Genomic DNA, 72,089 nt, shown 5'->3' with positions numbered 1-72,089 from the left:
GTCGTTTGACATCGTTCAATGATAAGAAATATTATAAAAATAATAACTAATATAATAAATGAAATTCAAATAAGACAAAGCAAATTCTTAATTCTAAAAATAAAAACAATTCGTAAGTAACTGAAATAAACTTTGTAAAACAACAAATAAAACAAAAAACTATAAAAATAAAATATTTTTTATATTAGGTGTTCAAATAAACCACCATTTTGTGCTAAACAATAGACCCAACCTATCGTAACAAGTTCGCCTTACATTCGCTAGTATATCGGGACTAATATCCTGTATACAATTGCGAATTTTTGTTTGTAAGTCATCCAGATTGGTTGTCCTTTCTTCATCAAAACCATAAATTTTCGATTTTAAATATCCCCATAGAAAAAAATCATTGGGGGCTAAATCTGGTGATCTAGGCGGCCAAGTTAACGTTCCGCAAATAGATATTACACGATTTGGAAATTGTGCGTTAAGATACTCTTTAACTTGCCGGCTGTTGTGAGCCGGGCAACCATCTTGTTGGAACCGGATACTTCCAAATTGAACATTGTCTAATTGTTGAAGCGATGGGATTACGTCATTTTGCAAAATGTTTAAATACTTATGACCATTTAAATTTCCTTCTATGAAAAAAGGACCGATAATATGGTCACCTACTAAGCCAGCCCAAACATTTAATTTTTGGGGATATTGTGTACGAGCCGCATAAACTTTGTGTTCATTGTCACGACTCCAATATCGAGCAACGCTGGGATTATGCCGACCATGCAAAGGAAATGTAGATTCATCGGTAAATAAAATGTTTTTTATAAAATCAACATTTCCGTTGGCCATTTCCATCATAGTAAAGCAAAATTCCGCCCTTGTAATATTATCGTTCTCGCAGAGTTCCTGACTTTTTTGTACCTTGTACGACCAGTTCCCGACTAGGAATTGATCTGTTTTCATAGGCCACAGGAAACAAATTAATTATTTGGGCTACAGAATTGCCACCATAAAACCATTTTATAATCTGTACCTTTTCCGCTACAGTAAACAACATCTTAGTTTTTTTTTGCTAGGGTTAACTGCAAAGCGATGCGACCAACTTCGCCTCTCAACAATCTATGAACGATTCAATTTGTGCATTACCCCTACGCTTGTTTATCCCCCACTTAACGACACCGAATATACACACACACGTATACTTATACGTACGTCCGTGTTGGGTGTATCTCCTAAAATTAAAGTTACCAATCGGTATATGTGTCCACAATATAACAAGATAAATTAATATTTTAATAAATAATAATATGAACTACATTCTAAGGACTGATAGAATCGATTCATTATTTGAATGATAATAATTTTATATAGTAACGTTCTTTTGTTTTGTACATGTCGTGTGCACAGCATGCTACACGCCACATAAGCTGTTGCTTGATTATTTTGTACAAGGACGGAGTCGTACTCGATATCCAAATGAAAATCAGTTATGCGATCATCAGATGCAGAACCCTCTGGAGAATATAACAAAAAATCACGAAGGCTTCCTAAAGATTCACAGTAGTCATCTTCACAGTTTCTTCCCCTTGTTAAGGGTACTGAAAAGTTGTTGACTACGATCGTCTTTAGGGCAGCCACAAACTGGTGACACGTAGGATTTGTATTAAACCCACCATGCTGGCGTACTTGACAAAACAAGTTCTCCAGAGGATCCTGATTTAATGATCTCAATGAAAGAAATGAGACACCTTGACTAACTAAATTTTGCCAAAGGTAAATAATTGACCTGATGGTAACCTGCCACCCTTTGACAAATCGCACATAATTTGTGCAGTCCTTACCAATCTTATTGTCAATCATTTTCTATTGCTTAATTTCGGGTAAAATATCCGACCAAAATTTTAAATGAGGAGAGTCTTGGTCCAACGCCCTACGAAATTCTTTACTGTGTTTAGGATATCGAGACGACCCATTCAGTGAATCAAACAATTTATCTACGGTATCAACAAATTCCGCTGTGTCTAAAGCCTCAACAGGTAAGTCTCCAGTCACATGAAAAGTCTCGATAGACGCTGCAATTGTATACCTCAACTGAGCTGCAGCCACTTTCACCTTCATTTTTATGAAAGAATTATCAAAGTTAAAATATTCGGTTTTCAGTTTCGGGAACTGCTTGTTAGTTCTACGCTGCTGATCTAAATTAAATGCACCCCGAATATATTCAAATTTTGCGTACTTTTTACCCCTATACTCGATATTGTATCTCAAAAGTGCATTACGTGTGTTTTTGAGTAAATGGGGAACATCAAAGATCGTACATACTTTCTGATCATTTACATCAAATACGTGAACGTTTTCTCCGTAAAGTGAATTTAAAGCAGCTACATTAGAATATGGGAGAACACGCCTTTCAAAGTTCTTATTGAAGGTAACTCAAAATGAACTTAAAGGTAACGATACAACCGGGGGCTCCTTTTATAGATTGACAAAGCAAATACTTTATCATCCAAAGTCGATCGTTTACCTGAAGGTGTTCTACTTGAATTCCGTAACTGAGAATTAATAAATTCCTTCGTCACAGCATTCAAAGTACTTTCGATAGACTCAAATCGGCCCTCGTTATATAGTTTCCTTACACAGCTCAACTCAGCTTTTACATTTTTAAGCTGTCCTTTTAACTTAGACAATTTCGACATTGTATCGCGATGAACTCTATCATTTTTCCGTTGGGGTTCTAAACAATTATCATGCAACTTTGAAACTCTTGTTGCCTCCACATCCTCAAAAAGATAAGAAAAATCTAAGTTATTATGGCAAACCGCTCCAGATTCAACGCCAATATCAGGAACAGAAATGGTAGGTAAACTGGTTTGTACCACAGGTACTTCAGAGGTACTACAGGTATTCGAAACGGGATCTCTGGGAAAAGGTTTTGGGAGAGAATTATATTTTAAAGAGATTTTTTCGGGGTTGTTGTAATCCGAGTCGGAGAAATGGTCCTGACATACATAAAGGTTTAGGGATTTAACGGATTTATTTAAGGTACATAAAGATTTCCAGGATTCACACACTACAGGATCTCTAGGGAATCTATGAAATTTGGGGTTGTTTGGGTTATTAGTAAAATAGGCGTTTTGGCAGGAAGGGTATTTACAGGACCACTTCTTTCTAGATAAGGATGATGCGGCGAAATTAGACATGGCAATACAAGAAAATTACAATGCAACAATCGAAAAATTAATAAGAAATTAATTAAAAGAACTTGCCTCAAAATTAATATCACATAACCTCACACAACAACAGTTATTTCGCGGTTATTTCATCACGATTGTGTTAGGCCAGGCGCAAATAGAAACGCAGGTTGGCGAGGTGACGCAGGGTGACGCAGAGTGAGTTTTTGTGAAACATAGATGAATCGAGACGCGCAAATTAGGCGGCGAGGTGACGCGACGCAGATACGACTCACGGCGTCCTGCGCCAAGTAGTGATTGTGACGCAGATTTCCAACGTGACAAGACGTGAGGTTGAGCTGTGTTTTGGTTATCATGGAGGAAAAATTAATTGAAGCGGTTAGGAGGAGAACAATTTTATATGATACGAGCCATCGCGATTATATGAAGAGCAAGCTAAAAAGTGAACTATGGGAAGAAGTCACAAAGGAAGCAGATTTGAAGAGTGGTAAGTTTTCAAAAGTATCGTAGTATTGTAGATTTATGTATGTTTATTTTAATTTAAAAGTTACATCAAAAGTAATATAGTCTAAAGTTAATACTGTCCTCTTAAAATACAATCTCCTTGCCACGGGACCTTTCCTGTCGAATTAAAATAGTCCGTGAATTTTTGTCGAACTGCAAATGCTTCTCTTGCACTTCGGTTGTTGTTACGTGTCATTGGTCGCAGCTGATGTTGTGGCATACCTTGAATGACGTCTTCTGTATTTGGGAGAAGGGTAGGGAAGTTGGTTAAGTAGTTATGCAATACGCATGCTGCCTTCACAACATGTGCTACGCTATCCACATGAATTTCAAACAGTTTTTGAAACACGCTGAATCGCGAAGCAAGTATCCCAAATGAACATTCAACGGTTTGTCGTGCTCGAGATAACCGGTAATTAAACACTTTGTTTCCGTAATTGTCCATTACACTTCGTCTTGGAAATGGACGCATCACATTTTCATGTAATCGTCTGCGACAAAAACATAAGGCAGCGAGTCATCCGTAGGTGGGAAATAAGTTGGCTGTGGAAGGTTCAAAGTTTGTTTCGTAATTTTTCTCCCAAGTACACTGCTATTAAAGATATTTCCGTCACTGAATCTACCCATGGAGCCTACATCAATGGTGATGAATCTATATGCTGAATCAACCACCGCCATTAGCACAATTGAGAATGTATGTTTATAGTTAAAATATGAAGATCCAGATTTGACATGCGGTTGACATCCAGTGTTGCGCTGTGGGTTCGGGCATGTGTAAAGGCTGCAATACTTTCCATATAGCTTTCGATACTTGATTTACAATGCTAGAGACTGTTCGATCACCCATTCTATAGCTGTACCCAATACTTTTGTAGCTGTTTCCTGAGGCTAAATACCTGCAACAAAAACATTGTGTAGTTGTGCTCATCCTTCAAAATTTCATTCACGTTTTCCATTATAATTTAAATTATTTGTTATTAAATTGTTTTGTTACAGGGGCTGCTGCTAAATCGGTATGGGAGAAACTGAGACATTCTCTTAGAGATGCCTTACGAAGGCAAAAAAAAGTAAAGCGAAGTGGAGCGGCCGCTGAAGCCATAAAACTTTGGAAGTTCCAAAAAGAAATGGGCTTTCTTCAACCTTTTACGACCAACAGAATGCGAGATGGAATCTTGCAAGGCGACAGCGACTGTGATGACGCTCAGTCTCCCAACTTTCCTTCTGAGGACTATGATCCTAATAAGGAACGAGATACACAAAATGTTATGAGCGACAATGATAATGAGTATGAGGGTGGTACTCAATCCCCAAGTACTCCAGGCACAATTCTGAATACTATGGATGGTAACATCGCTAGCACCGCTGCACAGAGCTCACAAGCTACACCCATAACATCTTTCCCGAAAGAAAGAAAAAATGTCCACTCGACACAGTATACTAAAATGAAAAAGAATAATATTGCTGCTTTAATAAAAAACAACATGGAATTTCGTCAACAGATGTCAATAAGAAGATCGGAAGAAAGAAAACAACTCTTAAAAGAAATCAATACTCCCAGTGATCCCCTATATCATTTCTTTATTTCTATGTATGAGACTGTTAAAACAATGCCCCCGGCATCTCAGTTAACACTTCGGAATAAAATATATCAGGGAGTCTCAAACATGGAAGCAACATTATTGAACCTTCCTGGAACCACACACAGCAGTCAGCAGACATGTAACCCGTCTGTGAACGTTGCTGGATACTCATACAATGAAACGCATGGTAGCAGTCAGCAGACATGCTACCGGTCTTACGCCGGCACTCCGTCCCTTTGTTCTTCCTCAGATCATAACTCAACGATGGACACTATTGAGGACTACCCACACAATACTTTGGCAAACCTCATTACCACGTTTTTTCACAATACTAATTAAGCTATTTTTCGTATAAAGTTTTGTACTCCTCAGAATATTTTGTAATTACAACATCAAGAAATATACTACAGTGTTGTTTTATGATTTAAAACCCAATGAAATTAAAGAGATGTTATGAAATACCTAGATCCTATAAAAATAAGGGTTAAGGAGAGGTCCGGACTTTAGACGCGCACTGAATGTACATTAATGAAAAATGCTTACCTTAGGAAAACAGCAAGTTTTTCCTCTGTCCCAATGGATGCTGCGTTACTTCCTGATGTTTCAATTTCATTCTTTATTAATTCATGCACTTCACTGAACTGATCGCGATTCATACGAAAGTAGTTGGTAAATTTTAACTCATTAAATTCCTTTGTTAAGGCGAATTCTCCATGAGACAACCTTTTCTTTATATATTCGCTAGTCATTGACTTATCTTTTAATGAAGACAACAACAAAATGTTCGTATCATCGTCGTCATCACAATCACTTTCTGAACTCAGATCAATAAGCATCAGCACTTTTTCAGCCATTCTAGAATCCATTATTACACGATTTCCAGTGAACGACGTGTTTGACAACAGCTACGTGACTTGCGAAATTAGACTCACCCCTGAAAGAAAATGCGGATCTGCGTTTCAATTTGCGCTTGGAAACTGCGCGCAGTTTTCTCCTGCGGCGCGTCACCCTGTGTCACCTCGCCAATCTGCGTTTTTATTTGCGCCTGGCCTTACTGGCGCGTCTGTGTCACGTGTGGCGCGTTTGGGACAGACCATGCAGAAGTGGGGGTAACTTGCCAGTAAACAAGTGGGAGAATTGGCATTTGCGTATGCATGGCATGAATGTGACGTAGGCGTTGCCGACTTTTAAATACTAGATACTACCTTCACCCCCCTGGGTGAACTGTGTTATGATTTATACTTGGGGAAGTATTAGAGGCGCCACCTAGGTACAAAAGACAACAACACTCACTGTCATGGCGTCAACTAATACACACAGTACGAATGTATTTTTACGTTATATTAACTGAATAAAATAGTTGTTAGCGATTCATCAGTGTATAATTACGAAAGTTACAACAAAACTGGCGACGAGTCAAGGAGCGACCAGCGGACAACAAATAGTACGTACATTTACGATTTTCCCTTTTAAGAGTGCGAAAACGCAAATTACACGTGCGTTGGTACACGTTAAACCCCAAAATTATACCATACAAACACCTAGACTTACATCCTGTGTTTCAAGGGCCTCCTTTCCTGCCTTGACAGCCCTGTTGTATATTATAAATCTTAATGTTAGTGGCGACCTCTAGTGACAGTTTAGTTGTAACATGTATGAGAGCCACATGCAAGCGGCAGTCGTTGTAAGAACACGATCGAATAAAGACGTTTGAACCTACGCAATAGTTTTATTAAACATACAACATGGCGCAGTCAAGGGACGCTTAAAAAGAAGTTTAGAAAATAATAAGAAAACTAAAAAAAAACCATGAAGTTTTTGAGTCAGCCGCATACTATGAAAATGGATGGCGATATAGCTGTAAATTGGAACAGCTTTAAAGATAATTTTGAAACGTACGCACTAGCAACTGGGTGTGCGAACAAAGAAAAAGCGGTGTGCGCAGCGGCGTTTCTACACTGTATGGGACAAGAAGTAAGAGATGTCTTGAAAACACTAGAAGTTTCTACTGAAGATAAGAAAGATAAGGAGAAAATAATAAAGAAACTAGATGGATATTTCATACCACAAAGGAATAAAACGGTTGAAAGACACAAATTCAACAGTAGAATTCAAATAATGGGTGAGTCATTTGATTCATTTTTGGCGGATCTAAGAAAAGGCATATATCAAGATTAGGAGTCTCTCTTAAAAATCGATGATTTTTTTTTTAATCGATAGGAAATGAGTCAAAAGAAGCGTAAATGATAAAAAAAAAGTGCGGAAAAGTGTAGTACTTACCGAAAAATCACTTTAAAGTTGCGATTTGACGTTTTGTTTTGGAAGTTCAAAGCAATGTTAAAATTGCATTTTCGTATTAAATCCTAACCTCAAATTGTTTAATTTATACCCACGCACTAAATAAAAACTTATTTTCACTAAACTTGTTGAGATTACAACATATTTTCGGATGAAAACCTTATTTCTTAGGCTATCAAAGCATAACGACAATTACCTGTCGTTAGATAGAATTGTTTCTACCAAATGTGTGCTAATAGACTATGTTAATAGACTGTGTATCAATTGATATGTCAAACGACTGAAATATCTTTGTATTGTAAATATAAATGATAAATAAGTATAATAGCTTATTTAATAGTACCTTACTTAAGTTAAAATAGTTAATTAATTAAAAATTAATATTAAACAAGACGTTACAAAATAATAATAAAAAAATGACCCGTGTGACGATGGCAACAAACTGTGCATTTAACCAAATGACAATTACCTACAACTGACAGCACAAGCAATGTTAACCATGTATTTTCGTATTAAATCCTAACCTCTAATTGTTTAATTTATACCCACGCACAAAATACGAACGAAGTGAGTCCGGCAATGACGGACCAGCCACAAACGAATCTGCTTCTCTTCCGAATAAAACATAGTATTTTTTCTTCAAACGTTGCAAATAATTGCAATATAAATTTTAATAAATTTAATAAAATGACAATTAACTTATTATGTATTAATGAGAAATCGAAGGACGTCATGACAAAATAACGTTAGCAACGACGACGTAAATTTGACAACCAATAAAAAAAAGTAAACAGTTTTGCGCGAATTTTAACTTTTAACTGTTAGTTAAATTTATTTTGTACAAAATGTCGTCCGAAATTAACGATATCGCGAAGAAGGTAATAGAAAATCAATTGTCACTTAATGGTTTATTTCTTCATAAAAAGTTTAAAATGTGTCAATTTTTTTGTGTTTATTAAAATTTAAAATATAAGAGATAATTATTTGTTTTGTTCTTTAATTTATTTAGTTTTTTTATGTGATATTAATTTGAGATGAAAATAAGAAAGCAAACAATTAAAAGGTTAGTTTCATTTTTTATTAATTTTTAAAATCTTTACTTAGCGTCCGTGAAGCAAAAAAATATCTTTTCCAATACGGGGCTAAAGTGACATGTGCTTCAGCGCTATGGCGCTAAAGTGAAATTTACTTTAGCGCCATAACGCTGAAGTACTTTTTTGCTATGTTGATCATGCTGTGTTAATTTCGTATGAACATGCGTTAACCATAAATTTAGTTCAAACTACCGCCACTTTACGCACACATACGTACAAATACTCACACATACGTATCAAATACGTCTCATAGGAACTATAAAATCAATAAAATTTTGACATTCAACAGTCAAATTGTCTTTGACTCAACAAAATTTCGTTTTAAAACTGTGTATGTTGAAATTTTGCAGAAACAAATTCTCTATAAACAAAATTAATAGTTTTTGCTTATAGTACATTTGTTATTTAACCATGCATTTATCATGCATGGTTTTAAATCAAAAACCAAAAACCGAGTTCTAAAGATTTTTCAAATTCCAGGGTAAAATGCTACCGCACCACTAGCGCTAAATAAGGGTAGTCTGAACTAAAAACAGCGTTTCATTTTAAGGTGGGGAACCCACCATCTATATTAGTATATTTATATATTTAATCTATGATGTTGATCTTACCAACCGTCGTTATGCAACAATGACTTACTTCTACCGCGAGTAAACACGACAACAAAGTTGTCATTTAATGACGTTTGAAGAAAAAAGTTATTTTCACTAAACTTGTTGAGATTACAACATAATTATTCATAATGAGACCTATGTGAAGTTAGCCCCCAATTAAATAGCATTTTACATGTATAGTATTTTGATTATAACATGAGAACCAGTGAACCGATTTCGATAAACAATGTCTCATTCGAAAGCTTAATCCTTGGCCAATACGAAAGTGGAAATGCCCGATTTGAAAACTCTTTCGAATTTCGCTAAAACGCCAAAATAATGCGAAGATACACGAAAATAACACAAAATTGACCTTCTTTAAGTGGTGATAACTCGTAAACAATGTACCCGATGATCAAGATCTATACGTCACTCGATTCGTCATAGTGTCTTCTATCGAAATCACAAAATGTTCGATTTCAATTCTCTCCCGCTAACTTTATACAGCCCTCGGAATGACACCGTCTTCGGCTCGTTGTTTATGCACTTGTGAACGCTCAAAAGTATAGTCCCCAATATAAAAAAATTAATTTAAACTAAATCGACTATAATTAAAGAACAGTTTGACGGATTTTAATGTTTTATATCTCAATCGAAAGTTTGTGTCTGGCTGAATGCTGTTGTCGAAATGCCCGATTCGAAATATTTAAGGATTTTGATTAAAACACAACAAACGAATTAATTAAACACATCAATTATCTTCGTAACTAATTGACAAATTTTAGTCATCAAAATCTCGGTCGAAAGTATGATCTGCAATGAATGCGAAGGTGGAAATGCCCGATTTCAAAATTTACTAATGATGTGCGTACAGCCATTGAAATGACCCCGCGAGAGATTTCGAGTCGGGCATTTCCACTTTCGTATTGGCCAAAGATTAAGCTTTCGAATGAGATTTTGATTATCGAAATCGGTTGACTGGTTTTCTTGTTATAATCAAAATACTATACATGTAAAATCCTATCTAATTGGGAGCTAGAAAAATTTGGAGCTAACTTCGCATAGGTCATAATGATTAAGTGTCTGTCGTTACATAGACTGTGTGTCTATTAACTATGTACAAGAGCGTCGCCAGCTAGGAGCAAAGATAGATTCGAAAAAAGAAATTGAATAGAATATAAGATACAAATAGATTCTAAAAATCTATTTGAAATGTTTATAATGTTTGTTTTTTTTTATATGTTCTAACTCAAAATCTAATTTCTACACAAAATTCTTATTTGGGCGATATTACATCGATAAAAGCAAGATTGACGATTTTTAAGCAACATGTATATTGTAAAATTATACGAAGATGGGTTTATGGAAAAGTTGAACTTGTTCATTCATAAGTAAATAGTTATTATTATTTTTATAATTTGTTACACGAATGTAAAAGCTCAACTCCTCCATAATTTATATTATGTTCAGTCTTTATGTGGTGCTTAGAAATATTGGAATTTGCTTTAGTTTTATGTTTACGAATTCTAGTTTTTAGCCTCCTCCACATTTGTCCGATAGCAACAAACTTTCCAGCAACAAACTTGTATCTGTAATTTTTTATCTACTTTCTTAGCTGATATCTTTCTTATTATTAGAGATAATTCGAGATAATAATTAGAGATTCTTTCTCTATCTAAAACCGGTCTTTGTCTGTCGATAAGTTAATATTAAGATCAATCTGTACTTAAACTACAAAGCGGTGGCTCTGTACTTAGATTAAATAGCTTAAAATTACCAAACTTCAAGCCTTTGTGCAATTGTTATCAAACCGAATTTTAAAAAACTATTATCACACTCGGAAAGAGCGCTCTTTAAATTATCTTAACCCGGGTTTTCGTTGGTAAATGTCTATCGGCGACATGCTTAAATCGCCCTTAATATACATCCCTACACGCAAAAACGCTTAATTACTATTCCTTTAAACAAATGTCTTATTTGATAGGGGGAAAACTATAGAAGTATAGATCTATCTTATCTACAATTTTCTGCTCTTTCTAATGGTGTATAACACGCGGCTATCGCTGCTTGGTTATAGAGTTTTTTCCTGGTGATATAAGAAAGTTATTGATCCCAACAATGTTTAAAAGTAGCTAAAACGTGTGAATTTGGTAATTTTTTGACCAAAAACGTCCTTGTGTAAGTCTATAACTTCATGATATACTTCTATAGTTTTCCTCATATCAAATATGTAAGAAAGTTGTTTAGAGGTAGAGCAATTAAACGTTTCTGTATATAGAGATGTATATTAAAGGTGATTTAACCATGATGCTAATTGATATTGACCAACAAAAACCCGGATTAAGATATTTGAAGGAGCGTTCTTTCTGATTGTGAACACAGTATTTCAAAATTCGGTTTGATAACAATTGCACAAGGGCTTGAAGTTTGGTAATATTAAGCTATTTTACGTACAGAGCGGTGTTCTTCATCTTTTATTGATTTTAATATTAACATATCGGCAAACGAGAACCGACGATTTCATAAAGAAAGAATCAAGCTTTCATATGGTGCATTTAGTGTTCTACTATATCTAATAATAAGAAAGATATCAGCTAATAAAATAGATAGGAAATTGCGGATAAAAGTTTGTTGCTATCGTCAATCGGGCATTTCCACTTTCGTATTGGTCAAGGATTAAGCTTTCGAATGAGAAATTGTTTATCGAAATCGGTTCACTGGTTCTCATGTTATAATTAAAATACTATACATGTAAAATTCTGTTTAATTGGGGGCTAACTTCACATAGGTATCATTATGAATAATTATGTTGCAATCTCAACAAGTTTAGTGAAAATAACTTTTTATTTAGTGCGTGGGTATAAATTAAACAATTTGAGGTTAGGATTTAATACGAGAAAACACATGGTTAACATTGCTTGTGTTGTCAGTTGTAATTGTCATTTGGTTAAATACACAGTTTGTTGCTATCGTCACACGGATTATTTATTTATTTTTATTTTGTAAGCATGTCTTTTTTAATAACTATTTTAATTTAACTAAACTACTATTAAATAAGCTACTATACTTATTTATTATTTATATTTACAACATAAAGATATTTCAGCTTTCAGTCATTTGACAGATCAATTGATACACAATCTATTAACACAAAGTCTATTAATACACATTTGGTAGAAACAATTCTATCTAACGACATTTAATTGTCGTTCTGCATCGATAGCCTAAGAAACAAGGTTTTCATCCGAAAATATGTTGTAATCTCAACAAGTTTAGTGAAAATAAGTTTTTATTTAGTGCGTGGGTATAAATTAAACAATTTGAGGTTAGGATTTAATACGAAAATGCAATTTTAACATTGCTTTGAACTTCCAAAAAGAAACGTCAAATCGCAACTTTAAAGTGATTTTTCGGTAAGTACTACACTTTTCCGCACTTTTTTTTTATCATTTACGCCTCTTTTGACTCATTTCCTATCGATTAAAAAAAAAATCATCGATTTTTAAGAGAGACTCCTAATCTTGAATTATTCCGAAAATTCATTAATCGTCAAAAAACAGCTCGTCAGATACGAATACGAGGGGCAAAAACAACAATAAAAATGACAATCGAAAACAAGGATCAAGGTCAACTGGTGGTTGGAAGCAAAACAAAGAAGAGAAGACCTGTAAAAGGTGTGGTTACAAACATGAGAAAAAATGTCCAGCGTATGGGCAAATATGTAAAAAATACGAAAAACCAAACCATTTTGTCAGATGTTGCCGTTCCAACGATAAATCCATCCATGGGATTGAACAGAAAGTGGATGAAGGCAACAAAGAAGAGGATGATGGTAACGAAGTCGTTTTATATTCACTAACGGGTAATAGTTTAACTGGTAATGATTGGTATCAAGAATTATATTTAATCAATATAAATAAAACTATAAAGTTTAAATTAGAGAGTACGAACAAATACCCACATTTGAAGAAATTATAAAAGACCTTAAAGGCATGAAATTTTTCACAGTTCTAGATGCAAACAAAGGTTTCTGGCAGATAGAACTTAGTAAAAAGGCATCAGAGTATACCACGTTTGCAACTCCATTTGGCAGGTACAAATTTTTAAGATTACCTTTTGGGTTATCATGCGCACCGGAAATATTTTATAAAACATTCAAAAATATATTTAAAAATATTCAAAATGTTAAAATTTATATAGACGATTTAATAATATATGCAAAAACTGAAGAAGAACACAATAAAATTCTCAAAGAAGTACTAGAAACAGCTGAAAAGTATGGTGTAAGGTTCAATAGAAATAAATCCAAATTTAAACAAACAAAAATCAAATATTTAGGGCATATATTGTCTGAGGATGGTATGTTACCAGATCAAGACAAAACACTAGCTATCCAAAATATTAAAGACCCAGAAAATGCGAAAGAATTATCTAGATTTCTTGGTATGGTCAATTATGTTGGTAAATTTATTCCCAACTTAGCCAAATTAACCTATAAGTTAAGACAATTAACAAAGAAAAACACAGAATGGCTTTTTACAAAAACTCATCAGGAACAATTTAATAAATTAAAGAAAATGTTATATAAACACCCTGTTTTGAGTTACTATGATCCAGAATTGCCCATAACGTTATCAGTAGACAGTTCAAAAAACGGACTAGGAGCAGTATTGTTACAGAACAATAAACCAATTGTGTATGCATCAAAAACCCTAACGAAGACTCAAATAAATTACGCTCAGATAGAAAAAGAGCTGCTAGCAATAGTGTATGGGTGTCAAAAATTCCATCAGTACCTATATGGAAGACAATTCACCGTGGAAACAGACCACAAACCGTTAGAATACGTATTCAAAAAAGGGTTAAACGAAAGTCCGCTAAGACTACAAAGATTACTGTTAACTTTAAAAATGTACGACTTTAAAGTAGTCTATAAACCAGGTTCTCAGCTATACATAGCTGATACACTATCAAGGGCTAGTCAAGAAGACAACTTCGAAATAAATGAAACAGAAATAGAGGCACAAGTTAATTTAGTGGAATATATGAGCATTTCAAATAGTTTATTTAAAAAAATTCAAGAAATCACTAAAATAGACCAGGAATTAAAAGCGTTAAGAAAATTAGTCAAGGATGGGTGGCCAAATTCAAAGAAAGAAGTAAAAGAAATAGTTAAATCGTATTTTAAACATCGACATGAAATAGTTGAAATTAAAAATGTTTTATTTCGAAATCAAAGAATCATTGTACCAAAAGAACTAATAGCCGAAATACTAAAAAGATTACATTATAATCATCTTGGCATAATTAAAACTCAACTAAAAGCAGTTGAATTGATCTACTGGCCAAACATAAATAAAGAAATTAGAGAATGGACATTAAAGAATGGACGTTATTAAAAATTGTCCAACGTGTTTGACATTTCAAAATGCTAACAGTAAAGAAAAAATGACTGATCGTGAGATTCCCAACAGATCATGGCAGATTGTTGCAGCCGATCTCTTTCATTTTAATGGAAGAATTTAATTCATTTTAATTCATAAAATTTTTCCAGCCATGGAAAACCTGATCTGATATACACAGATAATGGTCCTCAATTCGTTAATTTTAAATTTATTAGATTTTTGAATGAATGGGAAATCGATCACAGAACAAGTTCACCTAGATATCCACAATCGAATGGATTTATAGAGAGGCAGGTGCAGATAATAAAAAATGTAATAAAAAAAGCACATTTTGATAATAAAGATTTTTACTTAGCTTTGCTAGAATACAGAAATTCACCTTTGAACCATAATTTACCTTCGCCTTCACATCTATTATTTGGTAGAGTTATAAAAGGATACATTCCCACGTCACAATCAAAATTAACACCACATTATAATACAAAAGAATATAGAAACACAATGAGAATGGAAAAAGAAAGATCCAAGGAAGCATATAATAATAAGACAAAAGACTTAAAAGAATTAAGTATTAATGACAAAGTAATAGTGCAGTTGGAAAAAGGAGAGAAAAGGAAGCCAGGAGTTATCGTGAAGATTGCAGAACAGCATCCAAAGTCATACATAGTAAAATTAAATGAAAATGATAAATGTTATCTTAGGAATCGAAGATTCCTTCGTAAGTATGATGTAGATAAATTTGACAAACAGTTTAACGATGTCCTGGATTTTTATTTGACTGATTATGGAATACATAATGACAATCATGAAGTTAAACCTAGTAATGACAATGGTAACCATGATAATGACGTTAAACAGAGTTCGAATATATTGGAAAATAATATAAGTGAAAGACCGAAAAGAATGGTACGAAAACCTCAAAAATATAAAGACTTTGTTTAGTTATAAGTTCTGTACGTCAATTTAGAAGTTAAGTTTTGTTGTTAATATAAGTATAATTATATGTATGTAGTAATAGTGATAAGTGATAATAATGATAGAAAAAAAAAGGGAGATGTTGTATATTATAAATCTTAATGTTAGTGGCGACCTCTAGTGACAGTTTAGTTGTAACATGTATGAGAGCCACATGCAAGCGGCAGTCGTTGTAAGAACACGATCGAATAAAGACGTTTGAACCTACGCAATAGTTTCATTAAACATACAACAAGCCCTCTAGGCAAATTCCTTTCCTGAAATTACATTAAGGCGCGTTTACACTACGTGTGGAATAATTTTACGAAATGGCGGATATAGAGGACGTTTTAGAACGGCTAACAGATGCTCTTACAACAATGCATGCACGAAATTCAAACCAACGTACAAATTTCGGGAGAAACAATCTCCAACCGTATGACGAAAACAATGAAGACTTCAACTGTTATTTACAGCGGCTCGATAATCATTTACAGTTACGCGGCGCGGCGTTGATAAGGCAACTGAAACCCAACTTTGCGTACGAATTCTAATTGAATGTTTGAGTCCGAAGATATACCAAACCCTTACAAAATTAACGGCACCTAACTTACCAAATACAAAATCATACGAACAGCTGATTAAACTTTTACGAGATTACCTATCGCCACAAGCCAGCATTATCGCTGAAAAATACAAATTACTAGGGAAATGTTTTCGATGTGGAAAAACTAACCACAAAGCAAAGGATTGTTCCTACAAAAATTTAAAGTGCAAAAAGAAAGGTCACAAACAAGCTGTCTGTTTACAAAAAAAAAGAAAAAAAGCGATCAAAAGCGAGTTAAAGTGGACAGCAGTGGATCAGATGATAAAAATCCTGAAGAAGAAGAAGGGGAGGATGAGGAACACAGTATGGTGAACCAATTGCAACTAAATTCAATATCCGTGGAGAAGATAATGCTACCAATTCAAATAAATGGAAAAAAATGCGATATGGAATTGGACACTGGTGCTGCGGTTTCTACAATGTCAAATTTACAGTTTAAGAAACTTTGCCCGGATATACAGTTACAACCAACGAAGGTACAGTTACGCACCTATACAGGCGAAATCATTAAACTGATTGGGAAAGCAGAAGTACCAATACAATACAAGAACTATGCAAGAACTGGTCAAGTTTACATTTTGAAGAAACATGTTGATGCCATATTTGGCTCAAACAAGTGTTTGGAAAACATTGGATGGAAAAAATTACCGCAGATCCAAAAGAAATACGAACAATAGATATGGATACAACTTTGAGAGTCACTCAAGATGAGTTACAAGAAATATTACAAGAATTTAAGGATGTCCTATCTGACGAACTAGGACGAATTCCGAATTACACTTATAAATACAGTTTGAAGAAGGAAGAGATACAACCAATTTTTCACAAGCCAAGGCAAATGCCATATGCGCTTAAATACCAAGTGGAAGAGGAACTTCAACGCTTGGAAAAAGCAAGGGTTATAGAAAAGATGGACCACGCTCAGTGGGGTACGGCTGTTGTGCCTGTTCGAAAGAAAAATGGAGAAATCCGTTTGTGTGCCGCTTATAACACCACCATTAATAATGTAATAGAAGAAGATTGTTATCCGATTCCTCGAGTTGAAGATTTATTGCATAAATTAAATGGAGGAAAATATTTTTACACACTAGATGTACAGAATGCATACCTGCACATGGCAGTTGACAAGAAATGTGCTGAGATGTAAGCGATCTCGACACATAAAGGAATCTATAGAGTAAATAGGCATATGTTTGGAGTCAAAACCGCTCCAGCAGCCTGGCAACGGTTTATGGACCAGGTTTTGTGAGATGCGGATGGTGCTGTATGTTTTTTCGACGACATTGCAATCCAAGGAAGAACCAAGAAGCAACTTTTAGTACGACTAAGAGAGGTATTAGAAAGACTGAGACTACATTGGTCTTCACCTCAATAAAAAGAAGTGCAAGTTTTTTGAATCGAAGATATCATACTTCATCCGACTATCCGATCATCCGACAAAATTGAGGCAATCGTTAAAAATCCAACACCTACTAATGTAAGCGAGACTAGAAGTTTCTTAGGCTTAGTGCACTATTATCAACGATTCATACCAAATATGTCATCAAAACTACAACCAATATATGATTTATCGAAGAAGAACATGAGTTTTAACTGGATCAAGAATTGTGAGAAATCATTTCAAAGTATCAAAAAGGAGCTAGTGAGTTCAAGAATTTTAATGTCTTTCGACGATAAATTGCCTTTGACTTTCGCTACGGATGCATCATCTTATGGTTTGGGAGCTGTAATATCTCACACCACGTCTGACGGACAAGAAAGACCTATAGCATTCGCATCCAGATCACTTAGCTCAGCTGAGAAAAATTATAGTTAGTTAGACCGAGAAGCTACGGCTATTTTTTGGGCGTTGAAGAAATATTTTGTCTATTATTATGGTAGAAAGTTTACTTTGATTACCGACAATCAACCGTTAGCTAGAATATTTCATGAAGGAAAAGACTTACCACCATCTTCAGCTATACGATTACTACACTACGCCAATTATATTTCTGGTTTTAATTACGAACTCAAGCATCGCAGATCACAATTGCACGCAAATGCAGATTACTTATCAAGAGCTCCAATTCTGACCAATGATAGGAATAAATCTGTGGATTCAGCTAAAATATTTCAAATAAAACAACTAGCAACACTACCAATAAGTCATGAAGAGATCAAGAAGGAAACGAAGAAGGATCATATCCTTAGACAAATTTATTGCGCGGTACAGGGAGATAGTGAATTTCAATTACCATATGGAAAAATTACTGACTTTTCAGTCCAAGACGGATGTCTGCTAACAGGTATCCGAGTAACAATTCCTAAATCATTGCGTAGGAATATATTGGACGAGTTACACTCAACACATGTGGGAACATCGCGTATGAAGGCTTTAGCAAGAAGCCATATGTGGTGGCCGAGGATTGATAAAGATATTGAAGAACTGGCACACGCTTGTATTCAATGCGCAGAAACAAGAAATGACCCGATAAAAGTAATTGTACATCCCTGGGAGAATGCAGTTAAACGTTGGCAGAGAGTCCACGTCGACTATCTTGGACCTTTGCATGGAAGATACATTTTTGTGTTAGTAGATGCCTATACAAAGTGGAACGAAGCGTTTCCAACAAAGACGATAACTTCAACTAAAACTATAGAGATGCTAAGGGAGATCTTTGCTAGATTTGGACTGCCTTATACATTGGTTTCTGATAATGGAACTAATTTCAAATCAAGAGAATTCGAAGAATTTCTGAAATCAAATGGTATTGTTCATAAAGTCACCGCTCCTTACCATCCTGCTACCAATGGACAAGCGGAGAGGTACGTTCAATCGATTAAGAGAACCTTACGCAACCAGGTGCGTGAAGGTACCGACTTCAAGCTAAGTCTACAAAGGTTTTTGATGCAATATCGGAAGACACCACATACTATCACAGAAGTGAGTCCAGCGGAATTAATGTTTGGAAGAAACATTGTAACAGGATTGGATTTAGTTAGAAGTAAACTAAAAACCGAGCAGAAAGCTGAAAGAAAAACCTTAGAAGAGTAAATGGATTACCCATTAAAAGAAGGTGAAGGTGTACAAGTAAGAATTTATAACAATCCTGCAAAGAAATGGGATTTTCGGTACCGTAATGGCAAGAACCGGTAAACTTCACTACAACATTCTGCTCAACGGACGAATATGTACCCGTCACCGTGACCAATTACTGAAATATAATGGACATATACCGCAGAAAACTGCTGAAACCTTTATCTAAACTGAGGTAATACCTAAAACAAATTCTAATCCAAAAAGTGTTTTAGACCCTCAGCCAGCCGTAGAAGAACAACATATTCCTGGTTACAAGGAGGCTGAAATTCCACTACAAGAGCCCCAAATTCAGTCAGGAGGTGAATCTCAAACAGAGATTTTCAGTAATGCGTTTCAGTAATGCCGTCAAAATTTGTGACACCTTAATTACGACAGCAAAAAATACATATAATAACCAACACATTTACAACACCAAACACAACACGGGTCCTCGCCTAGCTCAATTGGAGATTGGGTTGGGTAGAATTTCTTTAAGGCGCCACACAGTTGCTCCCGTATTGCCCACGAACCGCGACATGAAGTTGGGAAAGTGAGTGTAGTAAACAAATGACAAAAACAACAAATACAACAACAAAAAAAAATAAGTCGAAGTCGATTTGAGTTGCAATAATATTTATTTGGGATAATACCCAAAGAACGAAAATCAACAAAAAAAAATGAAATTAAGAATTTCGCAAAAAATCAAAACGAAATAAACTACTTGTCGAAAGTTCCGAAAACAAAATTCAAAAAATGTCATTAGCAATTGAACAAAGAAAATAATACAAAAAAAAAGAAAATCCCTAAATTGAACCCGCACGACTCCGTATATTTGAGCTCAAAATAAAGCCGTAATAAAAAAAATAAAACCGAAATCAAAAATAAATTCGCCAATGAAAATTATCTCACAAAAAAAAAATAATATTTAGAACCCAAAAAAAAACTTTTCGTAAAACAAAAAAAACTAATTAATTCAATAGATCAAAAAAAAGCGGTAAGTACAAAAAAAACAAGCAACTAAATTATATACAATAATTTTAAGTTATGATTCTTTACTTTATTTTAGGTTTTTATCTGACCTTGACTGTGATGAACCTAATCCAGTAACTTTCTTCTTCAGCAACGCCTTCCAGAACTTAGAAAAGGATATTGATGAAAGAGATGGTGAATTGGATTCCAAAAATTGACTCCCAATATAAAATTTAATAATATGGTGTCTCCCAACAGGAAATGTAAATAAACCAAAAAAAAAAGCTCTCCAATACAAAAGATCTAAAGCGAAAATAAAGAGAATTAGGAAAATAAATAGAAATGTAAAAGAAGGGAGAAAAAAAAAGAAAAAAAAAAGGTATTTTGTTAAATAATGCAAAGATTGTTGAAGAGTTGTAAATTAAGGATTAAAAGAAAAGTCTTACCTCAGATTTTCGAGGCCTTAACCAGGATAAAAATTTTGTTTTTAATATGATACGAAGAAAATCCGGAAAAACCGTAAACAGGAATAAAAATAATCACTTCCCAAACTATTTCGCACACAAGTGATAAATCCTCCAAATAAGGAAAATGGAAATTTCAACCCAAATAATTTTAGATTACCAAAATGGCTATCACCAAACATTTCCAAATTTCACAGGTGTGGCACGTATCAAATCTGGTTTTAAAGAGAGCGAGAATCGTCTCTGAAGACTTGTAAAAATACTCTCGTTGTACATAAAAAAAAATTAATTTGCGCATGAACAAAATTTGAAAAAATTTCAAAAATTATAATATTGTCAAAGATAATACAAATCTATATGGTTATACAGGTAAAGAAATAAAAACGTTAGGTTATATTAATGTCAACGTAAGGTATAAAGACAAAAATAAAATGATAAAGTTTTATATAATCGAAGCAGAAGTAAAACCAAGTTGTTAGGACGTGACTTCTTCTATTATTTTAATCTAGTTATAAATAACATAAATGACTCGAATGATGAAATATTTAAACAACTAGAAACAAACGTTAAATCAGTTTTTAAAGATGAACCTGGGTTATTTACAAAGGGAACAGTTTGCTTAGATTTAAAAAGTGGGGCAAAACCTAAATTTTTTAAGCCCAGGCCAGTCGCATTTGTATTAAGAGATAATGTAGAAGAAGAAATAAATAGATTGGTTAAATTAAAAATTTTAAAAAATCAATCACTGTAAATGAAGAGATCATTATAGATCAATATCCATTACCGAGAATCGAATACTTGTTCCAAAATAGTGCAAGGTGGGATAGAATTTTCTAGATTGGATTTAAGAATAAGAATCGATGAAAAGTCTCAGTAACCACTATATCAACGCATAAGGGGTTGTTTAAATACACAACACTTCCGTTCGGTATTGCATCATGTCCAGTAATATTTCAAAGAATAATAGAAACCGTTTTGTAAGGAATAGAGGGAGTAGTTTGTTTTTTGGACGATATTTTAATAACGGGAACTTCGAGAGAACAACATGTTGAACGCGTAAGGGCAGTATTGAAACAGATAAAAGATTGTGGACTGACAGTAAGTAAAGACGAGTATGAATTTTTTAAAAGTTCTATTGAGTACTTGGGCCATAAAATTGATAAAGTATAGTCAAGTCCAAAAGGAAAGCTTAGTAATAATTTTTGGTGTGTTACATTTTCAACAATATTTATATGGTCGAAAATTTACCTTGTGCACCGATCATAAAGCACTGACAATATTCGGATCGAATAAAGGAATACCTCAATATGCAGCAAATCGATTGCAAAGATGGGCATTGATATTAGCTAGTTATAACTATGATATAAAATACGTAAAAAGCAGTAAGAATGTGGCAGATGTATTTTCAAGACTTCCTATTAAAAAAGAACTATAAGAAGCTGTACCAGAAAATCATTACTTAATTTAAATGATTTATGATTATTATGAAAATGAAAACTTACTGATAGACGCAAATAAAATAAAAGAAAACACAAATAAAGACGAGATACTAAAACAAGTTAAAGAATTTGTGCATGGGAAACCATGGCCAGACTATGCAATCAAAGATGAGAATTTAAAACCTTTTTATTGTAATAGACAGGAATAGACAATACAATACGATATTTTATTGTGGGGACAAAGAATTATTATACTTAAAAATTTAAAACAAAACATATTAACAGAAGCACATTTAGGAATGACAAAAGTGAAAAATTTAGTTCGATCGTATTTTTGGTGGCCAAATATAAACAAAGACATTGAAAATTCAGTGAAAAGCTGTATTAAATGTGTTAGTTGTCGAGATAATCCACCATTGGCTAAATTGATACCATGGGAGCAGACAAATAAACCCTGGTCGAGACTACATATCGATTATCTGGGACCAATTTTTGGTTAAAAGTATATTTTTGTACTCACATACAAAATGGATAGAAGATTTGTAAGAAATTCCATTACTTCAGAAACAAAAATTAAAATTTTAAGATGTATTTTTGTTAGATTTGGATTTCCAGATTGTGTCGTATCAGATAACGCAACAAATTTTAGAAAATAAAACCTCACCACCATACCGTGCAGCAACGAACGGATTAGCCGAAAATGCCGTAAAAACTATTAAACGTGCTAAAAGAAGTGGAACGAGGAGAACTGATGAACAATTAAATTTGATATTAAATAAATTTTTATTAGTATATAGAAATACACCACATTGCACTACTTCAATGACACCAGCAGACTTGTTAGTGGGAAGAAAATTAAAAACTAGACTAGATTTAATTAATGCCGGTCAATCCAAGTTTTATAGTATTGTTTTATATTTTGACTTGTAAATTTTAACTTTTAACGTAAGTTTTAATGTGTTTATATTTATAATTTTAACTTGTATACCTTTGTGAAGCCGTTTATATGAACAACTAAATGGAAAATAAGTTGTTAAAATCTATATTTCTAATATCTCTGATGATGGCGTAAGCCGAAACCGGTTAGACAATAAATTGTGAAAGCCCAGAAAAAGTATTGCTTTTTATTGTATTTATATTATATAGATTTAATTAAACCAAAATTATAAAATAAACAAATTAAAAACATTGATGACAACGTTTATTGACAATTTATAACGTTAACTAGAGACTATAGGTTTTCAAAAAAGAGTTGGATTCCGGGAAAAATTTAAAAATTTTAGGACCACGTTCGTATATAGTGTGGATTCCGGAAATACAAATGGAGTGGAGACGACATTTGAATCAAATTGTTGATTGGAATTCACCAGGATATGTAGATCAGACTGTAGAACAAGATAGAAGAGAAACTCCGGTTGTTTTGAGACATTCAAATCAGAAAATACAAAAACCGGTGAGATTCCGCGATTAGTTAATTTTTGTTTAGGATTTATTTAGTATAAGTTAGGCATACATTTCGTTATAAATGTATGCAAAGATACTACTAGGGAGGTTGGAAGAGGAAATTGAGAGGGGAGAATTGTTGCCGGATGGGCAGGCAGGATTCAGGAAGGGAAGAGGGGCAATTGACAATATATACATTCTTAAACACCTGGTAGATAGGGAGTTGAACAAGAAGGGGGGAAAGCTGTATGGATTGTTTATTGACCTGAAGGCTGCATTCGATAACGTGGGATAGAGAGAAGTTGTGGGAGGAAATGAGGAAGAGTGGTATAACAGAACAACTGATAGGGAAGGTGAAGGAGATGTACAGGGAGACGATGGCCAAGGTTAAAGTGGGGGAAGAGTTAAAGTGAGGTATTCTGGACGATAAAGGGATTGAGACAGGGGTGCTCGCTTAGTCCCACACTATTCGCAATATATACGGCGGACTTGGAAAAGAGACTTGCGAAGGGGCAAATGGGTGGGATGGTGATAGGAGGAAGAAAGGTGTACGCCTTGGCGTATGCGGACGATTTGGTTGTCGTGGCTACAGAGGCGGTGGAAATGAAGGAGATGATGAGGTCCCTGGAAAGGTATTTTAAAACGAAAGGGTTATAGGTAAACGTCGAGAAAACAAAGATAATGAAGTTCTGCAAAGGGGGAAGAAGAAACAAGGAGGAATGGTGGTTTCAGGGAAGAGAGATAGAGCAAGTGAAAGAGTACACGTACCTGGGATATGGTTTCCCGGAAAGTAATAAGGTCGGGGCGCACGTGAAGGCGATGGCAAAAAGAGCGAACAGAGTGATGGGACAAGTTTGGGGATGGGGAGAAAGAACTTTTGGGATTTTTTGTAGGTGGGCCATACAGGAAGAGGTAGTAAACGTCGACTTTCCCATAAACATTGTATTTACGGATGAAGCAACATTTACTCAAAGCGGAATTTTTAATATTCATAATGCGCACGTTTGGAGAGATGAAAATCCCCATGCAATACTAGAAACTCATCATCAGTGGCGATTCAGTGTTAATGTATGGGCTGGAGTTATAGGTGATCAGTTATTAGGTCCATTTTTTCTTCCAAAGAGATTGACAGCCGATGCCTACATACATTTTTTACAAAATGACCTTACAGAGGCATTTGATGAATTACCTCAACAAATTCTAGAAGATTGCTACTTTATGCACGATGGAGCACCAGCACATTATGCACGCGCTACACGAGCATACTTAAATAACAGATTTGGCAATAGAGGAGGTCCTGTCCCGTGGCCACCTCGTTCACCAGATTTAAATCCGTTAGATTTTTGGTTTTGGGGACATTTAAAACAAATTGTTTATTCTGAAGACGTTCAAAATGTGCAGGATTTGAAGAATAAAATTAGTAACGCATTTGACACAGTAAAACAAATTCCTGGTATCTTTGAACGCATTAGAAGTTCATTTAGAAAACGTATCCGTTTGTGTTTAGAAGTAAATGGTGCGCATATTGAACATTTATTATGACATGAATCTTTTCCAATTTGTTAAATATTCGTTGTTTTTATACTGGTTGAACGATTTTCTTCGACAATCTTTGTTACTTGTTTTGTTAAATTATTAATGAACTGTATTAATTAACTTAATATTATCTTATTATTTATTAAACTTTATCTTAACGATCGTAACCATGGTAATCATGGCATCTAAATCGTTAGAATTAATGATGTTTACAATAGGTCAGCTTATAAAACTAAAACTTTGAATATCTCGAAATTGGTCCATTTTCGGACCTATGTTTATTAGACTTTTCTTGTCTGTTTTCGATCAGAGAATACGCTGATGCAGTATTGTACAATCGTTGCGGGACACCCTGTATATTGCTGGTACATGAATAAATACTACTAGCAGAGGACTAAAAAAGAATAATAATACTTCTTTGTATCATTAATAACCTTGCTGTTGAGTTTTCTCCCTGTCATTGTCTAGATAGGTTTGGATATTCGATTTAGAAAAGATTCTCAGTGTTCATATAACACTTTACATGGTGCTTCACTTTCTAACTATCCATGAAATGATTTCACGTAACTTATAAATCAAAACTAAAGACAGATCATCAGATACTCCTTATATACTTTAAGTATCCCTCATAATCCGCTTCTAGATAATGATATGCTTTGCGTATACTTAGCTCGTAATATAGCCACACTTTGCGAGGGTGTATTTAATAACGTATTTTTTAAGTAAAATAAATGCGGAGATAAAAAATACTGTTCGAATCGAACTTTTGGGTTTATAAAGTTACACATATATTTTATTTACTTATACTTTTACTGGTCGCAAAAGATTTTAACGAAGACACGACCGGCCGACCATTATAAAGAAAAGAGCGATTGAGGTAGCACCTCGGCCGCAAGCGACCTTGGTTAAAGTCTTCGACGATCAATACACATATAAACTGAGGTTGCTTGCGATAAAGGCCTTATAATGGAGACCATTAATGGTAAAGCATGATTGAGGTTATAATAAAAACCGTTATAGGTAAAGTGGGGTCAACGTAGTGGTTAAAATCTTCGGCGATCACTAGATTGTTATGAACCAAAGGGTTCTTGGTTCTCTTGAGAAAAAAATGTAGAGATGAAATCGCAGTGACGACACAACTAACTTTTTTATTACGATGTTTAATGTTTACCTTACAACAACTACTTAGATTCTATCCATCGACAAATCGTCGACGTTACGTCCAATGCATGAAAACCAAGTGTTGCATTTCACTGCATCAGCACGCTCAACCGACAGTTGCCAAGTTAAACCAATGTTATAATTTTAATTAAAAAATAATAATGAATAATAATAATGATTAAAAGGGAATGAATTTACAACAGGATATACAGGGTCATCCACGACGACCGTCCATTAGAACTTTACACTGTTGGACATAATTCACGAGCACACCCACGTTTTTACTGGTATTTATTGTTTTGTCATATTTTCCCTGGTTATTGGTTTTTCTTGAAAAGTCAGGTCGTTTAGTCTACCCAATAGATAAAGGGGTGACCAAGAATGCATATTGTGCAAGTTTACATCAGCTTGTGGACAGATGCTTCATGCATGCATAGCATTTGTGATAAAAGGTTTGGATTTGCCCAAATCATATTTAAAAGTCAATGGTAATAGTTCAGTCTGTTATCATAATCGGTATCTGTTAAGGCCTGATGTAAAACAACGTGGTGGAGATATTATTCTCTTGAGAACTCTTGTGGGCAATTGTTTTCGGAGTTCCCAGATTATGTAGGATCACATTGCGCATCAATATGATTTACGAATTCATTGAGATGTCTGAATGGGCTACACGTTGCCAGTTTTCCGTAATCGCTAAGTCAATCTTAAAAACACTTCTAGAGAAAAATGTCTATCTTTGTCGTAATTGCATTGCACATTTTTGCCATGCAGTTGCATCGTATTCGAAACATTGAAAATAAATCATCATACGCTCTATCATACGCTTCTGCGTTAGTAAATGACATGTTTACAGTTACCATGGTTATGTGATTTGTTTTTCTCGATGAGGTAACTGGATCCGATTGATCGCACTCGAGTTTTTAACATTTTCTTCTATAACTCGAGAACGGGTGGCGATATCAAGATGCGGTTTTCACTAAAATTTTGCAAATTTTAAAGTGACTAAGGGTCTGTGAAGTAAATAGTATCGTTCCATTTAACTTTTCTTCAAAAATCACAAAAATATGTAATCACTGCAGATAACGTCCTCTAGCTCATTTGTTTTAAAGCAGACGAAAATAATGACATGTAAGCAACTTTTTTTCTATCTCTTTTAGTTTCGGAGATGGCCTATGTGGACATCGAAATTGGGACACCCTGTACATAAATTATTTTACAATTTGATGGAATGTTAAGGTTTATAAATATTAAGTATAAATTTATATGGAAGCTATTCTTCTTAAAAATAAAATTCAGAAAATAAAAGATGGGAAAAAATTCTACCTACGCCATTGAATTCTTCGTAAAAAGTTGCCCATATAATGTTTTATTTATAATACTCCATCTTTGATAATAAGTGAGATATTCGCGATTGTCGTTTTTGCAAAATTTTCAGTTTTTGCCGATAGGGCGAAAACAAAAGACGATAGCTGTGCAGAGTTTTCGGCATTAGCATTTTCTCGAAAAACGAGATCATGACATGTAAGCTACTTTTTTTTATCTCTTTTAGTTTCGGAGATAGCCTATGCGGACATCGAAATTGGGATACCCTGTACTGAAGATGAAACAATAGTTTCGAACGTATATAGGGTGTTTCAGATTTTTGTAGCAGGACTTTAACAGTCGATAGATCTTTTAAAATTAACACAAAAACTTCCTATAAACATAGGTCGACAAACGCTTTGTTTTGGAGATACAGGGTGTTCAAATTAAATTTTTAAATTGATTTTTATTTAATATTACACGTGTATTTTAACCGATTCTATTCAAATTTGGTATAGGGAGGTTTTTTGGAATAAGGAAGTCGACTATGGAGTCCGTTTTACTATAGCCGGTAGAGGGCACTCTGTAACGTATTCTTTACGGATTAAAATAACAATAACTTTTCTGACAGTATACTTTTTGGCTTTTTGAATAAAAATTCTTATTCTCGGTACTTTTTTAAGCAAAAACGGTACTCTTATCAAAATGCGCTAAAGTTGATCGTTTTCAAGATAATCCACTTTTTATTATTCGATATAGACCAATTTTTTTAGAGGATTGTTAAAGATAGGTGTAATAATGTTTACCATTGAAACAAAGTAGGTAAGTTCACTAATGTTTTAGTTTATTGTATCAAGTATCAAATCACCAGTAGTTGTTGATCAGTGTTAAATTAATTTTTCTTATTCGTTAACGTGTTAAATTCAATTTTCTTATTTATTAACGTGCTAAATTTATTACTCTTTTTCCTAATCGTGTTAACTTGTTTTTTGTTCATTTAAAACTTTATAAAATGCCGTGTATTTTTTCTAACCAAGAGTTAGCTTCATTTTGTTTATCGGTTTGCAAACGGAAATTCAGCAGAAGTAGCCCTAGAGTATAGGAGAAGATATCCATATAGAAGACATCCGTCCGCATACTTCTGTATTTGTGAAAGTACATAGACAAATAGATGAACAACAAGGGTTAAATAACGACGGGTAGATCGTAATAATGACAATGTTAGGCTGCAAAGAAACTTTAGAAGAAGAATTTTGCGTGAGTTCGACGGAGACCCCACTACGAGTATTAGAAAAGTTTCGAATGCCTTACAAATTTCTAGGGCGCGTGTTTATCGCCTTTTAAAAGATGTCATAGACATGCTTATCATTTACAACCCTTGCAAAGATTGCAACCAGGTGATGAAGAACGACGTGTAACGTTTTGTCGGTGGATTGTTAAAGCATCAGCCAACAATCGAGATTTTTTAAATAATGTAATGTGGAACGATGAATCGTGTTTCACAAGACGTAGGATTGTAAACTTTCATAATTTACATGTTTGGGTGCATGAAAACCCCTATGCAATTTGACCACGAAACTTCCAACATGAATTTAGTGTCAAAGTCTGCAACAACCAACCGCTGCGGCGTTCTTGCAATTTTTGGTAGCTGAACATGCTAATATGTGGGATGATATTGATTTAGCTTTAAGAAGAAAGGCCTGGTTTCAACTTGATGGTTGCGCAGCCCAACTATTTTCCTGCAAGATGGTCGCATGGTCCCACGATCTGCAAATCTTAATAGTTCAGACTTTTTTGTGTGGAGATATTTGAAAAAAACTTGTATGAGACACACTTGTATAGGATTAGGAATGCTTGTAATGACATAAGGCCGTTCTTAAACACCATTACTCAATCAGTAATTCGTCAGTCAGAATTATATTAGCAAAATTTTTTACATTTTCAACAATTTCCTTATTTTTTTCTTTTGTTATTTACACTAAAAAACATTAATAAACTAAAACATTAGTTAATTTACCTACTTTGTTTCCATGGCACACATTATTTTAATTATCTTTAACTATCCCTAAAAAATTGGTCTGTATCGAATAATAAAAAGCGGATTATCTTGAAAACGATCAACTTTAGTGCATTTTGATAAGAGTACCCATTTTGCTTAAAAAAGTACAGAGAATAAGGATTTTTATTCAAAAAGCCAAAAAGTATACTGTCAGAAAAGTTATTGCTATTTGAATCTGTAAAGAATAATAATCGTCTTTCTCATGCCAAAAAACCTCCGTATACCAAATTTGAATAGAATCGGTTGAAATACACGTGTAATATTAAATAAAAATCAATTAAAAAATTTAACTTAAACACCCTGTATCTTCAAAACAAAGCGTTTGTCGACCTATGTTTATATGAAGTTTTTGTTAATTTTAAAAGATCTATCGACTGTTAATGTCCTGATACAAAAACCTGAAACACCCTGTATACTATATAAATTAAACTAAACAATATTATTTCTCAAAAAAAGATTTACTTTTTCCCTTTTTTATTTTATTACAGACAATTAACAAAATAAAACCTATCAATTTATTACCTACTTTATGTTTAAGATATAGAACGCGTTTCATCTTTTAAAAATATGGAAGGTATGATTTTTTAAAATTGGTGTTAAGTTACGCTCTCGTATCTTTAAGTCTAAATAAAAAATAAATAAATTAAATCGTAGTTTAGGAACTTAAAACCATTTAGGAGTAGTTGTATTAAAGAATAATAAAATTCAAATTGTTGTTATAAATATATAATTTAATATTTCAAACAATAACACAATTTGAAACGTTCCAAGGCATCTCCCTCGCTTGTTGATTAGCGTTGTGCTCATACCATTCTAAAAACCCACGCAAACGCTTATCGATTATATAATTTAAACTACAGGGAAAAGAAACGTGGTCGCGTTGGCATCTACCTTTTATCTGCATGGATGAAACCCGTTATGTCACCTAAAACCGATAATGATCTAAATAATTTAATATGGAAGTTCAAGTGCTTTTTAAAACACGAAAACTTTATTCTAATCACAATTTACGGAGTAAATCTTTTTTAGAGCAAATTCTGTTTTAATATTTTAAAAGTTACTTCAAGTTCCATATCAAATTTGGTTAGACCATTATCAGTTTCAGATTGCACAGCAGATTTCATCCATGTAGATATAAGTAGATGCCAGCACAACCATGTTGCGTTTCTCTGTAGTTGAAATTATACCATCGAAAAGCTTTTGAGTGGCTTTTCAAAAGGGCATGAGCACGAAGGTAACCATCACTTCCTTCATGATTTAGATAATCGGTGGACGAAGACAGTTATTTCGTTGTGGTTCTTTTAATGATTGTATGATTAAGAAATATTCTCGATTTAGACAAGAATCGACGAAATAACTGTAACAAAAAATGGAAAAGAAGTTAATCATTTTTATTATATGGAAAGAATGTGTTGTTATTGAAAACTTTAACTCACCTTATCAATGAAATTTAATGAGTATTGTAAGCTCATTCTTTATGGGCATCGTTGCGATTTAAAATTAGAACCACTTCTGGTTGGAATCGTCGTGTTCTGCAGTATTTATACGATGGTCGATGGAGGAATTTTGCACACGGCCATGGCTTATCAACTTCTGTAGTCACGAGCCTTTCTTGGTATTGTTTGGGTAAGGTTACAGGTTTGGTTTTTTTTTGACTATTGTTGGATGATAAGCATTATCGCTAGTTCTTTTCTACTCAACGATTTTCGCAGAATTTTATCATTTAAATAACTTTTATAATAAAACATTTTTAAGTTATACTTTAAATTCAGATATTGTGGCGTTGCACATATTCCCTGCCATATTGCTTTTAATTACTTTTTCAAAAATCAAGAAATCGGTTATTCTTTTTTTACGTTACTCGGTATAAATTCAATTATTATAATTCAATAGACTTCAGCCAAGGATTGGCGTCCTTGCGGCGATTATCGCCAACTTAACAATATAACAATTCCTGACCGTTATCCTTTGCCTCATATACAGGATTTTAATTTCCACATTCATAATTGTACAATTTTTTCCAAAATTGATCTTGTTCATGCTTATCATAATATGTGGTTAACTCTGCAAATTAATAAACGTAAACTCATTTTGAGTGTGCTCTATCGATCTCCCAGCTTTCCCTGTCGGATATTTTTGGATGAGCTTGAGAGCGTTTTGGCTGCCTGCCTGCCGCAGAGTGATGAGATAATCTTTTGTGGGGATGATTTTATGACTTTACTGTCTTCTTTTGATGCTATGCAGTTGATAAATGAACCTACAAGAGTTACTGCATCGACTGCTAAAATGATTGATGTAATTGTTGCATTCAGTACAGTTCTTGTCCGGAATTCTGAGGTTAGAAGCTGTCAAGTGTCTGATCACGACATTGTCCTTTGTGACATCGACTTCTGTTCACCGGTTTCCTCTCCGATTTGGAAACTATACAGAAACTTAAAAAGAATAGATATTTGTGAGTTTCACGACTTATTGCGGAAAATTCCATTCAATTTTATCTTCTCCATGAATAACATTGATGATAAGCTTTATTTTTTTAAAGAACAACTACTTAATGCATTTAATGTTTTTGCTCCACTCATTAAGGGTAAAGTTCATAAACGTCCTCCTCCATGGCTTGTATGTATGTATGTAGAGAGAGGGGTGCGTAATTTTTACGCGCACTTAGGCCCCAGTGGGCCCCTTGTGCATACTCCCTTGGAGGCTCGAGATGGTAGAGAAGATCTCGTTAGGTGACGATACCGCTTACTCGTTTCCAATGACGAGTTACCGCCGCCCCGACCCCGAGGGGTCAGAGGGCGCTCACGCGCATTCGTCCCTTATAAGTCGAGCCTCACACACATGCGTGCTAACGACAACCAGACATGTTAGACTGGTTGCCTCCTCCATGGCTTACTGATAACCTGAAGCTAATGATTTCTTTAAGGGATAAAGCAAAGGATGACTATAGAAGGAATCGATCTGATGGTAAATGGGATTACTTTAAATCTCTTAGAAACTTAACGGCTTTCCGCTATTAAAGCGGAAAAAAGAGCATATTTTCGGTATATTGGTAGCATTCGGGACAAAAAATTAATGAGGGGTAAGCTTGATTCGCTTAATTTAAGAAAGAAGACGCAGTGTAATATTCCAGAGGCTTTGTGTGATGTTGAAGATCTGAATGACTTCTTTTTGAGGAGTGTTTCGGACATCACTGACAACTTACCGCCCAATCCTGCTATTTTTGAGTATTATTCTAATTTAAATGTTAACAACGAGAAATATTTTAAATTCAAATCGGTATCAACTGATGTAGTAGACAAATTGATCTATAAATTGAAGTCTTGTTCTGAGGGCAGTGATGGGATTCGGGCGGATATGATTAAACTGGCGTGTCCTGTTATTTTACCATATCTTACACATATTGTTAACTGTTGCATCGTTGAACGTCATTTCCCCAATTGCTGGAAACACGCTATAATCAAGCCTATTCCTAAAAATCAAAACCCATCAAGTTACACTGACCTTAGACCTATTAGTCTGCTTCCTACTTGTTCGAAGATCTTGGAAGGGATATTGAAGTATCAGTTGAATGATTACATTCAAACTTCTAATTTGCTGCCTGACTGTCAGTCAGGGTTTCGTAAAAATTATAGCACTATTACTACTATGACAGCACTTTTGGATGATATTATTTCGGGGGTTGATAAGGGTAATATTACAATTCTTGTTTTGTTAGATTTTAGCCGCGCATTTGACACCGTTAACCACGAGATCCTTCTTTGTATTCTTTCTTCGTTTGGTTTGGACCCTGTTTCACAGAGTATTATTGAGTGTTATCTTCATGACAGGTCTCAACGTGTAGCTATTGATGGTGTAGTATCTCAGAGCAGATTCATTTTTGATGGTGTTCCTCAGGGTTCTATTTTAGGCCCGATTTTGTTCTCGATCTACACTAGATCTACACCATATGTTTATGCGGATGACACTCAGTTGGTGCTCTCCTTTCTTCCCTCCGAGTCTGGTCCTGCTATTGATAATATAAATAGAGATCTTAATAGTGTGTTTGTCGCAGCTTCGCAGCACTGTTTAAAAATCAATCCAGACAAGTCTGCGGTCATGTTTTTTGGGAATAAAAAAATTTGTGCTGAATTGTCGCACGCTGCTAATATTGCTGTGAATGGTTCAAAACTACCTGTAGTTGAAAAATATAAAAGTCTTGGACTTGAAATTGATAACTCTTTTCGTTTTTCTAATCAGATCTCTAAGTACATTAGGAACGCCTATTGTGCACTGAGACTACTTTATCCACATAGAAAATACTTACCTTTTGATGTTAAACGCAACTTATGCGAGAGTTTTGTACTATCTCAATTTAATTATATGGTTCCAGTTTACCATCCAGCGTTGACCGCTCTTGATGCGGGTAGAATTCAGAAAATTCAAAACAATTGTTTACGATTTGTGTATGGCATTAGAAAATTTGATCATGTCTCTCATAGGTTGGTGGACGCTGGATGGTTATCAATGAGGAACAGAAGAGAATTACATACCTTGATTTTTTACCATAGGTAAAAAGTATAAATTTAGGACTAAGGATGTAAATGCTCGTCAAATGAGAACGCGTTGTCTTATTGTACCACCTGCCCATAGAACTTCATTATTTCAAAGATCTTTCTCTTATCATATCTATAAGTCTTATAACCTCATTATGGAATCGGATTGGACAGCCAATGCCTCGGTTTTCAGGTCTCGCCTTTTTAGACGAATGTTTGATTCACAGACTGAGGCATTGAGACGAGGTGTTGCCTTATCTCAATGTGTTGCTCGATACGCGTCATCGCTTCCCTTGTTTTTTTTTTAATTTCTTTCATTTCTTTTTTTTATTTGGTTACAAGATTCATTTTATGCTTTTTTTATGATGGTTACTGTTTAGTTTTATTATATTATATATATATTTATTTTTGGTTATTTACTTTATTTATTTTATTTTTAGTTACATATTCTTAGATATTGATGCCATAATCAGTACTTATAAATGCGAATTCATTGTTTCTGTTTTTTATGTTTCTTATTGTGTTCTTTATTCTCAAATTTACTTGGTTTTATTTTGTTGAGGTTCCAATGGAAGAACAGGAGCTTCGGCTTCCTGAATTGGCGCTTTGTGGTTTGTACCAAAAAAGAATTATTCATGTTTTATTTTCTTTTTTTTTTCTGCAATTTGTATTTTGTTTTTGGTACAATAAAGTGTATTATTATTATTATCATCAAATACCGGTGGCAGAACAAGAGATTTATAAAACTGCTATCACCACTCTATTTGGTCTTTATGAATTTACGCGTATGCCACTCGGATTACGTAACGCCGCAAAACAGTTCAACGTTTTATCAATGAAGTGTCTAGTGGCTTAAATTTCATTTTTGTCTACATTGATGACATTTTAATTGCAAGCAAAAATGAAGAGGAACATTTAACTCATTTGACACAACTTTTTGAACGACTTGACAATTATGGCGTTAACGTGAAACCTTCAAAATGTATTTTTGGTGTCTATTCTCTCGATTTTTTAGGCCATCATATAACTCCAAAAGGAATTCTTCCTTCTGCACAACGTATTAAGATCATTGATGATTATTTTATTCCAACAACGCTGAAACAACTTGAACGTTTTTTGGGGATGATAAATTTTTATCATAGATTTATACAAAATTTTTCTCAATTATTACAACCATTACATGCGCTAGCAAATTCTACTCGTGTACTTAAACAAAAAGAATTACTTTCCTTTTCTATTGAGTGCCAAGATTCTTCTTTTCTGCTAAAACGTCCCTTATAAATGCAACTAGTCTTGCTCATCCTTGTAAAGATGCTCAATTAACACTAACAACAGATGCTTCTTCTACTTCTATAGGTGCTGTTTTAGAGAAATCTGTAAATAATTTATCACAACTGTTTCTAACTTTACGCGCAATTCTGCTACTTAAAGAAATTGAATTAAATAGTCTTACTTAACCACTTTCTCCAAGTCTCTCGATTTTGGTGGTAGAATAAAACACTGTGAAGACTGGACAACAAAGAGGGTTTATTTTTGGACGGGCATACTTTTATACAGATTTTGGACAAAACAGGTTTACAGAAATATATACAAGGAATTAAAGACGCGATACATACATGTTAACAATAATTATTTATAATATATACAATAAAAGATACAAAAATAGCGGAGTGTGACCAAATTAAAAATGTACATGAGATTATGAGTTTTAATTACTCTCCCTTCGCGCGTGTGAGCGCGTTGCTCAAAAATTTGAATTGTCCGCGCGTGTGGCCGCATTCTGAACAACAACCAATTGCATATTTTCCAAAAAAACTTTCGCCTTCACAAACTAGATATTCAACTTTTGATCGTGAATTATTTGCCATTTACGAATCAATAAAATATTTTAGACATTTGCTTGAAGGTTATAATTTCACAATATTTACTGATCATAAACCTATTATTCATTCTTTTTCGTCCAAAACAGAAAAATCTCCCAGACAATCTCGTTATTTAAGGGGGGAAACCACATTAGGAGGCTCATTTTCATTAATTTTTTAGGATTTTTTTTGGGTGGGAAGAATTGAAATAGTGACAAATTTTGACACTATTTTGTTTATATTTCGAACAACTTTTGTGAATTTTTTTGAATAATTTTATAGAAAAATAACAAAGTTATTCACTGATCTCCGCTGGACGTCGTACCTAGAGTTCTCCAATTGCGGGACGTGTAGCCATTTCCATTTTCATCTGATATCGAAAAGCTTTTCATTTTAGGTTAATAACTTATTTTCTAAGAATATGAACCTCAATGCAGGTAAATGTAACGAAAATTAAAAATTTTGCAGGTATTGGAAAAATTTACTTAAAATTTCACTATATTTCACTATAATTTCATTATGCAAAAAAAAACTCTCTTAAAATCATGATATCATCTCAAAAGTTGGTTCATATATTTCGTAATTTCATAAAGAATCATACTATCAATTTTCATAATGATTGGTTCATTACTTTTTGAGTTAGAGTTCCCGCAAATGTGAAAAAAGTCATTTTGAGAAAAACGCGTTTGAAAAAAAAATTTTGAAGTTATTGAGTTAACAATAATATAAAGTAGTCACCGATTAATCCGCGATTCCAGCACCATACATTAGTCCTACTTCTTCCTCATAGGCTTCATTTTGCGCCTGCAGCAGTGCTTTTCGAGCTTCCCGACCTTCCTTCGACTTCAGTGAACTACGTCGATTCTGTCGCCTCTCGCTCTGGTTATCTATTTGTTCAGCGTACTGGAAGCTTTGCGTACCTACTGCAATTCCTGCTTCGTTCATGATCATCAGAAGGGATGAATTTCCTGCATTGAATAAGCCCGCGGCTAAGTACGATGCCAATTCGATGACTTTTAGCCCGGAGTGCAAATGTTTAGGAACTAATCGCCAAATTGCGAAATTGAAGCTTTCATTTGCGTTTCGCGTGTGTCACCTTGTTACGGTTGGAGTTGATTTTGATTTTTTTTTTGAGGCTTTTTAAATGATTTTCAGAGCGCAATGGTTGATATTGGTTTATTTTATTGCTCGATGCAAAATTGAAAAATTGTGGCGTGATGTCGAACTCGGAGAAAACCGTATTTAACATCATCGCTAGCGTGGTATCCTGGTGGACCTTGGTGGAGATCTGCAGAAAAAAAAAAAAGAAAAAAAACCAGATAAGTGAATTTAACTATTTTAAATTACGAATAAACTTACCTGTGTCGAGTAAACTAAGATTGTATTCTTTAATTCTTTTGTCTATTGAATTCAACATCTGAGTTGAATAGCTTAATGATTTTTTTTTTCTTCGAAGTAGTATCATTTATTTGATTAGGAGTATTAATTGATTTTGATTTCAATAATTCAAGCTAGTAAATATTTTTTGTTTTGTTTTCTTTATTTTGTTCAAGATATTATCTAATTTTTTTTTATGCATTTTCTTAATGTTGTGAGGGGAAACATAAGCTTATGCGGACCAGAGTTATTTATTTCTGTTATTGATTTTAAAAGGTATTTTGCATTGTTTTGGAGTTTGAAATTTCTCTCAAAAATTTCTGGCGCTCAACATTTAATAAATTTAATTCGTATTATATTTTTTTTACATCACTGTTTTATTTACTCACACCCGTCTTCACTGAATTAGCCGTAAGCACCCGCAATAGGGTTACATATATATATATTTTTTTGTGTCAACCTAAACATCTTTCCAGTAATTCATCCCTTGATAAATCTTCATATATATGCAGAATTTCCTGCTGTATGTCGGGATGCAATGGAGTAGGATGCGGTGCAAGCTCCATACCAAGAGCTGTTCGTTTTTGCCACACGCACCAGCTGTCTTCTCCCTAAGGGCAACACTCGTTCGCGGATTTTCATCGGTGGATATCATATGATAGTATGTCGCCATAATCGCTGTTTTCATATTTTCTCCACTATCGATGTATGTCTTCGAATCGCTAGTCCATAGTAAGTGCTGAGCTTTTTCGCTAATGATGTCACAAGTAAATCACGCGTGAGTCACCTGATTCATATGTTCACGTAAGTGGTATGCGTGTCCCGCGTGGTATAGATCGTGAGCAGGCATAAAAAATCACTAACACGCACATCTCTAGCATAGGCTACATCAGACCGCTAAGTTCCATGCTCATTAAATCTAAAGGAATGCGAATTTCGGTTTGTAATTTTAACATCGTATTCTTGGATAGTTAAGCTAACGATTTATGCAATAAAAAAAATCGATTTTTTGAACCTTCTAATGTGGTTTCCCCCCTTAAATTATATTTCACAATTTACATCAGATGTTAGATACATTAAGGGAGAAACCAACATAGTAGCTGATACTCTATCACGTTTAGATATTGATGTCATTAACTCATCTTATCCTGATCTTGAAACTTTAAAAATAACTCAAGACAGCGATTCTGAGCTTAAACATCTTTTACAAAAACAACTTCTTAACAAAGCAAAATTTATTTTAGGAAAACAACAAATTTCTTCCTCCAATTTAAAACTTTGGTGCGAAATTTCTTCTTCCCTATCACGTATTTATGTTCCCGTCAAATTTCGTAAAACAATTTTTTCTAATTTTCACAACATTTCACATCCGAGAGTACGCGTTACACAAAATTTAATCAAAACAAGATTTTTCTGGCCAAGAATGAATACTCATTTATATCATTGGACAAAATCTTGCATTAATTGTCAACTTTCTAGAGTAAATAAATATACTAGAACGCCTATAGGAGAATTTAGTATTCCAAAAGGCCGTTTCGAACATATTCATATTGATCTCGTTGGGCCTCTTGCTCCATCTGACGGAAGTACATTTATTCTTACTGTTATTGAGCGCTTTACAAGATGGACTGAAGCTTTTCCTCTTTCCAATATAATGACAACCACGATTGCTAATGTTCCTTTTACTCATTATTTCTGGAAATTTGGTATCCCTCATAGCATTACGCATGATCAAGGCACTCAATTTGAATCGAAACTCTTCAATGAATTCCATATCCTATCAATCTACCTATCATCCCCAAAGCAACGGTATTCAAAAGACATTGCACAGATCTTTAAAAACTGCTCTTATTGCAAGAGGTAATACAGATCGCTGGAAACACGAACTTCAACTAGTTCTTTTAGGCCTCCGTTCCTGCCTAAAAGAAATCCCCACAATATTAAGTCTCTCGAGAAATACATTCCTAAGATATTTGAGATAAAAGACAACATTAGGATGAAGACATAATGATATTAGATAACATGAAAAATACTCATAATTTTACGTAGAATCCGTACATGTTCCTATTTCGTACATGTTTTCTATTTAAAAATGTCAACTTAGGTATGGTATCTAAATTTTAGGACACCTGTACATTTCAATTTTATGTCAAACAATGCGCGTTAAAAAAGATAACATGGATGTCCAAGCCTTTTTTCTGAAAGAATATCCCCCGAATTTTTATCGAATTGATTCTATACCTTACACTCAGAAAAATATTAGTGGTTATAGTAACGAATTGATACTGTTATTTAATTTTTCTTGATTTTAACGTAAGTAATCGTGGTTACAACAGAAATTCATTTAAATGAAATAAATAGTAAGAGGGGATTAAAGCCTACATACATTTCATTTTAAGTCTGCAATTTTCTTAATTCCAAATATTAAATATAAATTATATAAAATGTATAATCTTTTAATTTAAATATATTTCAGTTATTAGGAAGGAGAATTAGCATTGTTTCCAAATTTATCTGCACTTTGTCAATACTATCCAACTACTACTTAAATTAAATGGTTAGTTAAATGATTTCTAGAAAAGTATTCTTTAGTTGAAAAGGAATTTGTGTTGTGTTAAAAGAAGATTGTCGCCGTCATGATATCACATGATGTGTAACGGCCGATTCTCTTCAGTTCGTTGGTAGCTCCTTGCAAATAGTTATCAAAGGTAAGTTCAATAGTTAATTAATACTCTTTTATTTATGCAAGTACTGATATTATACAGATTTAAAATTACAAACATGCAATACGTGCAGAAAATGTGCATTACTTTTTTTTGAATAGATAAAAGATTTAAAAAAAAATGGAGGTTTTTTTGCAGGGTTCGATAACAGTTTCAAATTTACTAATGGAATGGGATCTTGCTGAATTAATTGAAGACTTTCAAGATATGTATATAAACTTTTTTTTCTTGAAACAAGGTCCGTTGAGTGATAGTTTCTATGGTAATTAAATATTTCTCGCCCTCATTACGTCATAATTCTTCTTACATGATGTCAACAACCGCAAAAAAAAATCATTACAACATTTTTCATTCCTTATTTATTAATTAATAATAATTAGAAGATACCAGCGCCGCGATGAAATTTTTTCTCGTTAATTTATTAAATTTCTACAACATTTTCGTCTGAATCTGCAGTACGTTTTTATTACATGTATTAGTATTACTAGCTTAAATTTTTGTTTTCAACAGACTACTTATTACACGCACAGAAACAATAAACGGAAACCTTCAGGCAAACGACAGATACTACAATTTAAAATTCCAAAGAAGAAAACTCAACCAAACAACTAATTAATCTGAATCAAAAGAGAGCGTACAATCTCTTTTTCTAGAAGGTAATGCTCGAGATTATAAAAGCGTTTTTTTTAGTGTATCGTCTCTCGTTTCTTGAAAACATAGGAGACTACATAGAGTTTGTTATAGTAAATTGTGATCCCTTCGTGTGGGACACAATTAAATATTATTGGAGCGGACTTCTGAATACAGACTCCAGTCTTTTCGAAGTTCTACAGAGACGTTGTCGGAATTATTAAAAGTATGGCCTAGACGTAATGACGCTAACAGTTACGAACTTGTATGTTATTATTTTTCAAAATATTTATTTTATTTTGTAATTAAATTTTCTTTTATAGGTTCATATTGATTTTTCAACTTTATTTCCGGATAAACCCAATAATAATTTAATACCAGCATTTTCTGAATTTACAACAAAAATTGTTGAAATATACAAATCCGATATACAAGATAAACAAAGATAAACATAGGTAGGTAAGATTGAAATAATTGTTGGTGCAACACTTTACACAGATGTTCATTTTTTAGAATCCAAAGACTGTTATATTATTTTGCTACTACACGCTATATTACAATCGCAAAGATTATCTCGAAACTATAAATCTACTATTGTTGACTCTCAAGACGATTGCGTTTTGTTTGTCAACACAATTAATGACGTTGCTAAAAAATTGGAAACTACACGAACGGATTATGCGGAAAACAAAATCAAATTGCAGCCCCGAGTAGTGATAATTGAATTGGAGAAAGGACAATATTGAACAATTTTATGTATGTATATAGTGATGGGATTAGCTACAAGTGCCATACTTTCCTACAAGCAATTGACATTTTAATTAAGTTGGTGTACGTCTTTAATTTATAGTTTTCTCCGGTAAGCAAATTAGTGTGGTCGTTTCTTACAGAATATTTTTATAATATACTGCAACCACGAAGTAGTATAAGGAGATAAAACGAGCGTACAAATGTGGTGGGGGATTTGCTCCAAAATAGGGCGAACTTAATTCAGAGATACCTTGTGGCTCCGATGACAGCGCCCCTTGTGTTAAAGCTGCAAACTAAAATTAAATATACTTTTTAGGTTATAGTTGACAGATTTTTAGTTCTGACAGATTAGCTGTGCAGATCAGCTGATTTTAGCTGTACCAATTCCAAGGTCTATAGAACATAAGGTTACCTAATTCCCTATGCCTCTGTAGTATAGATTATTATCCCGCAGAATGACGTCACTGGTTTGATACAGTCAGAGTAGAGTTAAGTATAAGATAGCCTATAAAATCTGAGTGGTACAGTCTATATAAAATATTTAAACCTCGCATCGTGTTGTGTTGTTCATCGAACCAGCTACTTCACTGACCCACCTTGCCCCTCAGAGGAGGAGAATCGGCATTGGGTAACCTTATGTTCTATAGACCTTGGACCAATTCTATATTATAGGAGTAATAAAAATTATAATAATATTGATTAATATTATTATAATTAATTATTATCTAATATTGAGTTGTAAAAATGATGTGTAATAATGATTAATGTAGTGGACCGCAAAAGAAAAAATAACCGACCTAACCTAAACAGATTAATTTTTGTTAGTTTACAGTTTTGCCACCGGGCGCTGTCGTCAGAGCCACAAGGTAAAACTGAATTAGATTCGCCCTATTCTGAAACACAGTCGCCTATTGCCGTTTTATCTCCTTATACTACTTCGTGACTGCAACATTCCAATTGTGTCAACGCATTAATTTCAAAGCTTAACAATATTTAAGTGTTTTCTTTGCAAAGTAGGTGGCTTCAAAACTACCGTTATATTTACATCATTTAAAACAAATTCAAGTTTTTACAATCATGTGTATGATTAAAAAAGAGTGAAATATTTTTTAGTTTTATAACTAGGAGCTTCGATATTTTATCTTAATGCAAAGTATTGAAAACACTAGCTTCGCAAAAAAAAAAAATTAAAAATAATTTAAATTTCCATTTATTTTTGTTATTGAGGTTATTATATTTTATTCGTGCATAGCCACTTATTTTGAGTTTTTATAATCATGTTTATGTTTACAAAAAATGTATTAATTTATGAAGTATTGTTAATTTATACAATTAAAATATAATTTTTTGATTTAAATAAATTGAACAATTTAAATACCAAGTGCATTTTTATTTAATTCTACAACCAACAACTACTATAATAATAGATACTTGCTTTTGATCTAAATTCAGTGTACTTAATATTTAGAACTTTCATATTTACTAGAAAGAAAGTGAATTATTAATGGTAAAATGTTAATCTTTCGAATTGAAAATATTTTTTCTTTGAAGTAAATGAAAATTCATATTAACATTAAATAGAGTTTCATTTAATTTTAATTTATCTACTTATCAACTTTAAAGATTTCTTTATTTAATTCAGTTAACTAAGTTTTAAGCCTTGTTTATAGATATACATAGTTATCCAACCTGACGAGTTGGGTTGCTCTAGCTCGTGCTGCCTCTAACGGCAAACGAGAAAAACATCATTTATGAATGAATTGAATAAAATTGGAAATCCAACTTTTAGTAGAAGTTGCATACTCAGAATAAAAGATTAAGTGAATTTATGTGATTGAACACGAAATTGTTTAACAGTTTAACATATAAAATATTTAATTACATTAAACATTACATCTAAATATTTTAAAAAATATGTGTCCTTTTTTTATAACAGCGAACCAAAAATTGCCTTGCTAATTAAATGGTGAGTTTTGATTTTTGTTCGTCCTATTGCAAACTTAATTCTAGACGAGTAGGTGGTATAAACAAAGTTTTTTTGCAACTACTCGAGTTTGGATAAACGATTTCACGTATACAAATTCGTTCTTTATTATTTCGTCGTTGAGAATTCTTTGATTAAAATACAAATACAATATTACAAATATTAGAATCAATTAAATAAATAAAAACGAAGTATGTATTTCTGATTTTATTAACGAGTGTTTCTAAATTGATGTGAAAGATTTCAAGGGATGATTTTTCAGTGACAATTACGGGGTGTTTTTCATATAACTTTTTGTTCAAAACCCCTTCTCCTCCAAGTTATAGCCCTATAAAATTAAGGGAAAAATCTGCAACTTTCTTATCTCTTGACATTTTACAACTAACAAATTGTTAATTTGACATAACTTCATTTCTTTGACTAATAATAACCAATCTCTGAATTAATTCACTTGAGCCTGTATATTATTTTATTTTTTTGTGATCAAACTAACAATTTTAGGAGAAAATGTCAAGATACAAAAAAGGTGCGTATTGAATCCCACTATTTAAATCAAGTTTTTAAATAGCAAAATGTAGACGTATTAAAAAGTTCTAATGCTAAGTATTATGGGGTTGATTTTTTCAGCCTCTTGTAATAACTTTTTCGGGTTATAAAGTGTCAAAAAGTGTCATTTTATTAACAACAGGTACCTGCCAAATTTCAATCTTCTAAATTCCTCCATAGTGGATTTATTAAATAAAAACAATTTTTTCCCCTAACTTTAGAGTACTGTAACTCGGTAGAGAAGAGGTTTTGAACAAAAACTTACATGAAAGACTCTCCTTAATTTTTGCTGAAAAATCACTCCTTGAAATCTGTCGCATTAATTTAGAAACAGCCTGTATATTAATGAACTTTTTTAAGGTGACGTTATTGTGTTGACTGAACATAATGAAAATCATGAATACATAATAACAAAAAACATGACAAATCCTGCTAACTACATATAATTGCAAATTACAAATTACTTATGTTGTAAAATAGTAACTTTATTGCTTATTTTAATTATGCATGGAAAGGGGCACGATTGCTGAAAAAACTAAAATGACATTTGTTTATGGAGCAGTCAAAGATATTAATGTGCCCAAAATTTATTCGAACAAAGATTTCTAGACAGATACATCCTATCTTGTGTAAGATCTTCAATAGAGAAGAAGGCGCTACAAGAAATTCAATGTTTAAGCTGTTGTTCGTAATAATCCACATATTTCTTCTCGCGTAATTTTTTATGGCTGTATCCCAACGCAGTGTACTTAGATTTTTACATTGCCATAAATTTCACCAGTGCGCTGTTTGCATCAAGAGCTTCAGGAATGATGAAATAATTTGCCCTTTAAAGGTTAAAATAACATATGTTTTTCAATATGTTGATAGACACTGAAAAACTGTGTTGATAGATGTTATTGTTACAATTAAATAAAAGTAGATATTTAATTTTGAATGTTGAATTTATTACACTGAGTATTGATGGAAATATTGGCGCCAACCAATAGTATTATCAATATCCCCTTCAATTTTCAGTATTGATGCCCGAAAATCAAAAAATCCGGATTTTTGTCAATACTCCGTCAATATTTACCGTCACTAAAATTTTTTACCTTACACTGTCAATATTATTGTCAATATGCTAAGGTGTTGTCAATATTGATCGTGTAAGGGCCGCTTTAGAAAAGCATACTTAACAAATGAAAAATATTGATGGCGCTCCTAAAATGCAATAAAAAATCGTTCAAAATACTTTCCTTTAATCGTTCCTTTACACTTTTCGTATAAAGGGGGAAACCCTTTATACGATGAAAGTTTTATGAAACTTGTTTGATAAAATTGATGTTTTCTGAGTTATTATTAGGTAATCTCAATTTCAATGCCTTACTCAGTATATGAAATATAGTCTTTTAAAAAAACTTCTTAAAAAGATTCAACGCAGTTGGTGTCCTCTTATAAAACCGGTTCATACACCTACTTAAAAAATTTGGCGTCTACAAATGGGTACCTACCGACGAATAGTCTCAACAATTCGGTATTATTCTTGAAGGACACATTATCGATTTTTCTCTATGCAAGAAATACCATATATATACTATCTCCTATATCGCTGACTCCCTATCTAAGCAATGAGTGGCGAGCGTTTCCATCAAAAGCAGACGGAATGATATATGTTTTGTCTTTGTCGTGCCCCCATATCGCGAAGGCGCTTGCGCGAATCGTAAATTTTTAAGAGTTTGAAGTGTTTCGCGCGTATTTTATGCAGCTTTGAAATGCAATTATTGTAGATAGTTGACTTTAATTATAAATTATCGTAGATGCATCAAATAAATTAGAATATATGTACTTTTGTGTGAAATTGACGTTGAATATTGCTTTAAATTCAACTTTATGTAGGTTGTTCATTAAACATTATATTCTTTACTTTTGTTTAGGCAACCCAAATAACAAACCAAATTTTATGTAACCATGACAATTTTGTCGATTTCAAATGTTATAAATAAAACAAGAAGCCATTATTGTATTAGATTTTAGGTTATGTTTATGTCAAACATTTATTTGGTGTTTCATAAACATCAAGGTCATCAACTGCTATTAATTTTTAATTCACCGTCCAATAAGATAAAAGCGTACTCACCACGTGTTCACGCATGTCTCTTGTGTAGACGGGGGCACGACAGACACAGATATATATATATCTGCACTCTAATGTTTACACTCTTTTGCTGCCTTAGTCAGCGATATAGGAGATAGTATATATATGAGAAATACTAAAATATATGCAACTTATTTTACGATTTTCGTAGTAATACGTTAGGGCGCGTATAGTAAAATTTAAATTTTTATAAATGGCGACACATAAGTCACCCTGCCATCTAGGCATCACGACCACGAACTAAATTCTTTGGATAACTATGTATATCTATAAACACGGGTTTTAAGTGTAAATACTAGTAACTTTACGATAAAGAGATTTATTATTTAATATTATCAGTTAGTCTTTCATTTCTAAAGCAAAATTATTTGTATTAAACGGTTTTGCTTTTTTTGTTAAGTACTTTGATACACCTACAATTGAATGGTGCAATGATTCAATAAGAACAGTACATTCATTTGGATAAAAACTATATCCCTTTTTCCTTTGGTGTCACGTAAAAATTCGTAATCGTAAAGAATTATTTTTCTGAGTGTAGTATGCGTCACGACACATTTGTTAAAGCCTCTGTTTGAATTTGGGTATGGTTAATAATCGTTGTTATGTCTTCTACACAAGAATATTGGGTCACTATTGACCCTATTGGTATAGGTATATTAATAATACACATAGAAAAGTATTTCGCCGTAAGGACAAAAGTAACCGAAGGAGATATAATAACGACGCACGTGAAATCTTCATTAAAAAAGTAAATCAATTCTCACAATAAAATTTTTAATACTCAATCAACGTGTACGTTCAATACTATATTTTCATTTAGTTACTAGTTTCAGTTTAGTTGCAACCAGCATGGCGAAAACACTCGGTTTTTTCCTTATAGAACAAAACTTACGCAAATATCAATGTTGGCCCACCTCGCAAGGATTTCGGGGACTTGCGCCAATATATTTGTTTGTTGTAAATATAATTTGGATGATTTATCCCTTAACAACAGAAATTATAAGTGGGTATTATGAATTAATTAATAAATTTAAATTAATGACTACTCTTTAATTTGTTTAGATTATAAAGCGAATTTCGCTAAATTCTTATTTCACACGGAGTTTAATTCGATAGCAGGATTACTTCTATGTTTCAACATTCTATTATTTTGGAATCGATTTCATTTAATCGAAATTACTGACTTAATGAGTAATTTTAGTGAGTATGGAATACCAGAACGAAGCAAAATTGTCGACAAATTTGTTAAAATTATATTAAAAACAATTCGATATGGAGGGTTTGTTGTCGCGCATTTTATTATATTCTCTATTTTGATTGAGAATGATTGCGCTAAATTTAAAAACATCAAATATTGCTTATTATTTGATTATTACGTTCCCGATTTAAACCGGTGGGAAATGGCATTAATAACGTTAATTCAAATACACTCCGTTAGCATTGCAACGAATGTTTTATTGACAGTGCAGGTTTTGTGTACTTATTTGGGGGAATTATTAGTTGTGCGAATTGAACACCTTATCGATTTGATTAATAGTGTAAAATTAACTAGAAATAAAAACCACAATTTCAAAAAATTGCAACGTATTGTCGTGTATCATCAAGAGATATTCAGGTATTGTAATTTAAAGGTTTATTTTAACATTTTTATTAATTCTGAATGATGTTTTTAGGATGTACCAAATTGCTAATAAGCTCTGTACGAGTTTTCTTTTTCCAATAAAACTTTTTGTTTTAATTAGTTTAACTATGGGTACTGCAGAATTTGCTTTGGTTTGTATTTTGACCCAATACTCTCCTTAATAATTAATACTTATTTATTTTTTACCTATAGAGAAAGGATTTAGCTAGCTTTTTATTGATCTTCATCAATTTTACTGCGTTATTTGGAGCTCATGCAGCTGGGCAAAGATTTACTACAGCGGTATGAATAATTCAAACTTTATTGCTAAAATTACAAAAATAATAATAAAATATTTTTAATAGGCTGGAAGTGTAGCGGAAGCTGTTTATAACTTAAACTGGTATGATGCGGATGTATCAACACGAAAAAATGTATTGATTTTTCTTTGCATGAGTCAAAAGCCGCTTAAAGTGGAGCTACCTTTTTTTCGCGAATTTTTGCATTCAGCAGCCGCAGATGTAAGAATAATCAATTTCTATTGAATCATTTAAAAATTTTAACACTTGAGATATTTTTAAGGAATGCAAGAAAGTTTATGTTTTCATCAGTTGGATATTAACTGTTACGAAGAAGAGAAGCTTCTAAAATTTATTCACTCGCTATAATTAATTAGAATGATTGATGGACTGAAGTCGATGTTAGTTTATACACCTTAAGTAAACCATTACTTAAAAGATCAACTATGGTTACACTTAATAAAATTAAAGCAAATAATATTTGTATTAGAGGTGTTAATCGATACTTGTATCTATTACTTTGGAACAAGTATTTGTATGTTGTTCCTTGGAACTGTTACTAAACATAAAAACCATTAGGTGCTAAATACTAGTTTTATAAACATTCCTTCTCAACGTTGCTTACTATTCAGTGTGGGTATCTTCTAACCTAGAAAATAATTTCATTACAAAAATCGTCGTATTTTGATATTTTGGGGACTTATGCTATATCACTAATTATGATTTCTTGATGCATTAGGAATATTTTTTGTTCATAACGTCATTCTCCATGAATTTTAGTACTTACGTTAGAGTTGATTTTATTAAGAAAAATCGTTCAATTTTAACATTTTGTGATTTATGCTATATTACCAGAAACCGGTGATATATACATATGAAATAAGTATGAATATATTTTGTTCATAATGTCTTTCTCCTTTAGTTGTAGTACTTAGATTGTAATTGATTGTATTAACAAAAATTATCCGATTTTGATATTTTGGGGATTTATGCTATATCACTGTAGCACTGTATTGTACCTGTTCTCCAATAATACTAGTTTATAACTAATTAAATGTAGAGTAAGGCAAATTTAATAAAGATTTGAGATGCTACAAATAATTTCTAATTTTTCATAAACATCCTTGCTATGATTTTTAAATCGAACTCTGCATGTTTATTGTTATAGGTTGAAATATAAATTTCAATAAATCTTATCTCAAGAACGAATTGAGATATCATCATGAAATAAAATGCAGATTAAAGCATGATGATTTATTGTGCCATAAAGAATTTAAAAGATACGGGAAGTAATGAACGAGATCTTGAAGATCAAGAGAGAATATGAGAGAGAAATGGAACGACAAAACTTATACACATAGGATAAGAAGAAGAAGAGGAGAGGGGAGATATTTTTGTGTACCCTCGAGAAAATTAATTAATTTTTTTTTGTCTCTCGGCTAACCATATCATCTAGAGTGAAGAGGCTCGCCTAGATTCTAGACGATCTAGCGAGTGCAAGGATTAGTAATGGACGTGAAAACACAGAAGCAGAAATTTTCTTCTTGACCAAGTGGTAGAAATCAGATAGCAGATGAAGAGAATAAAAGAATATTATTTGGTGATTTACTTTCCATTTTATGTGTGTAAATTAAACTTCGGTTTTTGCACTTTAATGGATTTTTATTTTTAATTTTCACTCAACCGGTTTCACTGTGTTTATACAGCATCTTCAGGAGTTATCCTACATAAATACAAATTTTCTTAAATAAATCTCGGATTAACGTGCTAAATTAAATGGATTTTTAAATTAATACAATAATAAAACTTACGTCAATTCCTTACAAAATATACATTAGATTCATTCATTTGGCAATTCCTCACTTGTTCCTACCGTTAGATCATGTAAATGATTCCTTTAAGTTGTGATTATGAAAGATTAAAACATTTTAGATAATTGAAGCGTCATGGAGTTGTGAAAGTTAGTTTGAGGTTATGTGTCAATTTGTTTGGGGATATTTTATTTTTCCCGTTTGGCAATATATTTGAAATCAAAATTTAATTTGAGGATAGTAACGAATTATTGTAACGCATACAGCAATAATTATTAAAACCACTTTTTTTTTTTTTTTTTTGAAGAGGGGGGTTTTTTTTTAAAGGTTATGGGTAGGATAATAAGGGATAGGTATGATGTCCATGGGATCCAGAGTTATTGCAATAACAAAATGACATCTTGTTTTGTTATCCTCGTTTAACCTGGGGGGATATGTTGGGTTGGTTGTAATATAGAGTCTATAAATTGATAGGGATGGGGGTTAAAGGGGTTGATGGGATAACAGGATAGTTTATGGAGGGGGGGGGGGGGTTGATGTCCAAGGGACCCAGAGTAGTGCGAATTCAGATCGACATCGTATTCTGAAATCCTCGTCTATCTGGGGGTTTACGGGGTGGGGTGTAGGGTTGTTTTAGGAAAAAATATAGTGGTTTGTATGCAGTTTGGGTTTGGTCGTTGAGACATGTTAGATCAGGGTTATTGTTTATGAATTTGTTAATTTCATATCCTTCGAGGATTTCCATGAGATGACCTTTGTTAATGTGATGTAGTATTTTCGTGTTTTTTTCGTCGTTGAATTCGTGGTTAAGATTAAAGTTTATATGTTTGCCAAAATTGGAATTATGTTTTATTTTGTGTTCCCTGACTCGTAATCTAAGGGCTCTGCCTGTTTCCCCGATGTACGTAGCATGACATGTATCGCATTGCAGTTCGTACACTCCATTGTCATCCAATTTGTTTATTTTATCTTTGTTATTCAAGAGCAGATCGCCTAGTCTTATTTGGTTTGTCTGTTATTAGAATGTTGTATTGTTTCATTGTCTGTTTTATCTTATTATTAATGTTTCCCTGGTGTGTGATGGATCTGTAGTTTTTGATTTTTTGTGTTTGTTCATTTTGCAACTGTGTAATATTATTTAGGTCCTGTCTGATTTGATATCTATGGATCATTTTATCTATTATTTCTTCTGGAAATGAATTATTTATGGCGATGTTTTTTATTATTTTAATTTCTTTGTTAAATCTTTCTGTGTTTAAATTAGAATTATAAGCTCTATGGATGTAGGACCTGAATGCTGCCATTTTATGGGTTATGTTGTGAAAGGAATCATATGGGATCGTAGCGTCTGTCTGAGTCGGTTTCCTGTATATTTTAATTGTATGTCTTGTTTGTTTTTTTCTATTGTGATGTCGAGAAAATTTATTGTATTGTTGTTTTCAAATTCAATTGTAAATTGGATGTCTGTGTGTAATGTGTTGATGTATTGGTGTAGATTGTCTATGGTTTCTGTCTTTTTGGTGTTGACAATGACCAAAATGTCATCTACATAGCGTTGCCATACTAGTATATTCTCGAGATAAGGGTTCTTTTCATTCATTATAAAATTGGTCTCCAACTCATTCATAAAAATATCCGTCAATAAACCGCTTAAAGGAGATCCCATGGGGAGTCCTTCTTGGTACGTATATGTTTCGTTTTGAAAATTCAAGAAGTTTTGTTGTAAGCATATCTGGAATAATTTAAAAATGTTTTTGCTATCATTTTCATCTAACTGTGAATTTAGAATGTTTTCGACAATTTTCAAAGTTTGTTTGGTGGGGATATTAGTGTATAGGTTCACCACATCAAAGGATATTATAGTGTTTTCATTCGGTAGTCTCATGCCTGTTAGTTTTTGTATTATTTGTCTTCTATCGTTAATTGTATAATTGGGTTTGAAGTCTATGTTATTTTTAAAAAACTGTACTAAAAATTTTGAGATCTTATATGTACTGGCATCTGTGGAGGCTATTATGGGTCTTATTGGGCGGTTTATTTTGTGTAATTTTATGAGGGCGTACAATCTAGGTATTTTTGGGTTCATGGGAATTATTTGTTTTGTGCTAATATTGAATTTTTTAAGGGTGTCTTTAACCTCATTGATAATTTTTTTGACGTTTAGGTGAAAATGGTTGTTAGGATTTTTCAAAACTTTTTTATAGTTATTGTCTGTGAGGAATTTTTTCTGTTTTGTTAACGTATTCAGCCTTGCTTAGTATTACCAAACCTGCGTTTTTGTCCGCCTTGGTGAAGATTAGGTCGTTTTCTTTTATTTTCTTCTTTATTGACTCTATCAGTTTTACCTCTCTTCTTTGTTTTTCTTTGATCTTCTGTTCATTGTTCTTGTTCTTCTTCTTTGTGTCTTCTCGTATTAGAAGTTGTTGTATATTTTTTCTTATTTCCTCTTCCTCTTTCATTCCTTTTGTTACAGCTTCCATTTCCAATGCCACTTTTCTTAGGTTTGGTGTATTTACTATGGAATATTGAATACCTTTGTCAAGAAGTTTCATTTCTTCGGTGTTAAAATTAATATTCGAAAGATTAGTAACTCGGTCATGAAATTTATGTAGGTTGGTATTGTTTACTTTTTTCTCTTTCTTCGTTTCTTTTTCTTTACGAAGTTGGTTCAATTTCTTTTCTTTTCTTTCCCATTCTCTTGTTAGTGTAGAATCTAGTGTTTCCTTAATTTTCGTCAGTATTTCTTCTATTTCCAGGTGATGCAGTTTAGTGGTGAATTCCTGGTAATAATAGTATATTTTTATGTTGAATCCATTTATTTTTCTATAGTGTTTTTTGATTTCTCTTCTGATTTCTCTTGATTTTATTTTTTCAATTGTTTTCTCTGTTAAAATTTTTGGATATTTATGTTTCAAAAAATTTGGGCTTAATCTTTCTTCTATACATGTCTTAAGAAAATGAATATGTTGTAGTTGTTGTAATAATCTATATTTGTATCTTTTGTATTCGTAGAAATGGGTCGTACTAACCTTATTAATATTTTTTGGTGATTTTCTTTCCATTTTATGTGTGTAAATTAAACTTCGGTTTTTGCACTTTAATTACACACGATTAAAGTGCAAAAACCGAAGTTTAATTTACACACATAAAATGGAAAGAAAATCACCAAAAAATATATATAAGACCTCAATGGTTAGGAATAAGAAAGGGGAAAGTGTAGTATAAGGAAGAAACAAAAGATGGCGTGAGTAGTGACATATTGAAGGTTAGGTTAAGAAGGTTCCGCCAATAATCGTAAAATGTCATTGACAAAATATATAGAGAAAATGTAGAGTGTTTTTCGGAAATATAAGGCAAATAATAAGGAAATTGAGTATTTATTTACTACAAAAGAACTATACTACAAAAAGATATCACGATAGCGACAGGACAAAACCCGGTTTTAGGCGAAGGGCAGATCCGGCTTTCTACTGGTGTATTTAAAATTCCGCTATTTCTAACGATAACGAAGATATTGGCTTGTAAAGTAAATAGAAAAACAAAGTTAGTCGCATCCGGTGTCTATTAGCAATTTCACGGGTGGGTTTCTTGATTGTATAAAGTGTAGCGAGTTAATTAAATTGATATTGTTTAGATCTATCTTTGATCGAGTATTTCGTGGTCTTTCCCACAAATCGAATTAGACGTAGCTGCTTCGTCGTTTTGCAGGGTTTTGGAGTTCGTATGGATAGTTTCCTGGATACATGTACTTGGGTAGTCGTGGTATAGATTCGGGTCATATGCAGAGTTTTTGCTGGTAGCAGGAGTTCGCGTTTTGAACATAGCCACGAGGTTGTCTCTGAATATAAACATAGTAGTCTCTAACCTCTAATGGTTCTACAGGTTCGGGTTTCTCTTTTATCAAAGACCATAAGGCATTTCCTAACTTCTCAAGATCTTTACGAAGCAATGAGGGCCCTAAATTTTCGGTTTTATTAAAATAATTATATACAAACGTAGTAAAAAGTGGGCTACGACTACGGATATTTATATAAAACAAAATAACAACTAAAATAATAAATAAATTGGCAAGTCAATAAAAAGATTGATAGTGATTTGTAATTAATAAAAATTGTTAATAATAGTTATTTGTATTATAAGTAAAGAAAGTATACTTTTTTCTTTACGAATCGCGAATTTTCTAATCGAGGCGAAGCCGACACGCGATGAGTAAAGAAGAAGTTACTTTTCATTAAGAATAATACATGAAGTTTTTTCGGACACTCAATTTAAATGAATTACCTACATTTTATAAGAAATTATTTAAAAAGTACACGACGAGCTCAAGAATCAAATTGTCGTTTCTGCCGTTTCCCTCACTACAGCAACCAAACAAAAAAAATAAAGTAGTGGTTCATCAGGAGTTCATCAGGGGGTGTTATCAAAAACATCATTGGAAAGCTAAAAATATGCTCTTTTCAGTAATATCATAATAAAGTATAGTTTGTATTTAAAAAAATACAACTTTATGTTATATCTCAAAAATTATCAGCTATGTTAAAAATTTTTCAACGACAGTATATTCTACTCAAAAAAGTGTCTTAAGAAAACCCCATTTCTCTAATTTCAAAAATAAACGAAATATGAGCATTTTTTGAAATCACTAAAATTTGACTTTTTGGCTATAACTTAAAAACAAAAGAAGATAGAGATTTGGTCTTTACGGGATTGGCTTAGTCTCGAAAAAAGAGACCGAGGCATGGCACCTACTTTTTTCGTATCTCTTATAGTTTCTGAGATAGCCTATAATAACACCCAAATTTGCCCACCCTGTACATCAAGTATAAGCTTTTCTATCCTTAATAATTGTACGTTTAATATTTATTCTAATAAATAATTCATTGTTTAGTTGGTTGCTATAAAGAAATGGTTGCTATAAAGAAATGAGATACTTTTCTTTACGATTTGTAATAAGGAAATATAGGCCATTTCCAGATAGTGTCTGAAAAACAATAATATTGAGAAGAAGTCGTTTAATTTCTTCATTAACAAAATCGAGAGTCGTAATAATATAAATATTTTTTTCAGATAGCAATAATTTACAAAAATGTGTTATAATTTAAATAATTTATTAAAATATTGAACATCCTTCAAAATTGCGAGTCATGTATTGTCAACATTCTTATTGTTCTCATAATTTATTCGTTACATACGTAATTATAAGATGCATAAATACATTTCCATATCCAAATATTAATATAAAGAGTTCAAAACATTGCAACTTCCTTCATTGTCTTATTACTTTCTTTTATAGATTGTCATTTCCGCGAAATGAGTCCAATTACTGAATTTTATACCGGAAAAACGGTTTTAATAACCGGCGCAACTGGATTCATGGGTAAAGTTTTGCTGGAAAAGTTAGTGCGAAGTTTCCCGGATATAAAAAAAATCTACATTCTTATACGTTCCAAAAAAGGATGTAATCCGCAAGAAAGAGTTAAGCAATTAACGAATGGCGTCGTAAGTTATTAATTTCCAAATGATGTAATAAGTTAAAAAAATTAAATTTTAAAGGTATTTACATTTCATAACATGAACGCAATAGCTTACGATAAAATCGAGGCAATAAGTGGCGATATTATGATGGAAAATTTGAATCTGTCCGAAATCGACAAGAAAAAGTTAATTGAGGAAGTATCGATTGTATTTCATGTTGCCGCTTCTATTCGTATGGATCTTCCGCTAAAAGAAGCCGTAATAACTAATACTACATCGACGTATCAACTATTTAAATTATGCATGAATATGAAAATATTACAAGTAAGTAGTACTATAAAGGCATAATATGGAGATATTATTTAAAAAAAATATTTTAGGCGTTTGTCCACGTATCTACAGCTTTTTGTAACGTTGAAATTGATTACATGGAAGAGAAAATTTATCCTATGGATGTTGATCCTTATAAAATTATGGATCTTGTTAAATGGATGGATGAGAAATCTTTAGTTGCGATTACAAAAAAGTATGTATTTGCTTATTTCAAAAAATAAACTAGGTAAGTATTGTATTATTTTGTATGGCTTTATTTCTTTATTGAAAATGACGCGTTTTAAACCATAATTTGGAAAAAGTTCACTCTTGTTTTCTATGTACCAAAGAATAAAGAAATGTAATTCTTTTTTCTGGCATGCGTTGTGATCAAATAATTGATTCATCAAAGGAGATAAAATAAAACAAGAAATCATAACCTATTACACCCACAGGAAATAAGTATTGATATAAATGATAAATTGTGCGAAACATTCCGATCAAATATGAAGAAAAAAATGATCAAACACATGACAAATGTGATAAAAGACCTAAAAGAATGTGAAGAAGAAAATTAATCAAACTCAGTGCTTACTTTAGAAGTTGATAGCTAGAGAAGGAAAAGATTTATCTTGCAAACTCAATAAAACAAAACGTTTGACTAAATGCTTACAAAATATGCAAAAAGCGTTTGTGTTTAGAAAACTGCCAAATGGTCTGCCAATGTATGCTGCGCTTCTCTTTTTTGCCTTTGATTCCTTATTTTGTGATAAAACTGTTTTGTATTATTCATTCTATTGTCTTTCTCTCTCACCTAGAGCTTGCGATACCGGCATCCCGGGATCCCGAAAACCGGGATCCCGGACAGTTTTTGTCCGGTATTATAAACCAAAAGTATTGATGGCAAAATACCGGTATTTCGGTATTATTTTTATTTAGCGCCCTCGATGGCCGGGGGCGGCCGATGTCTTCGAAAACCGCCGTGCTAGTTTGATGTTGTGCTGGAAAATGACGTAGAGAAATTTGTTAACTATCTTATGTCCGTACTAACCTCATTTTTTCAAGTGACATTTTTTGATCAGTGGGAACACCATCTACAAGAAATATCATTTTGTACTCTGACAGAATGTTGAAGATAACGAAAACTCAACCTTTGATGACGACAACTTAATGTTCGTGTACAATAAATTTGTCATACCTAACCAACAATAAAATAGTCTCTGCATACAACTATATTTGGAGTTTTTACTCCATAATGGTGTTTCAGGTCAGTTTGATTCGTGTAATGTCCCACGAAGTATAACAGTAGTATGATAAGTCTGACAAACTACCAAGAGCCATTATGTTAAAGGTTCTTTCTTGAATCTGCACCTTTCCAGAAAATTCCAAAACAGGAATTCGAAAGAATTCCACAGAGCTTCAGATGATGAAGTGTAATTTCATTTTTTGACGCGACAGTGAAGTGACCTTTAAGATTATTGGCACTTTGTACAGATTCCTAGTATCTTTCCATCTTATGCTATGTTGCCAATCTAAAAATATAGTAGGAATTAACCTGTTGTTAGTAGAGATGACGCCGCAGAGGGGAAAAATTCTTACAATTAGATATAGGGTAAACGCACCAGTGTTTGACCTGTTAAGGATTTTTTAATGTCAATGTTTGACCGAGTCATATTATTTTTCTTGTAGATCCCTCTGCCTTTACATAAAATGATCAAAAAAAAAAATCAAATACACATTTGATTCATTTAAAGTTACCCTACATATAAAATATAACATCACGAAGTAATATTTTTTTAAAATTAAAAAATAAACCAGTATTTCGCATTTAGTGTTTGACCACTTTGATTACATTACTGGACCAATAATATCTAGTCTTTGACCTTAAAACCGTCAATATTTGACCGATTCTTAATATAATATTCATTTTAATTATTTTTTCATACTATTTTGTTCACAAAAAAATGTTTATATTTTTTGACTCTTTAAGAACATCTTTTAAAACAGGAACAAAATGCTCTTGACTTAACTTTTCACCCAAATTTTGTGTTTTCCAACTTGGTTTTTGAAACAGGAAAACCCCTATTTGCTGAATGAAACAACCATTCAACCAGCAGTTTTTCTTCATCACAATTTAAAAATGCTGCTGGGTCCATTTTCCTCTGCACTGGTGTTTTTCCTTTTTCTTTATAAATAAGATTTTACTTTGGAACGTTAAACATCTTGGCTGCTTTTTCATAAGATAAACCCCTACTTCTTTTGAAGACTTTCTTCACTATTTTTAATCTTAGGCTTCGTTGTCATATTGGTACTAAAGAAATGTTAACCTGATTCATATTTGCTAAATTTTCCATATCGATTTTCCATTTTTTGATAATTGGCCGCTGTAAGAGTCAGCGTTTGACCAACCTTTTATCCTTTTAATTTTACAGACTCATTACTGTTTAAGTGCGGTCAATTACTTTTATTGTTATAAAAAAGGTCTAAAAAAATAGAAAAGAATCAAACATTTACACTTATATTTATATTACGCTTAAATATTTATAAAATTTAAAATCGGTTAAAAAACTCAGTTGTGAGTGTGTGTGTCCTATAAATGACCAAAAGAGGAACCAGTAATTGACCGCATATTTAAACTGATCTGTATCTCACTTTTAAAGTATAAAAGTTTTGGTCAAATATTAAACAACTTAAACGGGAAGATATAAGTTTTAAAAACAGGTATTACACATTTTTCCATTTTATTAATTAAATTTAAATCCTTGTGAGATTATAAAACAACAAATTCGTCTAGTATTTGACCGTTTGGTCAAACACTAAATTTTAATTAAATTTACAACTACCAGTCATTGATCAGCTTTATTTCAAAAAACAATTAATTAAAGCGGTATTTTTTTAATATAACCAATAGAAAACATTATTAGATCACTGGCAAACAAAAAAAAAACATTATACATGCAAGTACGGCTGAATAGTACTATCCTGTTTGGGCGAATTTCTAAACATAAAAATTACGCTTTTTAGCACGATGCGAATAGGCCGGCAGTTAGCGCGAAATTAAACAACAAAAACTCAAGAACGGTATGGTCGTGGACTTTTTGTGTACTAGGGAGTGCAGAGGAGACTGGTGGCTATTTATGGATATATTTACATTTTTTCAGATATTCCAAGGAATCTCTTATTTTTTACATTTTTTTACAAAAACGTTCAAACACTGATCAACGGTCAATTACTGGCGTTTTACCCTATTTAGTGAGTAAATTTTTTTATAGTAATACCGGTATACCGGTTTTAAAAATTTTGAATACCGAATACCGGTATTGAGATTTTGGTCCGTATTGCAAGCCCTACTCTCACCATAGGCGTTACAGCCCAAATTGACTCTTGGCCTCCTTTATCTTTTGCCTAAAATACTCCCGGTCAAGAGCTACTTTCTTCCACGTCGTGACGCTCATAAATCGTTGTGCGCCCTCCCATCGTTTTCTTGACATCCTTCTTAGTCTCTTGCTTTGCATTCTGGTACTTAAGAACCTCTTAGGGATTCTATTCCTAATCTCGCTCATTTGTATTTCATGACCACCCCATTTCACACTTTACAACCTGATGAATACTGAGACAGGGCTTCCTTGAACAGATGGTTAACTTCCACGTTCTATCGCTTTCTCCATATCTCATTCTCTGCTATTGGACCAAATATTTTGTTCAGAATTTTTCTTTCAAATACTTCCAGCTTATTCTTTCCGCTCTCTGTCATAATCGATATCTCGCATCCATAGCACCGTATAGTTCTAATGATGGTTTTATAGAGTCTAATTTTTGAATGTCTATGCACACTTTTGGAATGAACTACATTTGATAGGGCAAAGTAGCTTCTGTACACGGTCCTTATTCTATGTTGTATATTGGTTCCTTCGATCCTTCTATACCGGGTATACTGACAAGGGTACGGAGCGGTAAGACCGAGAGGTTTGGGAAACAATTCTTATCAGCAAAGTAGGCAAGGAATACATTTAAATATTCCAAAAACCGTTCCCCGTTAAGGGTTTCGTCAAACAGATTTAGGCTTATAGTTTTCGAACAAACTCCAACCATTTTGATGCTAGACCTGACGCGTCCGACCCACATTGGAACATTGCTGTAATTTGTACGGATTAATTTATTAGTGAGTTTGTTTTTCCGACATTTATATGGCGTATGACGTATTCAAGGGTCAAGTTAAACCTTGTCGGAGCAAGTCCGTCCCCTTGGCTGAAACTCATTTTTGATTCGGGGTCGAGTTTTGACTCTTTTGCCCGTTCGTCTTTGTTTTCCATTTTTGTTGTTTTTTGTTTCAATTTTTTTTGAATGATTGGGTGATCCACCTGATGTGGGGTTTCTTTCTTTTCTTTGTGTTGGTTCATTTTTTTGTCTTTTGTCGTTTGGGTTTGAAGCCGATGTTTTCGGATTCCCTCTTGCGTTTCGTCATTACTGTGGCTCTTTTGTCTGTTTTTCTGGGTTTGTTTGAGTTGCTTTTTGTATCTCTGGGTTGTAGTGGTGTTTCATTTTTTTGATTTATTTATCGGTAGTCTCCTCTATGAAGGTTACCATGTCTTTAATGTTAGCTTCCTTTTTTAGTTCAGTATTGCTGACGTATCTCTCTGCATTGTCATTCTTAGAATCTTGTTAAGCTTTCGTTGTAGTTGGTTTAATCCGCTTTTGCTGGCTATGTTCCATATCGCTCCCCTGTAGATGGCCGCTGGTAGGATGATTGCTTTGAAAATATTTATTCTGTTCTCTATGTTAAATTTACTGCATCTGTTAATGATTGGGTAGAGTTGTGTTGCTAATCCTCTTACTTTTTTTTTGTTTCTTCGATGTGTTTAAGTTTAGTTTTTCGTCTAGTATGATGCCTAGATATTTAGCATGCCTTTTCCACTCTCTTTCTTTTCCGTTTATTTTGATTTTTTCGGGGTTGGGTTTTTTGGTGACCTTGTATGAACATGACTGCTTCTGTTTTTTCTTCGTTTGCTCTGATCCTCCATGTATTCATGTATTTCATGATGGTATCAGTGGCTTCTTGTAGTCGTTTTTTAATGAATGATTTCATCCTGCCCGTGGTGTATATTACGTTATCGTCTGCAAACGGTGTTGGTCGGCGTTGGAATATCCGAAATATAGATGTTGTATAGCATTGGGCCCAGAACGGAGCCTTGTGGGACTCTGGTCTCTACATCTGTTCCTTCCGAAATTGTATTCTCTATTTTGACGTGGAATTTTCTGTTTTGAAGGTATGACCTTATGATTTTAGTTACTCTTGGTGGTACGTTTGCTTTCTTCATTTTATAGATTAGGTCTGCGTGCCAGACTTTATCAAAAGCTTTCTCAATATCCAGAAAGACCGCCGAAGTGTGTTCGCTGACATTCAGAATTATTGGCGCTGGTTTACCCTGTTTGCCATTAGTGCGGGTAACTTTTGTTATTGGGTATCCTTGTGCCATTAGGTCTATTTCTGCTTCCTCTAGGATCATCTCGTGCATGACTCCCCTAATTACCATCTTCAGCTTTTTTTCTGACCTTAAGTCGTATGTGTAGAACTGAATTTGCTCATCTTCTAATAGTTTTTTGAGCTGTCTGTAATCATCGTCGGTTATGGGTTCTATGTTTATTCCCTGTGCAACCAGTTTTGCTTTTACGTAGTTTATTTTCTTGTTGGCTCACGTGATTCCATTTCTTTTTTGCGTTAGAACTAACGGTGCTACTCTCGATTTCTTTATTGCGACGGCTGTTGCCATTTTTTTTTCTATTTGGTGTGTTGGTTCTAGTTTATTTTTTGGCCTCTGCTCTCTTTGTTCGTCTTATAGGAGGAAGAGACCCTCGTCGTGTCCTTCTTCTTCCATGTTGTCTTCTTCGTGGTCGCTCAGTTGGGCATATCTGTCGCTTGTTTCGATTTCTAGATCTTCTTGTAGTATTTTTCGTTTTTTCTTGCTTATCGCTGGGCTGAACCCATCATCTTCGTTTGTGGTTTCTCTTCTCTCTTGAAGTAACATCGCGATGGACCTCGCGACGACGACAACTTGTTTTATGTGCCTGAGGATGATTGACCTGAATCGACTTGACACCGACGATTGATGATGACGTCCCCTTGTTGTATGCCTTTATTTATATCTTGACTTTTTTTCTTTGATTTTTTAAAAATGATAAGTGATTAACAATCTCTTAAAAACGGCAAATCTGTCAACATTGTGAACGTTGGCAAGTAACTAGTTAAACTTGGAATCTCCGTATCCCAAATTTCTTCACGTTACGCTCTCTGTCATCTCATCACGTCTTCTCAGATCTCTCATATTTCGTACTTTGTCTAGGATTGTAATGCCTTTTGTACCTTTTAAGGTTCTCATTTCTGTAGTCATCATTATGGCTTTTGTGTCAGACGTTTCAGCTGCAGTCTCGGCAGCACATGTGAGTACAGAATGTTGTTTTCTACGCCATATTATATCTATTAGGTAACCTGATATTCTCGCTGTCTTCTTTGCCTGATTCCTCACTTCATCCATCAGCCGCCTGTTGCTAGACGTTTCCACCCCAAAACAGTTATACGTCATTACTTGGTCTATTATACTTGGTATTATATATTTCTCCCGCTTTCATTATTCCTGACCCAGCTTTCTACCGAGGTTGGTTGCTGTAATCTTCCGCAAGGTTGGTCAGGTTGCCAGAGAGCACCAACTAGGCGGTGGGAGTCGGGATTGGATAGGAGAGCCTTGACATCAATTGGGTACGATGTCATGTATTACGCATCACTACCGCTTTACATCCCAATTTTAACTTAAATCTTCAAAAACCTCATAAAGATAAAACAGGAACAAACTCCAGAATATCTTCTAATTTCACCTCAGCACATATTTCCCATATCCTATACTTACACGATATAACTCAGATTTCGGATAATATTTTAAGAATTGAACAAGTGGAAGGGAAATCTTTTTTCTCCTCTAGCATATTTTAACAAAGAACTGTGTTATAGTCCTTACCACGAGAAACGCGAATGAGTCATTGCTTGAAACTATGCGAAATAAGACTTGGACGTAGGGCTTAGATTACAGCACTTTTTTTAAGAATGGGCAACCAAATACACGTAGAGTATATGTTATGGTGATAATGTAGATTTAGATGTTACAGAAATCAACAAAGTTGCGCCCTTTATATCCACTAGTATAGCCAAAATGCAGAATTACATACCCATAAATGATTCAAATTAAACTTTGCAAGAAATTTCCTTAGTAGTGGAATTATATGCCCGATTTATAAAAAAGGAGAAAGAGGAAAAGGTTGACGCTCTCTTTTAGAGGAGAGCGTCAACCTTTCACCTGTATTACGGATAATGAGAGACTAATTGGAGACTTAGATATTACAGTGTCTATGATTGAGAACTTACCTAAAGACAAAGATTCACGAATAGGCTACGACAAACCCAACACAAAGTCATAATTTTTATGCACATATATTTAAAATAATATTAGAAATTAAACAAAAAATGTTTTTAGATTATTAGGACCCCATCCCAATACATACACTTTCACCAAAAGGCTTACTGAACTTATCGCGAAAGATATGGGTGATAAAATTCCCATTATCATAACAAGACCATCTATTGGTAAGGGTACAACGTTTCATTAAAGCATAAACGAGAATCTTGGAATACAAACTTTATAAGGGAAAAATACAAAGATTGTTATTCCAAAAATTCCGTTTCATTTCACACTAATATTGTATCATTCAAATGACATTAAAAAAAATCCGTTTTAGTTATGCCTTCACTAAAAGAACCTATTGCTGGTTGGGTAGATAGTTTTAATGGACCAGTAAGCTTATTTTACGCAGTTGCAAAAGGAATTTTAAGAATAGCGCTAATTGATGACAAAAGTGTCCCACAAATGATACCGGTTGATGTTGCTATAAATTCTTTAATTGTTAGCGGATACGAACGGGCTACAAACGTGTAAGATATATTTAAAAAATAATCAATCTATCTACTGTATGTTGTATACAGATATTCCCCAAGTGTGCTTAACGTAACTATCGGTAACGTTACTACCCCAACTTGGAGCGATTACTTCAATAGGTGTGAAGATTATAACCGGGAACATCCATTTAAATTAGTTTTCTGGTACCCCAAATTCACTGCTACAAAGTCTTATTATCGATACATGATCGATATGATTCTATTTCATATCATTCCAGCTCTGGCCATTGATTTTATAATGATTATATTTTTACAGAAACCTTTGTAAGTATCTATAAAATAAATATAGATAAACATCATTGTAAGATAAATTATTTTTTATGAATTAAAGCTTGACTGCCATTCAGAAACGATTGCTACAGACTTGGAATGTTTTGCAACACTTTACACTAAATAAATGGTCCTTTGATAACACCAATTGTATACAATTAAACGAAAAACTTGACGATAATGATAAGAAGATGTTTCCTATGCTTGCTCGTTTACAAGGAATAGAATTTGAAAATTACAATATTAATAATTGTAAGACATCGGCCAAATACTTATTTAAGGAACATTCAGAAAATTATTCTATTTACAAACTGCGTAATAAAATGTAAGTTGTGAAGAATTAAATTATGAATAACTTTTTAATGGACATATTTATTTTTCAGATTGTATCTATTAGATCTGTTGATTAAGCTGTGTTTTATTTATGTTGTGTTGAGGTGGGTTTTAGGAAAATATTTTTAGTTATAGAAAATGAAATGTTAACATAAAACATTACCCTTAAATTGCTAATTACGTCTAATAAATCGATTTTATTAATCTCGTTCTTCATAATTATTATACCTTCAAAAAAGTTATTAACACTACCTCGAGATCTATCAAGAACATTTAAAAGCCACGAGGGTCTACGACAAGGAGATGGGCTGTCGTGGTCTTTTTGAGATTGTGGATGGATCAAAGCAAAAACCAACAAACGGAGAGGAATTAACAAAATGGATCGAGGAAGATGCCAAAGCTCAGCAAATAATTGTTACGAGAATGGAACAAGACCCATTGACGTATATTTTATCATGTAGCACAGCAAAGGAAATGTGGACAAAACTAAAAGCCATCTATGACAAGGAATCTGCTGTTAGCGTACATCTCCTACAGCAAAGATTCTCCATGCTCGAATTCAACAGTACCGTGAGTACGTTTATATCAAAAGTAGAAGATATAAAAACAAAAATAAAAACCATGGGCGAAGAACTTTCAGAAAAAATGATAATGACCAAAATTCTTATGTCACTTCCTGGGGTAATTCAAACATTTAGATCCGCTTGGGAATCTGTGCCAGGGGATAAACAAAATTTGGAAGAACTCACTTCACGACTGTCGTTGGAGGAAGAGAGGTCTAAACCCTTGGAAAATAACACTACTGCTTTAGCAACCAAATCGATAGGCTCAAAAAACCATAATTCACCACAACAGTGTTATATCTGCTCCAAGACAAACCACATTGCAAAGAACTGCTTTCACAGAAAGAAAAATAAAGTAGAACCAAAAAATATAAGAACAGGTCAAAAGTTCTGTGAAGCATGCAAGAGAACTGGCCATTCAGTACAGAGTTGCTGGTTTAAAAACAAAGGACGTGAGGGTAATTCATCAAAATTAATCTCGGAAAAAGATGTGACAAATGCCTTCATGGTATACAGATAAAATGAAAAGCAAGGAGTGGTGTCTCGATTCAGGAGCGAGCGAACACATGTCATGGAACAGAAACCTTTTTAAAGACAGGAGTCAATTAAAAATAAGGAAAATGATTCAGTTAGGAAATGGTGAAAAGGGTGCCTACAATGTTAAGAAACTGATTGAAACAACTCTCTCAAATGTGCTCTACATTCGAAAATTAAAATTTAACCTTTTTTCCGCTGGGTGTGCACTTGACAAAGGATGCTTTATGACTCCAAATGATACGAGATGCAATTTATAGATAAAGGTGGTAATATTAGAGCTGTAGCAATAAGAGAAAACAAATTGTATAAAATGATGTTCACACTGGAAAATTCGACAGAATCCATAGCAAAAATAACTGTTTCTGAACACAATGACACTACAGATCAAAATGAAGACAGTTGTTCTGACCGTAAAAATGGCCTGATATCACAATGTATGCAAGCAAAAACAGTAGACACATTAAAAGGTTGGCATTGCAAATTGGCTCATCAGAATATTTGGCATGTCAGGGAATTTTTGAGAAAAAATAAAATAGAATTTGTAGATACTGAAAAAATTTTGTATGTGAAGACTGCCTGGTTGGAAAACAACATAAGTTACCTTTTAAAAATAGTGAATCAAGAGCTACATTACAATTAGAATTGGTACACGCGGATGTTTGTGGTCCAATGGAAAATCCATCCCTGGGAGGCGCTCTCTACTTTTTTCTCCTGAAGAACGATTATTCCTCATACAGGTACGTGTACTTTATTTAAATGGAAATCTGAAGTAAAGTCATGTATTGAAAAATTTATAAACCTATCTGAGCGAGAAACAAGTCATAAAATGAAGTTTTGAGGACAGATAATGGATTAGAGTTTAGAAATAAAGACATTTGAGAGAGTTTAGAACAAAAAGGTATTAGACATCAGAGATCCGTAGCTTACACACCTCAACAAAATGGAAGGCCAGAAAGGGAAATTAGAATCCTAGTTGAGGCAGCAACAACCTTGTTACACAGCAAAAAGATCGATTAACGGTAAATACCGTTACTTACATATTAAATCGAACAGATTCTAGTTCCCAAAAATTGAAAAGCTCATATGAGCTGTGGCACAACAAAACAGTAAAGATACAACACTTTAAACCTTTTGGCTGTAATGTGTCTGTACATATTCCTTAAGAAATAAGACTGAAGTGGGATCCTAAAGGTAAACAAGGAATATTTAGTAAAACGTTTATGAAAAAAAACCGAGTTTCACAAACGTTTAAAACATATAGACATCCGTTTTCATTTTATACGTAGTAAGGTTAAGGAAAATGTTCTGACTTTAAAATACATACCATCCAACATGCAACTAGCTGATTTCCTTACCAAACCATTATGTGTAACATTTTTCAATAATTTTAGTTTAAAATGTGGGTTACAATTAGTTTAAGTTCTATGTTAGATCGCTAATTTAGAATTAAGTTTGTTTCTTAAATAAATTATAAAATATTGGTTGGATTTACCATTGAGGGTGAGTGTTGAAGTTTATGTATATCAATGGTAAATTAAAGTAAACAAGAAGTAGTTAAATAAGCAAAATAGAATAAGTGAATACGAGCTTGTGTTAAAGTTAAGGAGATAATAATAAAAACTCAAAAAGACAATTCGCTGTTTTTTTACTAACCACGTTCTGCGGACATTATAGTTCGTTTTTTTTTCTATAATACTTGTTAATGTAAATTTTTTAGGGTTTCTGTCGGTATTATCTAGGACCGTTATAAAATGTATGTTGTTTTCCTGATTTTTAGTAACATTTTCAGTAAGTAACTAGTTGAGGTCAAAATAGTAATCAATGTTTAGGTAAATACGATTTTAACCAAGTACAGTGGAACCTTGCTTAACGAGTACGTCTCATAACGAGTAAAAAAATTGTCTCGGTTAACGACCGATATTTCGCATAACGAGTGACACGCGTAGGACTTCCCCTACGCGTGTCCCTTATTTATATGTATAAGAAACATTGTTTCGCTTAACGAGTATTTCTCATTACGAGTAAGATTCTGGAACGAATTATGCTCGTTATGCGAGGAATTATTGTAAAAACGTGCTACATAGTAATTAAATAGAACAAAACACCTTTTCTAGGTAAATAAATGGCAAATAAACACCCCACAACATTTTTTATGCACCTTTTCTTTTTGAATAACGAAAGCTCAAACGTTAGTGTGACATATTTACTTCAGAACATCATAAAACAAAACTCCCTGTAAATTTTGCCAACTTTACAACAATTTGACAGGTATTATAAAAAAAATGAACTATAAAACCACACATGGCATCCGAACCGTTAAATTTTGTTTTCAAAAAACCCAAAAGTTTCTAGTTCTAGGTCTACTGTTCGTTCTAGTGATAGTGCTAGTGTTAGTTTTAGTTTTAATTTAATTAACAGCGGCCGTGAAAGCCTTTGCACTTATAATATTCAACAAGTCAACGCAGATCTTGGCATTCGCCTTATTATCAGGATTGATGTTGTAGGAATCCATGTTGCAAGTTTATATAAGTTATGTGGTAGCAGGTGCCCCGTCATAAACAAATAATAATAATAAAACGTAGAATAGTATTTTTATAATGAATAACTTTCTCATATTACTTCTTTTTTGTAAACAGATAAGAAAAGAGTATAAATAAGGTTCGTTTCCGAATAATAAAAATCATTGTTAATTCAATATTCATTAAGGTAACTTCATAAGGGTCTTTTGGTGTACGCGATTACGAAACAAATAAATAAGTTATTTTTTAAAAATACAACCTCCCGGCTGTAACTCATAACTGGCGCAGTCAGTAGGATCACGGTAATCGTTTTGAAGTGAGAAAATCGTTTTGATTTGACTTCAATCGATTTTTAACAAAACTGTTTGAGTGTGGATAACCAACAAAGCCGTTGACTCCAGCCCTCAACGACAAAAGTATCAACGAAGTACCTAGACAGTACCTCAAATTGGAACTGTCGACAACCCCCAGATCCGTGGATAAAATTTCCCAGCATCAAAAAGAAAGGATAACAGTAATAAAATTTCCTGTAAAGAAAATCCGAAAAACCCCATCCCAGGAGAAACCTCAAATCGGTGAACTCCGAACAAACGAAAGAACACACGAAAGCAAAGAAGAAAACAACTTAGTTTTTAAGAAAACCCGAAGAAAGGAAACCCGAAGAAAGAAAACTTCCAAATTTCAATGAAAATCATTTTATACAACTTAATTATTGGCGTTACATTGTAAGTACTTTACTTTTTCCACTATTGAGTCATTAATTGAATCTTTAAACAATCTAAATTTGCGTTTTGATACCGAAATGCCTTATACAAGAGCTTCAATTACACCTACAGAGGTCAATGCCATACCAAATTTTGATGGCAACCCCATTGTTTTACCAATTTTTATCGAATCTGTCGAAGAATTTATTAGAACTTATTATGATACAGCAGATCGAAATAATCCCATAAATTCTTTTATAATTAAAATTATCAAAGGTAAATTTATAGATGAGGCACAAGCTTTAATTGCTTCTCGAGAGCTCAGAACATGGCAGGAAATCAAAATTTGTTTAAATTTAAATTATTCCGATCAAAGAACAGAAGATTGTCTTTTAACAGACTTAATGCACATCACACCAATTAAAGACGAAAATCCATATAGCTTAGGAAACAGAATTAGGGAATCATTAAACTTGTTATTAACTAAAGTTAAATTAGAAAATCTAGACGATACATTAAAATCAGACATGTATAAACAAACTGCTTTAAAAACTTATTTGAGAAATTTAATGCAAAATGAAAGTTTTGGCGAAACAAGTTATAATAAAAACCCTACAAGTTTAGAAGAAGCTATGTCTTTCGTATTAGAAAGACAAAATTGGCTCTATCTTTGTAAACAACCATCCCAATTAAATTCTTTAAATTCACCAAAAACAATTCCAAAAATTCCAGGAAATTTAAGAATGCAATCACAAAATCAAAATCAAAATTTTAATTATAAAAAGCCATTATTTATTCCAGTACGAATTCCATCCGAAAAACCTTTTAATTTTCAACAAAATTTTAGAACACCAAATCAATTTAACTTTAAACAACAATATCCATCACAAGGATTTAATAAAACATATCAATTAACAAAATCAGGAAAAAATATAAGACCAGTATTTCAACGAAATCAATTTCCAAATAATTTTCAAAATCAACCAAAACAATTTCAAAATCAACCAAACCAATTCCAAAATCAATCAAACCAATTTTTTAAACAAAATTATCCAAAACCAGAAAAGATGGATATAGATCCTTCATTCTCTGCAATGAAATTTCCATTAAAAAGACCAAGAAATATGTTAAATAACGTAGAAATTCCTAATGATACCCAATCAGTGCAATCAGATTTTGACACAAATGATAATTTATTTTACGATGAAAATACAGGTCAATATTTTCAATACGTAGATACTGAAGACAGTACAGACAATCTACAATTTTCACAAGAAAATTATCCCGAATTTTACGATAATTCAGAACCCGACAATGACAACGAATTAGAAAATGTAAATTTTCGTTTAGAAGCCTCGACCAGTTCGAAACCTTCGAAATAAACGTAACACAAGAAACAAAATTACCGTATATAATTATTCCAGAATTAAATAATTCAAAATTTTTGTTAGACACAGGTGCGACATCTTCAATAATGTCACCACGTTTAGTTGAAAAATATTTTCTGAGTTATTTAATTTATGATCCACATTATATAAAAACTATGCACGGAATTACAAAGAATAGTTATAAAATTAGAATCCCCAGTTTAGAAACATTTAAAGATCCATATGATACACATGTATACAACATTGTTGAATTTCACTCTGAATATGATGGATTAGTAGGATCCGATTTACTATCAAAATTTCAAGCTAATTTAGATTTTAAAACCAACAAATTAACAACTAGATATACCACTATTGATTTCAATTTAAATAACCCCATAATTAAACTATCACCTAGAACAAGACAAATTGTAAAAGTATCTATTCAAGTTAATAATGGAGAAGTTTTAGTAAGTTATAGAGTAATTTTAAAAGGTGTAGAAATTCCAAATTCATTAGTATCCGTAAACCAACACGAAACATTAATAGAAATCGCAAATTTTAACGAATATCCTATTCAATTTCCTTGTAATTATTTAGCATCAGAATAGACGATAAATTTGACGAGATTAATTTTCAAAATTCAAATAAAGATATGTTATTAAATGAACGATACATAAATCAAATGCAAAATCAGGCAATAAAAAACAATTAAGTACGTCACATTTAAATAAAGAAGAAAAAGATATGATAACAAACTTAATGTTAAAATATAAAAATATTGTCCATCACGATGATTTATCGTTAACATTTCATTCAAATATTAAACATGAAATTAAATTAAGTAATGAAACCCCAATTTATCAAAAACCGTACAGAAAACCGTATGCACATAAAGTAGAAATAAATAAACAAATTGATAAAATGTTAAAACATGGAATTATAAGAAATAGTAACAGTCCTTAGGCATCACCAATATCTTTGGTACCTAAAAAAATAGATCATTCTGGCGAACAAAAATGGCGATTAGTGATAGATTATCGCAGGCTTAATGAAAACACAATTAAAGATATATATCCATTACCGAACATTTCAGAAATATTAGATAGATTAGGAAGGGCAAATTATTTTACAAGTTTAGATCTAGCTTCAGGCTACCACCAAATTGAAGTAAAAGAAGAAGACAAAAATAAAACAGCTTTCATTACAGATAAAGGATTATATGAATTTAATCGCATGCCTTTTGGGTTATGCAATGCTCCAAGCACTTTTCAAAGAGCAATGAATAACATTTTACGCGGATTAACAGACGATATTTGTCAAATTTATTTAGATGACATAATTATTTACTCTACTTCATTACAAGAACATAAAAACAGATTAGAACAAGTATTTCAGAGACTTTCAGAAAACGGTGTAAAACTTAATTTGAATAAATGTGAATTTTTAAAGAAAGAAATCAAATATTTAGGTCATTTGATTACGGATAAAGGCGTAAGACCAGATCCCAGCAAAATAGAAAGCATTAAGAAATATCCCATACCTAAAACAAAAACAGAAATAAAAGCATTTACCGGCTTATTAGGTTATTATAGACGATTTATTAAAGATTATGCAAAAATTCTAAAACCAATGACAAAATATTTAGCTGAAAATGAACAGGTTATTTTGAATAAAGAATATATTGATTGTTTTAAAAAATGTAAGGAACTTTTATGTAATGATCCTATTTTGCAATACCCCGATTTCAACAAACATTTTATTATAACAACAGACGCGAGCAATTATACTATCGGCGCAATATTAAGCCAAGGCACAATAGGAAAAGATAAACCTATTGCTTATGCATCTCGAACACTATCTAAAAGCGAAATAAATTATTCTACTATTGAAAAAGAATTCTTAGCAATAATTTACGCATGTAAACAATTTAGGCCCTATATTTATGGCACTCATTTCACATTAGTAACCGATCACAAACCCTTATTGTGGCTTCACAAATTAAAAGATAATAATTTAAAAATGCAAAGATGGAAAGTATATTTACAAGAATATCAATACACAATAATTTATAAAAAAGGAAAAATTAATAGTAA

General features: G+C 33.0%; 2 protein-coding genes and 1 long non-coding RNA gene across 3 annotated transcripts; 2 read left to right on the top strand and 1 right to left on the bottom strand.

Annotated features, from left to right (window-relative positions):
* Nucleotides 1–3,326: 3,326 nt before the first annotated feature.
* LOC139432318 (uncharacterized) lies at nt 3,327–5,833 on the top strand. Its single transcript, XM_071200806.1, has 2 exons — nt 3,327–3,660; nt 4,674–5,833. Exons 1-2 carry the CDS (start codon nt 3,528–3,530, stop codon nt 5,594–5,596), a joined length of 1,056 nt encoding a protein of 351 aa, XP_071056907.1. The 5' UTR covers nt 3,327–3,527; the 3' UTR covers nt 5,597–5,833.
* A 24,516-nt stretch (nt 5,834–30,349) lies between these two features.
* Nucleotides 30,350–31,143, bottom strand: LOC139432312 (uncharacterized). Its single transcript, XR_011642144.1, has 2 exons — nt 31,076–31,143; nt 30,350–30,996 (listed from the first exon to the last, which is right to left on the bottom strand). It is a non-coding gene; the product is annotated as an uncharacterized lncRNA (long non-coding RNA).
* A 24,031-nt stretch (nt 31,144–55,174) lies between these two features.
* Nucleotides 55,175–64,507, top strand: LOC111419711 (putative fatty acyl-CoA reductase CG5065). Its single transcript, XM_071200767.1, has 8 exons — nt 55,175–55,410; nt 55,465–55,710; nt 55,767–55,912; nt 63,222–63,331; nt 63,484–63,676; nt 63,728–63,964; nt 64,032–64,295; nt 64,354–64,507. Exons 1-8 carry the CDS (start codon nt 55,222–55,224, stop codon nt 64,430–64,432), a joined length of 1,464 nt encoding a protein of 487 aa, XP_071056868.1. The 5' UTR covers nt 55,175–55,221; the 3' UTR covers nt 64,433–64,507.
* The last annotated feature ends 7,582 nt before the right edge of the window (nt 64,508–72,089 follow it).

The sequence above is a fragment of the Onthophagus taurus genome, unplaced genomic scaffold, assembly GCF_036711975.1.
Source record: "Onthophagus taurus isolate NC unplaced genomic scaffold, IU_Otau_3.0 ScKx7SY_14, whole genome shotgun sequence".
NCBI lineage: Eukaryota > Metazoa > Arthropoda > Insecta > Coleoptera > Scarabaeidae > Onthophagus > Onthophagus taurus.
The sequence above is the reverse complement of the archived record's forward strand: the minus strand, read 5'-3'. Positions and strand labels throughout refer to the sequence as shown.

Excerpts from the sequence above, each read along its gene's own strand:
- LOC139432318 (XM_071200806.1), top strand. The coding sequence starts at position 3,528 with ATGGAGGAAAAATTAATTGAAGCGGTTAGGAGGAGAACAATTTTATAT. Across the intron at positions 3,661-4,673 it reads GGAAGCAGATTTGAAGAGTG|GGGCTGCTGCTAAATCGGTA; the intron begins GTAAGTTTTCAA and ends GTTTTGTTACAG.
- LOC111419711 (XM_071200767.1), top strand. The coding sequence starts at position 55,222 with ATGAGTCCAATTACTGAATTTTATACCGGAAAAACGGTTTTAATAACC. Across the intron at positions 55,711-55,766 it reads TGAATATGAAAATATTACAA|GCGTTTGTCCACGTATCTAC; the intron begins GTAAGTAGTACT and ends AAAATATTTTAG. Across the intron at positions 63,677-63,727 it reads TACGAACGGGCTACAAACGT|ATATTCCCCAAGTGTGCTTA; the intron begins GTAAGATATATT and ends TGTTGTATACAG.